Here is a 72089-nt window from a genome sequence, read left to right as displayed (position 1 = left end):
AAAAAAATTTAAAATTTGATTATGTCTTAATAAAGTTGAGGTAACTATCACATAAAAAAATAATTAATGAAACACTTACCTAGCATTGCAAGGTATTAAGAATAACATATTTTTTTCCAACTTTCATCATTTCTATGAACATTTGTTTTACAATATTAACTTGTTCAAATGAACTTAACGTCAACCCATGACTAATGTCATAAGAACTAATAAATGTGAATTTATTCATTTTCTCCGTCTCTTTCAAAAGGAAATATACAAATACCTTGATAAATAATATAAAATTGTATTAAAATCAATCACAATAAGTGATAAAAATAATCAATATCAAAGAATGATATGAAAGAAGTACCTTATCCAAGGATTGACAGCAAAAGCACTTGTACATTCTCGATTAAGTATTTCCATGATTGTATTTCTATCAAGATATTCCCAACTATCTTTACAATAGATTTCTTCTTCAAATTTGATTTCAATTGTCTGGCCATTAGCAGCAAGCTTTGACAAAAGAGATCGAAGAACTTCATGACAACTATTACCTTTTTTTCATTTGTGAAGCTCCATGAGATACACTTTTTTCTTATGAATGGTATTAGATTCCTTGGAGATATTACCATGCGCTTCAATTATTTTCTTATTCTTTGATTTTGATTGAGTCTATAAAAATAAAAAATGAAATCATAAAATTATAATTACACATAACAAATTATAAAGAAGTATGAATTATATAATTACCTTATCAAAAGACTCAATGAGATATAAAGGCCACACAACAAAAGCCCCCTTCGCATCTTTAACCAATATGATATCCTCATTAAGAGGTATTGGTAATTTGGTATCATCATTAGTGCAAATATCCATAGAGATGTGCATTGTGCCAAGGTGTAATGGAATGGTGTGTAAAGTGTCTTCAAGAAAATTATAAATAGTACCCATGACAACTGCATTTTTGAAGGGAATTTTTGTGTATAATTTGCATTTTGTTTCCCCTAGGAACAAATAATATACTTATATTAGCAATTTCTATTATAAAAATGATAATATCCTAAAAAATAAGGGAGAGCAGGGTGATTTGACATGGAAGTGCATCTATCTTTCAAACTAAGGCTTTCAATTGTTGGAACTCTCGCCAGGCCTTACTGCATCATAATATTCATTTGCTCAAATAATTTCTTTTTTTGTTCTCGTAATTGATGATATTGTTCTTCATGATGTTGCTCACACAAATTCTGTTCTACCATTTGTTGCCAAAATGCATTCATTTCCTCTTTCAATTCAACAATGACACTCTTGTTTAAGCGTCTTCGGCCCCTAAAATATGTGATTTGGATAACACCAAAACCAACTCCTTTAACCCGACCAAGGACTTCTTCCGACCTTTCTTGTGATAACGTTTGCTATCATATAAGGATCATAACAGATCATTTATGTAATGCAATCATTTAAATAAAATTTCAAACATGAATTAAATGTTAATACTTACACAAGTTTGCCAAACTTGCCGCACACTTTCATCTTCAATTTTATCTTTTGAATTTAGTCATCCTTCAACCCACACTTCATGCCGTGTAAGTTGATCACAATTCAAATTGTCTTTTTTGATCTACATATTAAACCAATTAAATAAATTTGTAAATCAAACAAGCATATGTAATATATGCATGTGTAATAATTATTGAATTATTGAATAAAAAGTACATACTTTATCTTATTTAATGAATGCATATCCTTTCCGTCCCCTTTTGAAGTGATATTTTTGGCTTTCTACTAATTGATGATATCACTCACTTTTAATCTATTCAAATGCAAATAAAATTCATAATAATTTTATATGAGTAGGACTTTATATTAAATACTATAATATAGCATTAATTACCTTGAATTCTTCTATTGTGTGCATTAGGACAAATTCATCCTAATCTTCTTGAGATATGATTCCATCATAAAGTTTTGATGAGTGTTCAATGATGTTTTGATTATTATCTATTAAATACCACTTGCAAATATCTGCACGAAATTTTTTGAAAAGAACTCCAACTTTTTTGAGGACATATGCTCTATGAGTCTCATCAAGATCAAAACAAGACTACAACAAAGATAGAAAATATGGATAATTATATATGCAAGAAAAAATTATCAAAAAGATAAAATATTAATGATTCTTTTATCTCAACTTGTTCCCATATGAATTTCTTGTATTCATTTGGAACTTTTCCAATCAATAAATGTGATAAGCACATGATTTCGAGCCACAGCCCTAATATAACTGACTAATTTGTCATCATTCAATTTTATTGGTTGACCCTTGATAGTCTAGCCAACTTGTAGCTCTATTCCCATGCTTCTATTTCTGATCAACTTGGCCATAACAATTCTACCACGATGAACCTCTCAAAACATTTTCTCCTCTATCGCTCTAGGTTCATCGTCATTTGAACTTGCATGAGGCTCATCGTCGCTCTAGCAACTTAGTCAGAGTAATTCACTTTCCATGGCAACAAGTTGAGCAAGGATGCAAAATTTTGTTTGCATCTTTTGCATGCTCAACTGCAAAATGAAGAAACTCTTTCACCCCATCCCTATATTCCTTCGATAATCGATTAGTGAATATCCACTTTTGGTCTATACCTTATACCTATTAATACCCATTGATATCCATCAAGTCAAATAATAGACAACTATTGATATATAAAGCAACTAATTAAAAAAAATAGGATATGGTCTAGTCAATTAGAAACATGCAACATAAAAATTGAATTACCATATTAAAATTAAATCTAAATAAATTAATTTAACATTTTAAAAAAATTCGGCAGCATGACAACTTAAAAATAACAATTTTTTGAGTATTAAACCATCTATTTAATAATTGTAATAACTAAAACAATTAATTTAACATTTTTATTACATGTGAAATAATTATTTTAGGTAAATTCAAGTCCGACAACCACTTTAATATTCAACAACAATTAAATAAATAAATCAAAGTAAATGATAATATGTTTAAAATTAAAAAAATATTCAAAAAAAATATATTCAACAATTATTTTTAATTAGATAAGGAAAATATATTTTACTAAAAATATACTAAAAAGAAACAGAGTATACCGCAACAATGGAAGTAGAGCTATTGAATTTAAGGAAACAAACTTGGGACCACGAGCTAGAGATCATGAGGAGCGTTAGCAGAAATAAGAGGGAGCACAAGTTAGAGAAATTTTAAAAAGGATCTGTGGGGATAGGTTAAAAAATCCAAATCTAAAAGTTCAATGTGAGGGCTGCAGGAGCATATAAAGATAGAGTTGAGAGAAAAATGGTGGAAATAGCTGACCTTGGAGCCAACAAGCTAACGAGCTAAGAGCTAGCTGTGGAGCTTTCGACGAGCTGAGGGCAAAGCGAGCTGTGGGTGAGAAGTTAAGGCGTGAAGCAAGAGTTGCGGGCGAGGGCGAGGTCAAAAGACGAGCTGTGGGAAAATGAGGTTTTGTGCGCTAGCTGAGGGAGAATATGCACAGTGGAGGAAGCAGCTGAGGGAGACGGACAAGCTAGCATTGTGGGAATGTGAAAAAAAGCTGAGGGACTGGACAGCAAGCGCACAAAAGTCAAAAAGAGTTATGAGGGTGCAGAACATTTTCAGCATAAAATAATAACATAATATTTACAAATACAATATATATTATACAAGAGAGGTGGTATTTTCAGTATTTTAAAATGCCACCTCTCTTTAATTATTTTTTTAAATTTTTATATTTTAATTAAATAATAAGTAATTAAATTAAAATTAAATATTATATATTTATAATTAATAATTTTATAAAAAAAATTTTACTATGACAATTATCTTTTGATATAAAACTAATTAATAAATCAAATTAAATAATTTAATTATAGTTAAATGTTATTATATACTAACATAATAATGAAGTATATTATAATTATATTAAGGTTGATAAATAATTATATTATGAAAATTATCTAAAGCAACAACAATAATAATTATGAAACTAATTATTTATGTAAAATATGATAATTAATCATATAATTAATAAAAATAATTGAATAAAATAACTCAAAAAATATAAGAGAGGTGGCGATTATGTTGCATACAAATACCACCTCTCTATAAATATTATTGTAGAATTTTTAGTTAAACAAATTAATAATTATATTTATAAAAATAAATATTTAATATTATAAATAATAATATGTAACAGAATATAAGAGAGGTGGCATTTTTTAGTACAAACAAATGCCACCTCTCCTTAAATATACAATTAAAAATTTATATATTTATAAATAAATAATTATATATCTTCAGATTAATACCAATGAATATATAAATTATATTAAGAAAATTATTTAAACCTACAAAAATAATTAATTAAGAAAACTAATTAATTATTTAAAATATTACTATAATTATATAATTAATAAATTTGTATTTTTTTTTTAAATAAATTATATTGTGATAATTTTGTAAACCTATAAAATTCATTAATTCCTTAAATTTTTAAATAAGTCAAAGTTATCTAATAACATATAACATAATGATTAAATATATTGTCCAAAAATAAGAGATGTGACATTTATACAGCATAAAAATGCCACCTCTCTTCAAATATTATTTAATAATTTATAATTTTAGAAAATTTTTTAATTAATCTAAAAAATAAATAAATATACATATTAACAAAAATTTGTAATTTTTTATAATATACTAAATAAATTATATTATGGTATTTTCTAGACCTATAAAATTAATTAATCATAAAATTTTTATTAAGTTATAGTGAAAGTTTTTTTTATCTAATAACATATATAATAATGATTAATTATATTGTCAAGAAACAAGAGGGTAGTGTTTATAATAAATACAAACGCCACCTCTCTACAATAATTATTTAATTATTTATAATTTTAGAAAATTTTAAATTATTCAAATAACTATATAAATATATATGCACAAACTTGTAATTGCTTATTAAATAAATAATTATATATGATAATTTCTAAACCTATAAAATTAATTAATGATTAATACTTTTAACTGAGTTATAGTACAAATTTTAATTATCTAAGATTAAATAGGATGTCCTAAAGTAAAAGAGGTAAGTTCTATTAAGTACAAACACCACCTCTCTACAAATATTATTTAATAATTTATAATTTTAGATAATTTTACATTAATCAAATAAATAAATATATATACATAAATTTTTTAATTGTTTATAAAAAAAAATATTATGAATAATTGCTAAACCTATAAAATTAATTAATCACTAAAATTTTTTAATTAAGTTATAGTGAAAGTTTTATTTATCTAATAACTATATAATAATGATTAATTATATTTTTAAGAAATAAGAGAGGTGGCGTTTATACTAATTACAAAAACCACTTTTCTACAATAATTATTAAATAATTTATAATTTTAGAGAATTTTAAATTAATCAAAATAAATATGTATATATATAAAATTTTAATTTTTTATTAAATAAATTATATTATGATAATTTTCTAAACCTATAAATTAATTAATGAATAAAATTTTTAATTGAGTTTAATGAAAGTTTTATTTATCTAATAATATATATAATAATGATTAAATATCTTATACTAAAAATAAGAGAGGTGATGTTTATAATGAATACAAACGCCACCTCTCTACAATAATTATTTAATAATTATTTATCTAATAACATATAATAATGTTTAAATTTGTTGTTCAAGAAATAAGAGAGGTGGCGTTATATTGATTACAAACATCACCTCTCTACAATAATTATTTAATAAGTTTTTAATTTTGAGAATTTTAAGTTAATCAATAAATAAATATATATACAAAATTTATAATTTTTTATTAAATAAATTATATTATGGTAATTCTCTAAACCTATAAAATGAATTACTCAATAAATTTTTAATTCAGTTATAGTGAAAGTTTTATTTATCTAATAACATATATAATAATGATTAATATCTTATCCTAAAAATAAGAGAGGTGGTGTTTATAAAGAATACAAACGCCACCTCTCTCCAAATATTATTTAATATTTTATAATTGAGAATTTTTAGTTAATTAAATTCAATATATATACAAATTTGTAATTGTTCATTAAATATATTATATTGTCATAATTTTATAAAGCTATAAATTTAATTAATTACCAAAATTTTTATTAATTTAAAGTGAAAGTTTTAATTATCTAATGATATATATAATAAGTATTAAATATAGTGTACAGAAAGAGGGGTGGTATTTATACTGCATACAAACAACACCTCTCTACAACTATTTTTAATAATTTATAAATTTAGAGTATTTTTTAATAAAATGAAATATATATATATATACAAATTTGTAAATATATTTATTTACAATACATAAAATAATAATTTTGATATTATAAATATAATATATAATGGAATACAAAAGAGGTGGCGTTTCCAGTGCACTGAAACGCCACCTCTCTTATTTTAATTTGTAAAAAAATAGACAGGTGTCATTTTCAAACTTCTAAAACACCACCTATCTAAATTTAATTTATTAATTAAGAATATATATTTGTTATTAATTATAATTAAGTAATTATGTCAAAATTATTTTATGATTATTAAAACAATTAGATAAGTTAGAGAGGTGGCATTTTATCACTGAAATGCCACTAAATATGGAATTAACCAGAAGCTGTGGCATTTCGTTTAATAAACGCCACCTATATTTATTTATTAAAATTTAACAAAATGTGTAATTTATAAGCAGTGGCATTTGATATAAAAACATCACCTAAGATGTTGGATTTTAGTACTAGTAGCATTTGTTTTTATGCTACAAAATGCATGCTACTAGATCCTATTTTTGTAATAGTGGTTACTGGGAATAATGGAAGAGATAGCAGCACTGAGGTTTCAATTTTGAGATCACTTTCACTGTCTCAATCTTGCCAAAGGACTCAACCCCTCTATCTTGGATATAAAACTCTCTCTTGACAAGGATAGCCTCTAATGTTTTGGATCTCTTATTTGATAACTAAAATTGATGATCCGTATTTTAAATATTTCAACTTGGTTTACAATACCGGATGATCATATTTGTTTAACTAATATTAGGGATTTAGCCAGTCATATTGGCAATGTATAAATATTAAAAAAATTCATATAACGGATACAACTTGCACTTGTTGGGTGTCCAAATGTGATGGTTGTCGAAAATGTTGTGTACTCTTACTAACAGAACAAAAAAAAAAAAACAATTATATGTAGTTAGCATAATATGTTTATCAACAGACTTTGTTGTTGTAATGCAGAAAATAAGCTTGATTCGGATATATCATTGATTTTCAGTTTGTTCATTCTCCATGAAGCTTCTGAACAACATATTATATCACCATTGCTAGACCTAATGGTATATGATATATGTTTATGATGACAAATATGGAACAAAATTGCCTATTAATGTCCTCTTTATTTACGTCAATTCTATGCAAAATTAACCTAGAAACCAATATTAATATTGTAAACAACTTTGGCAAAATTCGAAGTTTTGAATTTATCGTCCGTTCCTAATAAATAAATCGTTTGCATTATTAATAGGTAAAAGTATGAGAGATTTTAAAATAAATAAGTTGTTGTTTTTTATATTTTTAATAACATGGCAATAAATTTTGGAATAAAATATGCTATGAAGTAACAATCTATAGAATACGAAGGATTATTATGTAGATTTTAAGATATTATATTAATATTTTCATTAATGTAATTTGAAAATTAATTTTCAATTTTTAAATAACTTTTTTTATTGATTTTAATTGTCTTCTTATTAGAGGCAATCTTTCGAAGCATGGTTAGGTACTAAATGTGGATACTATCCCTAGTAGATGTTCCAATCTTGATTCACCAAATCATGATAGACTAGTCCCTTTCACTAAACCAAACTCATGTTAGTTAAATAACTTCTAATAAGACACATGGTACATGTGAGAATAATTTTGAAATAAATATATTATTTTTTATGACATTCATAGTTGCCAAACTCTTGAGTTGACTCTAGAATTTAACATTTTTATATTTCTAACTTAAAAAATCGTGTCAACTCACTCATAAACTTGAATTAAATATAAACTTAGTTAAAATCATGAGTTTACCTCTGAGTTATTGTTTTTATGCTTTAACTTATAAAATCGTGTCAACTAATTCATAAACTCGAATTAGATGCAAGCTTGATTAAACTTATTAAGCTTTTTGATTTTTCTTAGTGAGCGAAAACAATTTAGTTCATAAAAATTATATGACCTAGTTCAAAGGGAAAAAAAACTTGAAATGCAAAAAATAATATTAATAAAAAAGAAAATAAAATACCAAAAATAAGTTCCCCTATTTTAAAATTTTTATGTCTTGAATATGATAATTTATCAAAGTAGACGTGTTTAATTTCAAGAATTTATATTTTTAATATATTTAAATTAAATTACAGTCATATTTTAATGGACATTTGTTAACAGAAATAAACTCTTAAGAATTTACAATTCGAGTTTGCAATACCAGTTTACATTTTTTTTATGAGTTTACTTAAACTCATGAGTTTAACAACCTTGACATTCTTTAAGTTTTTAATAAACAACATCAAGATTCAATTCTTTTCAAACCTATATATAATTAAAGCGACTCTCTCGCTCCTCGTCAACAGTTTAATTAGTTATCCTTTTATAGAATGCTAGCTCTCTAATTAAATCTAAGAGATAGGATAGAATATACTGTAAAGTTGGCAACATCATTGTTGATGACTTTTTGCCATACCGTCTTAATTTATAAAATACTTTTAGATAAAATTATATATATAAATAAAACTTATTAATACACTTTATAATTATATTTTTTTGAGATAAAAATATAAATTTTCACAAAGGTCCTTCATTTAAAATTTCATTTGTGAAGAAATATTAAAGAGTGAGAATGTCACACCCCAGTACCAAGGATATGACTGGCACAAAATCTAAGATAACTCATATTCATAAGCCTTAATTATATGAGGTTAAGTTAAAATATTGACAACTAAAATATATATATATATATATATAAAATTATAAGGTTAAAAAATCTTAAATATTCTGTAGAAATTTCAACAGAATCTCCCCTCTAAATTGGACCTCCAAAAATTTATATAAAAACAAAATCTGTCAGTCAATTCAACAAAGGAGCTCAGCTCCACACCAGTAGATTATATATTAGCAAAATAAAACTAGGATCTAACTATGATATACATGAAGCACTAAATTACAACCTAACAATACAAAATAGTTTTTACCCAAGAGATGATCAAAAGGTGCTTCCACTATCCAAAAAACTATGGGGCCTCTCAATGATTAGTAGGAGGTGCAAGGTAAACTACAGTATTTGAGACTAAAAAAATTTCTGGTAAGTAGCGTTCCAATCATAATTATAATTAAAATAATTAAGAAGATAGAACTAATAAATTTAGTCTAAAAAAATTTTTTATGAAATAATGAAACATATACTTGAATTAACAATAAAGACCAATTCTTTTTCAATAATACAATTGTGAAATTTAACAATCTAAATTTATCAAGATTTGTACTACTCATAGAATGTAATAATTTCAAGTAATGACACAATTAGGTAAAATGCTTTTAGAGAATTTATAGAAATAATAAATTCTAATTTTAAAAAGGAGGGCTTTATCAGAACGAATAACAAGCGTGAACACAGTCCATAAGGGTAAATAACCAATCAAGCGTGAACACACAGTTCACAAGGATAAGTAACTAATTAAGTGCAGTTAAAAGTCATGAAACAAGTATAGGCACAACGCCCACGAAAACAAGCGTGAGTATGATACTCAAGAATGTCCATCCCTCTATTTCACGTGCGTTGGCCATCGCATGGGACTAACATCTCCTATAAACACTTGCTATAAATTCATTCAATACGCTACCTACTTACCTGAGTTTTCAAAAATTTTACAGTTAAACTCCCTCAATTCTTGCTTACTCAAATGATGCCCCAAATTAATCTAGCATATAAACCAACACATTTTATGTCATTATAAATATCCTTTTTTATAATAAACCAAAAATTAATATTCAAAATCTTTACTAATTCCTACAACTTCTACCAAATAGTCAACAAACTAAACATTCAACCATCATTATTAACACAACTCTTATTCCAAACTTAACAAAATTTTGATTATCATTTAGTCTAACAATTTTCCTTTAGATGCTGCACAATTCTAATAGGTAGATCAACTTTACAATTTATGTGAAAAACATATACTTTCAGCATAGATAACTCCTCAAGGATTTACTATGAAAATTAAACAATCTCATTCCCACCAACTTCTTTCAAGCCTTCTTACAAATACCTCGAGAGCATTTATCATTGTCAAAATTGTGAGATGAACAACTAAGCAATTCCAACAACTCCCAAGCTTTTACTTTCATTAACCAAATTTAGTTCAGTATCATGATAGAATAACATCAAAGATTAACTGAAACTACAATTCTAATGGATTCTAAAATTCCGTGACAACAACAATGAGGATTAGAGCTGTCATAGTTCAGCCAGAGAACGGAGAAGATCGTACGGTGCTACTGTAGGAAACGAAGAAGAAAGAAAAATAGCAACTACCTTAGCTAAACACAATAGCAACAATTGTGGATTAGCAAGTGGATTGCGGTGAAAGAGAAGAGGAGAGCTTCAATCTGTTACATGCACGAGAAGGAAGAAGACCAAACTTTCAGCCAACAAATAATAGAATCAGTCAACGCACATACACACATAGGACTTCAACAACTGAAAAGGAAGGAAAAGAGAAAAACTGAACATTCATATACACACACATCTCTAACAGCATGAAACAGAGCAGGAAAGAGGGAGAGATTCAGCTGCTTCCACCACACAGAAATGGACAACCAGCTGAGGGAACAAGACGGATGAACAGCCGGCGGTGAGGAGACAAGCCCACTAACGGTAAGGATGAAGCCTGCGTGATGGAGAAGGGAAGAAAAATAGAGAACACTCACAAACTCTCTCTCACTCTCAATTTTGCGTTTTTGACCTTCAAGGAAGGAGGAACATAATATGAAATAATAAGCTCATTGGAAAAATTACAAAACAAGACCCAAATCTTGTTGGGAAAAATTTCAAAATAGTACCCCCACCAGATTTTTTTTCTTATAATATTTTTATAACAATAAGCAAGTGGCACTTTAGTAATTTCTCATACAAAGGAAAATAAAACTGTCATTTGACTTAAATAAGATTCAAACTCTAAACATCCATATGAGTAACCAATATAAATTTCACTAGCTAGGCCAATAGTCCTCTTATGTTATAAATTAAGATAATTAAATAAAATATCAACAGGGAAGAAAAATTGTTTAATTTAGATTTTTGGGTCATTACAAAGAATATAATGGGAAGATGGAGGGGTAATATTAAAAAAGTATCATTGATGAAACTTTATTTTTATCAAAGCATTTTATATTGTAAGATCTCAAATCTCACTCAAAAGTATCTTATAAATTAAAATAAGGTAGTGCTTCTCTAGACCATAGAGTGTGAATGAGATGGCAACAGTATGGCACGATACATGCATCAATTAAATCTGAAAAATGAGTTCCCTTCATTATTACTTTCCCATATATTAAACCAACATGGTTTTTCCCTCTACCCTCAATTTTTGCTTATTGACACTCCACCACCCCTTTCTTTTCCCAGATTTCTTTTTTCCAGTTTTACCCTTCCATCAGTCATTCACTACTACATGAATCAGATTTATTAGCATGTAATTTATAGCAATTAAAAACAAAATGCCACTAAAATAAAACTTGAAAGGACTTAGGTGGCATTTCCTTCATGAAATGCCACCGCTTATCAATTTTTTTTCTTTACCATTTTAGTAAAATAACAAAAGGTGGCATTTCTTCATAAAATGTCACAGCTTGTTATTACTGAAGTGGCATTTCAACAAACAGAGCACCTAATAATTATAATAATATTATAAAAAATAATTTTATTTAATATAGTTATTATAATTATTATACTTATTAATACAATTATTATAATTTAATTATTATTTTTATTATTGTTATAATTTTTTATTGATTAATAATGAAAATTTGAAATATATTTGATTAATAATAATTATTATTATAAATATAATAAAATGAAGAAATATAATAATTATTATTTTAAGTATTAGCATAAATTATAATATATCTCCACCATAACATATCTCTCTCTGCTCTTCAATCACTTGGAACTCCGATAATTTATCCTTTTCTAGAAATCGATTTTATGATTCTACCTATGGTCTTGAATTTTTTTTTTTCAGTTTAATCCTTTGTCTTGAATGTTGAACTTCTACTTTCTCATCGGATCATTTGGGTTAATCAAATTCTTTCCTATTTATGTGCTTTGCAACTTTGACTCCTTTTTGGGATTCGTTTGATTATATGGAAATAATTAAAATTAAAAGTTTAAGAAGAAAAACTGGAGCTTTCAACCCAAAGTGAGATGATTATTGGGATGTGTAGTTCTTATTAAAGAATTAAGAAGCAAACACTAGCCAGATTAGGAACACTACCCCATGCTTTCTTGTACATCTTTTTTATTTTAAGGGTGTTATAGTCTTTTATCCCATTTCATTATTAATTAAATTAAACTTTATCTCCACCATAATGTGTGTATGCGTGTGTAGGGCACCGTTTATGTTCCTCTTGGTAATCAATTGATACAAGTTGTGCACAATTTAATCTCATGTCACCATGTCTCATGCTGGTATCTTGTATTAACAAAGGTCAACCTGATCTTGGGGAGTGGTATTGCAAGAGTAACATTGAAAATGTCTTAGATCTCATGGCAAAAGCTGGGTTCTCACTCGTCTTTGTATCATGTAAGGGTAACCATGCTGCTAATTTTTCAACTGCAACTACTATCATGGAAGTGGATCCGGTTGGATGGGTGAAATTCCGTGAAATCATCAACACCTTTGTCTCTTTTACTAGCTGCAGATGCTATGAATTCTAAGTTGGCTTTGTTTGCCTTATGAATTCTAAGGGTAATATTGTATGTTGTACTAGTTTTTCTTTGGCTGTTTTCTGTTTTTAATGGAAGTTCCTTTGGCAAAAAAAAAATCACATGTCACCTACATAAAAATTTAAAAAAATCAATAGCAGATGTATTTTGGGGAATTAAGTTAAAATTCAATAAATGTTGGAAAACTATGCAATAATTACTAAAAGTTCCCTTAAAATATTTCTTAGCCCTAGAATCATAAATATATTCTAATTATTCCAAAATAGATAAAAACAATTGCTAAAAAAATCTAATTTAAGGTGGTAAATGTAAATAAAAATCATGAAATATGAAGATGATAATATGTTAGGCCATTTTCAACCTATAGTTTGGCCTGTTTATAAAGAGGCTAGGCCCAAAGATTCTACGGGCCTAGCCTGTTTAGGTAAAATTATATATGTTATTTAATTATATTTAACTTTAGTGTATGCTCTGCGGAAGCTATGGAGTTATCAACCTTACTTTTATAATTACCATTAATTTTCTATCTATGCAGATTTGTTTTCTTTATAAAATTTAATTATCTACCTTATTTTTCTGTTCGTTATCTAACAAAATTCTAGGGTGCATTAGTACATGTATATAATAATTCTTTTAGAAAATATCTGCACCCCACAATTATGAGTCTTGATTTCACACCTTAGTATATATTGTATTGTGAGATTTTGAATGAATGTAGCGTGATTGACGTGATTGTTTTTTTTTTTTTTTTATTCCAACGATTTGAATCTGACATTTGATAATATTGTAATACGAGAAGTGTCGTCTAAGAATATCTATTTTCATAAAACAGCATTAGTTTTTCTTTGGCAAAGAGATACTAAATCAGCATTAATTTGAGAGGCACTTGATTTTATAAAATTTGCTTGAACTGCACCATTTAAAAAAAAAAAAAGAAATATTAATCTTGCATATATTAATGTATTCGCCCTCAGTGATCATCAACCGCGTGCTCATTTTCAATGATTTCAAGTATGTCAAAAGCTGAACCTTCATGGGCTAAAGCTTCATTCTGACTCTGTAAATGCTCTCAGCACACTCCAGCATGACAACCCTACAGATCATCACCTTCGCAATGGTCTAGCTTATATCAGGGATATTTTGTTACTCAACGATGGAGTGGAACTCAACCATACACACAGAAGCATCATTAAATGTGCAGATTACATGGCCAAACTTGTCCATAGTGGACATTCAGAGATTAGTTGGGTGCCTAGTGTTCCAATTAGCTGTCTTAGCTTGTTTTCAGAGGACAAACGCTATGCCTAGTCTTTAATTCGTTTGTTCTCTTTTTCTTTTTTTGTTTCCTTTCTTTCAAGCTTTTGCTTGCCTTTGTATCCAAAAAAAAAAAAAAGCATCATCCCCAAGAATGGAAGGAACATGAAAACCCAAAGGAAAAGAGGGAGCCTTGTTAGCCAGACATGCTATAAGCATCAGCAGCAACTTCACGTGTGACCTGCAGGAATTTCACTTGCCAATTAATCCCACTCAAGTTGTACACAGAATAGCATTACAATGAGCCAGAAGACTCTCAATGCTATCAAATCATTCTTATTTTTGAAAATCTTCTCATTCCTTCGGTTCCACAATAACCAACAAGTAACAGCAAACCTCCCACTCCAATTACCAGAGTCATATCCGTGATTGGAGCCGAGATTATACTTACACCACTCCCTCAAATTCAGGCTAAAGAAGACCCCAGCTTTCCAAGGCTCAACGATACGGAACCAAACATGGCGTGCATCCTTGAAATCTCGTAAGGCGTTCAGGACGTCTTCCTCTATGTTATCACACCACTGGCACCACGTTTCAATGTTCAAGTGACGCTTAAATCTATCTCTTTTTATTTTAAAGATGTACTATCGTTTAAATATATTAATTTAGTACACATAATTGAAGTTTCTGATTTTTTATGCATGACTCTCCATGGAAGTGCGAAACACACATTTATATATTTAAAAGCACCACTACTACAAACCAGGCCTACCGGAACACGCATATAGGAGCTTTTCTAGCAAAAAAATGCTCCAATTTAAAAAGGCGGAACATACTGGAGCTTTTTTGAAAGAAAAAAAAGCCCCGGTAAGCTTGGACTTATGGGAGCTTTTTAGTTAATAAAACGCTACTGTATGTAATTTTTATTTTACAGGAGCATTTTCACATGGAAAAGCTCCCGTTAGTTATTTAAATAAAAACAATTAAATAAAACATTAATAAATTTAAACATTTATAAAACAGAAATGATTATTTTGCAAAGGAAGGTGATATTATATAATTAAATTTATGTTTAAAAAGTAAATTATTATACTTTCAAAATATTATCTTTGATATTATATATATATATATAATAAATAATAACACAAAATAATATTTATCATAAGATTTTAAATTATAAAATTCATAGTAATTGTTAATTTTAAATTGTTTATAAAAGTAAAATACACATGCTGGAGCCTTTTTTTTAACTGAAAAAGCTCTCATAGACAGTACTTATATATATATATATATATATATTATTTTTAAACACTTAACGGGAGCTTTTTTTTTCCATATAAAAGCTCTGGTAGGAATGGGAGAATACTGAAGCATTTTTTCTATGAACAACTCCTGTATGCTACATTTTTTATTTCTGAATATTTACTGGATTCAGGAGCTATTTGTCTCTGAAAAGCTCCCGTATCCTATTGCTTATTTTTTATTTTCATTTTTTTTTATTTTTTGGATATCTACCGGAGCTTTTCTGATATGAAAAGTTCCCATAGGTCAGAGTCTACTAGAGCTCTTTATCTCTGAAAAGCTCCTGTATCTTCTCGTTTATTTTTTTACTTCCATTTCTTCAGCCACATTTCTCCTCAGCTCCCGCGTGTGTCTGCCTTCCTCCATATTTCTTCCTCAGCTTCCTCCATTTCTTCGAATACATATCATCTCCTGCACGTATCCTCTTCGGATCTGAGTTTGGGTGCTGCTTGCTTGAGGTTTGGCACCAAAGTTTCGAGTTGCAGGTCCATCGTTCAGTCCGGCATTCATATCTAGAAGTCCATCATCCATCATTTGCATGCTGCTTGAGTCTAGGTATGTTATAAAATCTCACCTGACGTTTCTCCTCCCGCTTCGCCTTCTCATGCCACACGCTCGACGAGCACCAGTTCTGATCCGAAGCAACATTCCATTTGTGCCAATCTTAGCCACAACGTTTAGATCAATCCATCCATGCCGTCCAGATCCATGAGTCCGCGTTGTGTAGATCTATCTGTCTGCCATCTCCATTGTGCGACCAGATCTCTATCGTAGCCTCTGATTAATTTTTATTTAAATTCGAGGAATAAATCAATATGAAATAGACTCAAGGTATATCATATATGTCTAGAAACTTAATCAGAATTTGAATGTGGTATATATCAAGCTGGTGAAGTTTTTTGAGTGAATCAAATTCAAGTGAAAAATATTATCGTACCTTATTATCATGCTTATTGCACTTTTCCACTATTAGAGAACTTGCCAGGGGAGGTTCATATGATATTTTGACTGAGTACAACAGCTATATTTATGTGCATGATTTTGTGTATATTGAATATTTTAGGAGCGCCAAAAGCTGAAGCACTTGGTGTTTTAAATCTTAACATTCAGATGCTAATAATTATGGTAAAGAAACCTCAGGTTGGTAATTGCTAGGTGTCTATTTCCTTTTTGCCATGTACGTCATATCTTCTTCATACAATTGAAGAAACTCACTTTAGTTTCTTCTTCGACTGGTATTTTAATATTTATCCATTGTATTTTCTTATTTATTAGGCTGGATAACATGATGAAACTTGGCATGCACAGATCATTGAGGGGGAGAAAAGGTTGTAGAACTTGTCTAACCACCGAATTTCATGCAGGCATATAAAGAGTGGATTCTTAAGACAATTGAAGAAATTTGCAGTCTTTTTCATGATAAATTCATTGCACTTTGGGATGAGCATAGAAAGGGTCCTGGTGAGGCCTATTTTCCTACAACATATAACGCTTTTGAGGTTCTGTTGCTTGCACAGAAGAGATGCATGGCAGATTTGTTTCATTACACTCTTGGATTTGGTTCAGCCAAAATAATAAGGTTAGACCAAAGGCAAGAGAATCTTATTTTTACCATTATGATATATAACTTCCATGTTTGTATGTGACTTGGCCTTGTTTTAGCTTTGTAAATAGAAGTTGTTGAGCTTGAGGCGTTGAAAAAAAAATTGAATAAATTTTTCAGAAATTTTTTGTTTGGCTGTTGGACTCTTAAGGAATTATCTCTTTAAATTAGTTGCACATTCCCAGCCAAAAAGCTAAAAAGAATATTGATACCTATGGTTTAGGTAGCTAAATTGTGGAGATTGGATTGCTTGAGCTTATATTGATAGTATTTAATTCACTGGTACAGTTCTTACAGCATCATATATCTAATTGAACATGCAAAACTATTATGAAAGATGTTATTACACATGAATAAATAGTCATTCCAGAAAACGTAAGTATTTTAAAATCATTTTCATTAAATTTAATTAACTAATCTAATTAATTATGTTATTTTATCTTACTAATTTAATTAATTTATTTTTTAATCTTATAGTTCTTTGAAGATGTTTGATGCAAGTCTTACAAGATGGAAGAATTATTTTTGATGAGATGTTTACAAGGTATTCAGAGTGGTTAGAATTTGTAGCATAGGTATAGGTGTAGAAATATTACGTAAACTATAGTATTTAGTAGCTTATGAGTTTTGGTATGTAAAAGAAATTCGTTGATATTTAGTTGTAGTTGTTCCTTAAAATTGAATGATAGTTGTTTTATTAGATTCTATATTGTCTCTTTTGGCTTGTTGCACTACTGAATTTTGTCTTAAATGTTGGTCATGACATACAATATAGTGATGGAATGAAAAAAGAAAAAGAAAAATACTAATAAAAAAAATATACACCTACAGGAGCGTTCACTACGAAAAAAATGACTTTTAGTGGCGACTCTAAAAAGTCATCGCTAATTCTCAACTTTCAGTGGCGAGAGTAAAAGTCACCGCTGATTGTCAGACTTTCAGCGACGACAAGTGCATGTCGCCACAGAAAGTCACACTTTCAGTGGCGACTTTTACTGTCATCGCTGATTATCAATATATTTTAAAATATATTATAATTTTTTAAAAAAACTTATGTTGTAAGTTTCAGGGGCGACAAGTCACCGCTGAAAGTTGAGAATTAGCGGCGACTTTTTAGTGTCACCGCTGATTGTCAACATATTTTAAAATATGTTATAATTTTTTTAAAAAAACTTATGTTGTAAGTTATGTCGTCGCTGAAAGTTGAGAATCAGCGGTGACTTTTTAATGTTACCGCTGATTGTCAACATATTTTAAAATATGTTATAATTTTTTAAAAAAACTTATGTTGTCAGTTTCAGCGACGACATATAAGTCACCGTTGAAAGTTGAGAATCAGCGGCAATTTTTTAGTGTCATTGCTAATTGTCAACATATTTTAAAATATGTTATAATTTTTTAAAAAAATTTATGTTGTAAGTTTCAGTAGTGACATACATGTTGCCGTTGAAAGTTGAGAATCAACGGCGACTTTTTAGTGTCGCCGCTGAAAGTTTAATTTTGTATTATCATCATAATTTTTTATTTTTGTTTATCTAATATTTAACATTTTAAGACATTAATTTTGTTGTATTATTATAATTTTATAATGAATATATAAAATAACATAATGAGTTTTCATTTAATATATTCTATGGTTAAATTGTAACTTTAAAATAAGGTTAAGGTATTGTTTAATGCTAATGAACTAAAGTAAAGAATTAAGCTAAACCATATTATTTTATGTGTGTGTTTGTATTAAAAAATTTACAACTAAGGTTAAGATTCAACCGAGGTTAGCAAACTAAGGTTAGAAAAAATGTCAGTAAATATAATATGATTTATGTTTGGATATGTTTTTTTTAGAAGTCTATTAGATAAACTGAAATTTGTTTGGATAGTTTTATTCAAAAGCTAGTTGAGATGTTTAATGGCCAAAATAAGCATGAAATTTTTAATATATATTTTTTTACTAATTAATAACTAAAAAAATTAAATTTAAAATTATAACTAATAAGTCAAAAATCTTAAATATTCAAGATAGAAGAGAAGAGAGAGAAAGCATAAGTCATCGGATCAATGTAAAAGTCAATAACACTACTTGTTTATAATAATTAAACATGTGATACTTAAATTTATTCATTCATAGAATGATATTTCATCTAATCTAATTTTTCAATTTAAATTCTACATTTAACACCAATAACTTTAAAGCTTGATGCTAGTTTAGAAACATAAATAATTATAAACTAATATATAATCATCAGTATTTTAACTATTTATTCTTAGATATTTTTTATATTATAATTATAAATATGAGTATTAAAATAAATAATATAACAACCTTAAGAAATAAAAAAATTAAACTAAATAATACAAATGATATTGTATCAATTTTATTTATAGTTTACTTTAAACAAAATAAATAATATAATTTGTAATTTTATAAATTAAAAGAATTAAATTGAAGTATTTAAGGATAGTAATGATATTTTATAATATTTAATATATGTGTGTGTTTGTATAGTTTAATAATATGTGTGTATGTGTGTGTGTGTGTGTATATATATATTTAATTATACAATAATAGATTACAGGTTCATTTTAGCTCAGTGGCAAAATAGTTGGACACAAAAGGTAGAGGTTATGGATTCAAACCTTGGAGGAGATAACTTTCAAAATAGAAATATAAATTGGTGACATGATGACACGTGGCATGTAGTGAGAGTGACACATGGAGAGTGACATGGTGCCGCGCGGCGTGAGGTGGGGGCGACACGTGGAGGATGACATGGCGCCACATGGTGCGAGGTGGGGCCCTATGTGGAGGGTGACATGGCGTCATATGGTGTGAGGTAGGGCACCACGTGGATAATGACATGGTGCCATGTGTGTAAGTGAACCAATATTACTTTTCAGCGGATCAGCGGCGACTTTTATTGTTGCCGCAGATTGAATTAGCGACAAGAGCTCTTACGGCGATATTGTGGCAACTTTTTATCACCGCCAAAAGTCAATTTTTTTGTAATGGTTTAATAAAATAAAAGCTCCCGTAGGCACCCTATGGGAGCTTTTATTTATGGAAAAGCTCCCGTAGGTCAGGCAAACAGGAGCTTTTCTTTATTTCTAGAAAAGCTCCCATAGGATATACCTACAAGAGCTTTTTTTGATATAAACACTCTCGTATGTCTCCCTTACAGGAGCGTTTATAAAACATTCCCATACCTATGGGAGCTCCTCTTTCGGAGCATTTGTAAAACGCTTCGAAAGCATCTAAACAAAATGCTCTAAAAATGTTTTTTGTTGTAGTGCACGGAAGAGGGGGGCTTCGTTAAATCCAGCTGATATTTCATGGATGGATTTGTTATTGCTGTGTAATTAATGATACGGAGGATATATAATTTTGGTTGACGTAAACATTGGGCAAGCCAACAATGCATTACATATTAGATTATGTATAAAGCAGACGATTCAATGTTGAAAGTGCATAAATAAAGTAAACTCCAACATGAACAAGAAGGGCAAAAGCTCAAATATAAGTAGCCAAAAAAAAACAGAGAGAGATAGAGAGAGACAAACGATCGACCTAGGGAGAGTTAGTTGTGATTGGGAAGCTTTTCCTTAACCTTGTCCATAAAACGTTTCTTGTGGTGGTGATCCTCATTGGAGGCAACACCACCAGGAGTAAAAATAAGGTAGATACTTATATTTGTGAGCTACCAAGAAGAGGATGACGGTGGAGGTGGAGGAAGGATGGACAAGGGCTAAGGGGTTGAGGGTTATGGCAAGCTACAACATACAAGGGCGATAGGAGATTGAGGTCTGTGTTTGCATCTCTGGGTGATGGTCGATGGCTGACGGGGGATGGGCGATGCAATGGTGAACGGTCGATAGGCGCTCAATGGCCTGCCAATCGCGTCTCACTCTTGACTAGCTCAAAGTCTTAAACAGGGAAGAAGATGACTTAAGGGCTAGGGTTGCGAGTTTGCCATTTGGGAATTGAATGTCTAAATCTAAATGAGTGAACGGGTTATGGGTCTAGTCCAGGTGAAATCTCAAACATGAGCCCATGAGGTGAGCTAGTAAGGTAAGGCTGCGGCCTGTGAGCAGTGAGCACTAAATTTTTTTTTAAATAACAATATATGGGCAAGTATGGGCCACCTGAAGCCTTACCCATTACTCACCCGTTTTGGTGATACGAGTAGCCACTCCCTTGTACCCATTTTTCTCCTTCCATAAACGAGTATAGGTTGACCTGTTTGGCAATGGATTGGGTGGGTATAAGTAGGTTTGTGAGTCTGCGGGTAAATTGCTCGCCCCTAGCTAGTAGTTACCTCTTGTCTGTGTTACAACCTCATTTCTTTTGGATATAAATTCTATGTTTCATTTTCAATATCATTGCCTTTACCTTTTATATTCTTTTAGCTTACCCACAAAATGCTCATATTGCCATGAGACCCAAAAAAAAAAAACAAGAAGTTAGTTCGTTCCTGATAATGCTAAAGTAAACTAATCAATGTGGTAGCCACCAAGGATAGATCAAGAACATAACACATAGGGGCCAAAATGAAAAAAATTCATGGAAGTGGTGGGCCAAAATTATCTTTTCATTTTTTCAAATAAAAAGAAAGAAAATTTATCCAAAAAAAATGTTTTAAAGGGGTGCAAGCACCCTTACATGCCTCTCTCAGATCCATCCCTAGTCCCTACACTCTCCACATGTAACTTATTTTCAGACTTGCTACTTGCTTTTTAGCTAAACCCATTTTTGTATAAACATCATTTTGATTCTCTGTTAACAATTTTTTTCATTTTCCTATAAATGATAGCGATTGGTCCAAAACATCATCATCATCCACAAGAAATCAACATTCTTAGTTCAAATCAACTTTACAACCCTAGCTGGAAGTTGTAATGACCCTAAATTAAAAAAAATAAATAAATATATAAATTAATAATTTTTTAAATGATATTTTATTTAAATTAATTTTATAGCAAGTGGAGAGAGATAACTTAATAAAACTTATGTTAATGACTTCCTTAAAGTTTTAGAGTTTGAACTCTATTCGGTAAAAAATTGATTTTTTATTTTGTTTTAAATTATAGTAAAATTTTGTGTCTTTTCTTGTAATTTTCATCGTGCCTGTTTTGTAATTTTTTTTTCAATTAAGTATTAGTGTCAGATTTTTGTTCCTGCACCGCCATTCGAAAGTTGGAAGGTAACGAAAGGGTAAGAAATTACACATGTGCCCTTGTTTCCATGGTAACTCAACAAAAATATCTAAGGAGGTTATTGTAATTTTTCTTTTCATGATTTAAAAAATTTGCCTTCCCTTTCTCGGTCAGCATCAGAGGGAAAAAAGCAGTTCTTTGATTTTCTTTCCTTCTTCATCTTCCTCCGCCTTCGGCGTCATCAAGTGAGAGTGTGCCAGAGCTTCATCCGTCACTGCTTGTCAGATCATCAACGTCCTTCTCCTTCCTCTGTGCGAGTGATGATGTGAATGTTCAAGTCTCTCTTCCCTTTCATTTTCCTTCCCGTTCGTCGCTGCTGAAGACCATGGAAGCTCTGTTGAAGCTCTTCCTCTGTTAGCATTTAAGACTCTTCTTCCTTCTTGCCGTCCGCTGCTGGTGACTGGAGAAAAACACTGAAAACCCTTCCTTTGACAGTGCTGTGGCGCGCGTTCTCATTGGGCTTCTTCCTCCCCTGTTTTTCTTTATTGTGAACTCCTCTCCTCTCCTCCCTCTGTTCGAGCTGCTGTGACAGGTTGAGCTCCAGGAACTTAGAGATCAAGCATTGACACAAGAGTGTCAAGTAGAAGTAAGTTTTACGTTTGAGAACTTGTCAGGTAAGTGGATAGCGTCCCAATTAATTTTTTTTAAATTTTCTTTACTAAAATATTCCATTTTTCTGGAAATCATTTTAATAGTATTAATACGATTATTGAATATTTATTGATTAATATTACTTTATTTTAAAAAATTAACTTTACCAAATTTAAAATGTTATTTGATCAATTAAATCAAGTTTGAACTTTGATTATGAGATTTTTATTTTATCAAATATTGGAATGATACAGAGAATGACTCATGCGAGTTTGAAGTTGAATTTTTTTTCAATAAATACAAGCACGAGCATTGGATATGAAATTTGATTGTGGAAAGTTTTAATGCTTAAAAGTATTCATGCGAGTTTGATTTTGAGAATGAGAACTGTGTTTTGAAAGTGATGATTTCCTCGCATGTTTGAAAATGGTTTTAAAAGGGGACTTTGTACAGAACACTGATTGCTAACGGCAGTTCCGTTAGCCCTTGGCGCGCCATAGCACACCTAGCTAGCAGGGTGTTTATAGGAGGTGCTAGCCCCGTGCGATGGCCAACGCACGTGGAACGGAGGAATGGTTATTCATGAGCATCGTACTCACGTTTGTTTCGTGGCTTTAAGCCGCGTTTAGTTAGCATGACTCTCGTGGACTGTGTGTTCACGTTTGTTTCGTGGCTTCGGCCACGTTTGATTACTTACCCTCGTGGACTGTGTGTCCACGTTTGTTTTCGTGGCATAAGCCGCGTTTGGTTAGTTACCCTCGTGGATTGTGTATCCACATTTGTTAATTGTTCTGATATGTCTCTATATTTATGAATCCAATCGTTTGAAGATTTCATATTCTATTGGTTTTTATTTAGTAATTTGTTTATAAATATTTATTTCATTTATGTGCTTTCTTGAAATCAAGTAATATTATCATTTCTATGATAGTTCAATGATTTGAGATTTTATTGAAAATTCATAGAGCCATTTTATTACGAAGTTTATAAAATTTTTACGAAAACTTTGTCCATTTAACTTACATAATTATTTCAAACTTTTCATTTTATTTATGTTCTATTATTCTTTGTTGGGACGTTATTCATTGGAAAAGATATTTTGATCTCAGATGGTATAGTTGAACTCGTGACTCGAGATATCCACTGAGGAGTGTTATTGCTGAATTGAAGCTGAAGAATTATTTTTGTCAAATCCTAAATTGATGAAAAATTTAAACTTTATACCTACGTTAGTGTTTGGCCTTAGATGCTCCACGTAGACTACAGGTAGGATCCTTACATTTCTTTTAAGATTAGATATCTGATTTAATATTGTAATAATTTCTAACTACTCTATTAGTGTGTTTAACGTATTAATTTTAGAGTTTTTCCGATCACGGCTTAAGAGATATGAGTGTTGTGCCCATATCTCGTGCCGATCACACCTAATTTTTGGGGTGTGACAGAAGTCAACTATAATATTTGAGACTAAAGAAATTATCAGTGAGTAGCGTCCCAATCAAGATTATAATAAAAAAAATATAAAGATAATAAATAACAAATTTAACTTCAAATGATTTAATGAAATAATGAATTATCCAAAATTGGAAATAAATAATGATTTTTCATAACAGTGTTATTGTGAATTTAGAAAAAGCTAGTAGAATCACATATATGTTTTAAAAAATTTTACTGCTCATAAAATATAAAGATTTACAATAAATGCAGTTCGATAAAGTATTTTTAGAGAATTTCCAGAAAATGATAAATTTTAATTTGAAATTTTAGGGGGTTTTATCAGAACAAATAATAAGCGTGGACACATAGTCCACGAGGGTAAATAACTAATCAAGCATGGATATACAGTTCATAAGGATAAGTAACTAGTCAAACAGGTCGAAAGCCACAAAACAAGGGTGGCAGGAGCCACGAACCAAGTGCAGACTTGAAGCCTACGAATACAAGTGTGAGTATGATGCTCACAAATAACCATCCCTCCATTCCATATGCATTAGCCATCGTACAAGGCTAGTACCTCCTATAAGCACCCTGCTAGCTAGGTATACCATGGCTTGCCAAAGACTAACAAGACTACTGTTAGCAACCAGCATTCTGAACTTAGTCCTCCTTAATAAAATCAAGCATGTATGGAGCGAGAAAACATTTTTGAAATTTTCTCTATCAAATACCATTCAACCATCGTTTTTTATTGTTCAATTCAATCATTATTTCCTCCATACATGAGTCATTACATTAAAATTTTATATCAACATAAACTTCAATAATTAAACTACTAAAAAATGTGCACCATTAATCATATGCATGTTTCACCCATTACTTATCAACTATTTAACTCATTCATAAAATCAAGACATTTTCATTGATAAGACATTTATTTGAATAAAAATAGAATTAACAATGATACTTGTACAATTTATAAAGGATTAATAGTAAAATTTAAATAAAGGATTTTATAAACACTTTACCAAAGATTTATTCAGAATGCTATCCACTCATTTGAGTTTTCAAAATCTTACAAAACAACTCCCACAACTCCTTGCTTATGCCAATAGTGCCCTAAAATTAATTTAACACATAACCCAACAATTCTCTGGTCATTGTGAATATTTATAATTTCTCTAAGCTCTATTATAAAATCTAACAATCTTATTTCCACCCATAAGTCTTTCAAGTATATTTACAATTACCAAGAGAACATGCACCATACTAAATCTTGAAGCAAGCATCCAAGCAAAACTAATAATTTCCGTCTTTTAATTTCTTTTGCAAAATTCTAGCTCCACATATACTAAAATAGTATCTAATCTACACCACCTAATTATTTCTACCATCTTAAGATAATAATATAGAGAAGCAGTGCACGTTTTCGGTCACTGAAGAGAAAGAGTAAATTGCACAGTATACTAGAATCCACACTCATGAAAGAAAGGAGAATCAACATATTACCTTGACCAACACGTAGTAATAGCTGCCACCCACACGCGCGACTCACAGACAGCACGAAAAGGGGAAAAAAAAACTACAACCCAACAGCCCAAGAGGAGAAGACAGAATAGATTTCATGGACCAAAAAGAAGAAAAATAATAAGCTTTCTTCGCGCATGGATGTTCAGCTGATGAAGATGAAAGAAACAAAATTTATTTCCCACTCACCACCAACAACCCATGACAGAGAAGCATGACAGAAACCTCAACCTCTTCCCTCACCGTGTCAAATGAACTCAAACGGAGGGGAGGAAGAAGGTAGCAGTAAGTACACAGATCGATGGCAAGATAGGAAATACAGTATTAAGCACCTCACAGTAACATCGAACAGCAACGATGTGAGGGAAGGAGAATCAGCAACTTAGCTCCACTGTGCTGGCACGAAAATGATGAGGCCGACAGTGATGAGGATGACCGTAAATGAAGCAACAGCAACATAAAAGTGCTCAGCCGGCAACAAAGTAAGGACGTAGACAAGAGTTAGAGAAATGAACCGACTATATGAGGCTCTAGATAAGTGTAAGATGGCGGTGAGAAAGAAAAATCGAGATGCTCTGTTTTTTATTTGCGTGAAAGAGATGAATCAGAAAAAAGAAGAAATGGGAAAAATTTCAAAAGAGCACAAGAAAATCACAATAAAAAACACAAAAAAATTATGAGAAAGGACACATAATTTTTTTATAATTTAAAACTAAACTTCTACTTAGAAAATTTGGACTCTGGATCCTTACAAAAGTTTCTAGTATAATTTTCTATAGACTACCCCTTTCTAATTGCTATAAAACTTATTTAAATAAAATATTTATTAAGAAAATCTTTTGTTCAATTTAAAATTTAGGGTCATTATAATTTGAGAAAATGAAGTTAACTTATAAATTAATTGAGACGCTATCCACTTACCTTAGACATTTTCAAACATATAATTTACTCTTAGCCATTTTTGTAATACTGTCAATACTTTTGTTTCCTAATGCCCAAAGGGACATTATTGTTATTTCTTTTATATGCTTTATAAATTCAAAATTTTCAAGCCAAACAAATTTAGAGAATTGAAAAAAAGATAATCTCAACATCAATCTTTTACAAATAAGAAGCCCTGTTGAGTTTAATCAATAAATCTTCAACCAATGTGTATATAAATAATATCCAAAGTCTCCAAGTCTTCTTATGGAAAATAAACAACTTCTATGATTTAGTTAGCATTATCCCTCAAGTATATCTAATTTTATAAACTTCTTTCACTCAAACATTGCATCAAATACTTTATATGTACCCTTAAAAAAACTAACATATGAACACCAAACTTGGACATATAATTATTAACCAAATACCTTTTTTTAAACTAAATTTCTACCTTTATTTCCAACCTTTCATTATAGAGAATAATTTTCTACCATAATAATTTACTTAACAATATATTTCTCAAATTTATTTGCTATCCTAGACTAAAATTCTTCTATGAAACATTTTATCAATATAATGACGCCAAAATTTTAAATTGAACAAAATTTTCTCCCAATAAGTATTTTATTTAAATAAATTTTATAGCATGTAGAAGGGGGTAGATTATAGGAATGTATACTAAAAATTTTTTGAAGGATCTAGGGTCCAAATTTTTCTGAGCAAAAATTCAGTTTTAAAATTAAAGAAAAATATAGTGCCCTTTCTTGTAATTTTATTGTGCCATTTCTTATGATATTCTCGTTCTCTTTCTTGTAACTTTCCCGAATAGATCAGATTTTATAGTCTGCGTGAATGGAAAAAATAGAGCATTCTCGTCTTTTCTCTTCACCGCCTTAGATTTCTTTTCTCTCATCACTGTTGGGCGTTTCTTTCTCACCTTCGACCTGTCTCCTCATCGCCGGCAAGGGTCCATTCTCTTCCTCCCTGTTGCTCGTCTGTTTCCATCCAACGAGTTGGCTAAATCTTTTCTCTGTTTCTTGTTGTTTCATGCTGACAAAGGTGCGTGGCTACGTCTTCATCTCTTTTCTTTTCTTCCTTTCAACAGCTGGCAGTCGGTGTGTCCATGGTACCTTGATTCTTGCATTGCTGGCTGAAATTCTAGTCCTCTTTCATCTCATATGTGCAGCAGATCGGAACTCTTCTTTTTTCCCTTCTTCAACATCGGTTACGTGCTGACTCACAGGGGTAGCCACTGTAGTTCGTTGGAGGTGAGCTGCTGTTCTTTCTCCTTCTTCTTCGAGTCCATAATAGCTACGAATCATCCCCTCCTCTCTCTGGCTGAAATATGACAGCTCTAATCCTCACTGTTGCTATCACGAATTGTTTGGGAGATTGAGGTGCTGTTTTAGTTGATGATGTACACCATTTTATTTGATATTGAGCTGAATGTTGATGATAGAATTAATGTTGATAGTTGGTTAAATGTGTTGGATGCTTATTGTGAATTGAATTTTGATAAATGCCCTCAAGATATTTCTAAAAATGCTTGAAAGAATGTTGTTAAATTAGCATAATATATCTTGAAAGATTATATGTATGGTGACTTAACCTGTTGCTTGGAATTTTAAAATAGCAAAGTAGGAGAAAGGATTACATATAATGCTTGTATAGTACTTTATTTAGTTTAAAGGAAGCATAAGAATAGTTGATATGGTTTATTATAATTTATAATTGAGGATAGGTTACAAGGAGGTATAAGGATAAATTAAGATTTGTCAAATAGTTTAATTAACTCAAGTATAATTGGAACTCAAATGAAGACAATGCCATCTTAATTATTGCTTGTAAATTAATTGTTGATATATTGTGAAGTATGAAGTTGCATATGATTTGGTTTATGTTATGTTTTAAGGTATTCGAACATAGGATTTGGTGGAAATATGACTAATTATTTTTCATAATAGGACCTAGAGGAATTATAAATGCTACTTGATGAAATATATGTCTTTACATACAAGTTGAGTTACTCATAGGAATCATATAGCACCTGAAGGGAAATTATTAGACTAAATGATAATTAGGATTTTGTTAAGCTTGGAATAAAAGTTGTGTTAATGGTTGTGATTGAGTGTTGCCTTGATTACCTCATAGAAGTTATTGAAGGGTTTAGTAAAAATTTAAGAGGTTAATGAGAAATTTAAAGGATTATGAAAGATTTTGAATGTTAATTTTTCTTGTTTCTTATAATAAGGAAAATTTATAATAACAAGAGGATTGTTAGATTATGTGTTAAATTATTTAGAGAATCACAGAAGTAAGTGAGAACTTGAAGGGGTCAAGTTTTAAAATTTTTGAAAACTCTCAGGTGAGTGGATGGTATTCTAAATATATTTTTAGTAAAGTGTTTATAAAAATTCCTTTATTTAAATATTATTATTATGGCTTTATAAATTGTTTACATATTCTTGTTAATCCTATTTTCATATTAATGGTATTATTTCCCATAAGCAGTTTAATTATTTAATTCCAAATATATTTTCAGTAAAGTGTTTATGAATTTTTATTGCAATGATTTGTGTATGGAGAAAATGATAATAATTTTGGGTAATGAAAAATGATAGTTGAATAATATTTAAAAGTGAGAATTTTCAAACTATTTTTCTTTCTTCATACACACTTGATTTTAATGAGGGAGACTGAGTTCAGAATGCTGGATTGGCAATTCTGTTATCCCTTAGCGCACCATGGTATATGCAACTAGCAGGGTGCTTATGGGAGGTACTAGCCCCGTGCATAGGCCAATGCACGTGAAACAGAGGGATGATTACTTGTGAGCATCATACTCACACTTGTTCGTGGGCCTCATGCCTGCGCTTGACTCATGGCTCTAGCCACGGTTGTTTCGTGGCTTTCAACCGTGCTTAATTGGTTACTTATCCTTGTAGACCGTGTGTCCACACTTGGTTAGCTACCCTTGTGGACTATATATCCATACTTGCTATTCATTTTGATAAAGTCCTCCTAAATCTAAACTTAAAATTCATTATTTTTATATCATTTCTTTAAAAGCATTCTACTTAGTCACACCCTTGCTTGAAATTTTTATACTCTATGAACATTATAAATTTTGATAAATTATTTTGTCCTATTAATGTTCAAATTCATGAATGTATCATTAAGAAAACTTCTTGTTTGTTATTATTAGTTTAAGTTCATGTTTCATTGTTTCAAAATTTTTGAATTAAATTTATTCATTAATGTCTTCATATATTTACACACACACACACACACACACACACACACACACAGAGATATATATATAATTGAAATGCTACTCACTGGTAATTTCTTTGATCTCAAACGGTGTAACTGACTTTACGCCTTCAACAGATCATTGAGAGGCTCTTTTGCCTTTTTGAAAAAGAGGAGGCATATTGCAATTATTGTTTTGGTAAAATTATGTATTGTATTTTGTAATCATAACTTAGTACTCCAAGTACATCATAGTTAGGTTAGTCTTATTTTGTTATTATGTAAGTTGTTGGAATGGAGCTAGTCTTCTTGCTAGTCTGGTTGGCAAGTTTTGTTGTTGTTGTGGAAATTTCGAGAGGTCCAAATTACATGAGAAACTCTGCCAAAATTTCTACAAAATATTTAAAACTTTACAAACTTTATTATTATATTTAACTTACATATATTAATATTTTAGCTTAGTTTCTAATCAATCAAGGTTTAGGGGATATGAGTTCATCTCATATTTCATGTCAATTATTCCCTTAGTATCGGGATGTAACAATCAAACACTTTGTGTGCATTCAAAATCAAACCACACAGCCACCATTTTACTCTTTAAGACTCTTTTCCAACTATTTTTCAGTCATCATCATTTAAATTCATTATGCTTTCCCAATTCATTTCTTTATCAAAAAAAAAAAAAAACAACAACAACTTAAATCCCAAAAAGAACAATATATAAATCCATTCTCTTCCTACCATAAGCAACTACTAAGCTTTCTTGAATCCCATCCCTTCAACACACATTCACACATAGCAGCAATTACGCAAGAAAGAAGGGCGGAAAAACATAAAAAGAATAAAGTGAAGGGATCTACTCCCTCTAGCATATCTATAGCGAGAGAACAGGGAAGAAGAAATACGTGAGGCAAACGAAGACCAGCTACAGTGGACGATTTGCGATGTGAAGGAAGAATAATGAAAGCTCTGTGCGCACACCCACACACACACAGCAGCGTCGACTAGATTTACTAAGGCTGGGAGGTTTCAGCTGCAGAATACAATACAGAAAGAAGAAGAATCCATGAGATTAACAATGACAAACTGAGCTTAACGGAAAGAAGAAGAACCAAGGAGATAGATGATGATGGAGAAGAAAGAATCGTTGGACAATCGCTCGTGCTGGCAATGGAAGAGAAGAAGAACAAAGGAGATAGAGGACGATGGAGGAGAAAGAATCGTTGGAGAATCACTCATGCTGGCAATGGAAGAGAAGAATCGCGAAAGGTTTGGTTTGGAGCTCCGTCTCTTCCCCCATTTTTTTTTTTTTTTTCAAGATGCAGAACACGAATGAAATGGACAATGGAGGAGAAAATCTGATTTTTTCAATAAGGTATTTTGGTAATTTCATAGTGTTCAGAGCAAACTAAAATTTCTCTTTTAGAACTATGGAGATTCGAATTCATGATCAGTAAGTAAGTAGGCAACAAGCATCGGTTCCATCAAGCCACTAACTGCTTGTTACAGCTATTTCATATGGGATTGCAACAATATCATCAAAACATGTTATTAACAATTTTAATATCATAATTATTTTCTAGATCTTTACACACACATATTGTGAATTTCACTAACATTTAAGTCAAAATATGAACAAGAACAATTAATCATTTTATTTTAAATTTTTTCGAGTTTGCACCAACTTTTCTTTTGTTGTTAAAACAATTATTTATCAAATATTTTTAAAAATTCATAAATTTTCCCGCCATTACAGGTTTATTGTGGCTTTATGCCATAGTTTCTCAAAATACTAAAATTGACGGAGGAATATTATTCTGTAGTTGATTTACTCTACCAAAAAAAAAATGAAATTTGCAACAGACTGTTGATAAAAACTTTTCACAGATTGACAAAAATAGATTGTTCAGTTTTTTTGGATAAATTTTATGGGAAAAAAGTTGTGACCAAGAAATTCATGACGGACACCAAGCCTGTTGCCATATCTTAAATATATGGCATCCCGAATTTCTTGGCTTTTGGTCGTGATGATTGGCTACCATGAGGAGAGCCCGAGTGAGCTAAAAAAAAAAAATTAGGGCTGCCTTTAACAAAATATTATTTTTTTTACTATTTGGGCCAACTCAAATAAGCCCAAAAAAAATTAGATTAAGCCCGATTTAGTTTTGGCTTAGCTTGAATATCTGAAAAAAATATTTTTTTAAAAAATATATAAAATATTAATTAATTATTTATATTTTAATTCATTTTGTATTAAGAAACTGTATATTTAAATACATTGTTATAGATATTTTCTTAACAATAAAAACAGTCACATTATTTTATTTTTATTTAGAAAAATATCTCAAAATAATATTTAAAATGTACTCTAATTTTGATTTATGAACTTTAAAATTTAAATGTAGTGACTCAGAAATTTAATTAAAATTAAAAATTGATGGTAATGTATTTTAATTATATTTGTATATTGTTTCTGGTGTAATGAGAACAAAATGGTGGCTCAGTGGAAATGACTTTAGATGTTTATTTATAGGTTGAGTTCGGATCTCTAGTGCACCTAGGGGGCTTTTATTTTTGTTTCGAAATGGATGAAGTTACTGTAATGCCCTTAAAAAAACAAAGAAAAGAGGATAAAAAACACATGGCACGCATAGCCTTCACTCTCTTCTCTGTCTTCGTTTTCTGAACTTTCCAAAGCCAAGTGAGAGGGGGGGCTCAACCCATCATCCTTCTCCTCCTCCCCTATTTTTTTTTCCCTTGGCTGTAGCGACTGAGAGAGAGAGAGAGAAGTGAGAGACAACTCAAGATCCCCACCACCGTTTACTGTTCCGCCATCGTCCTTAGCGTCACTACTGGAAGGTCCAAATTGTGATTCCTCCCTCTCTTCTCCTTCGCGTTGCCACTCTCTCACCCTCGCTGGTTGCTATTTAGCTCATTGGTCCGTCGTCGTCGCTGCTGGAGTCAACGTTGTTCGCTGCTGCAAGGAGTTTCGTGGAGGTTGCGGACTCTCCTTCCGTTTCAGCAGTGCCATCGATCCATGCCCTCCTTGTCTCTGCATAGTTGCAGTGCTCATGGGTAGCCATGGAAGTTCGATTCTCTCCCTTCATCCCTCTTTGTTCCTTATGTCTGTTGAGAGAAAAAAAAAAAGTTCGGTAAACTGAATTGATTTCAATTGGTAAGTTAGTTTAATTATTGTTGGTTGATATTGATGAAGTTGATGGGAGTTTGATCTTTTCTTTGAGTTTAATAATGGCTTGTATGGAAATAAATAAATATATATATATATATATAAATAATAATTAGGAAGTTTGATTAACTCAAGTGTTGATATTGGAAATTGTGGGAATGTGATTTGAAAAGAAGGCTTTAGAATTAAATTTAAATAATTATGTCTACAAGATGTTCTATGAAGTGCTTGCTAGAAAGAGTTTTGTGTGGTTATGAATTTTCTGAAATTTTATTAACTTTTATATGGATATTTTAAATTTGGGTGTCAATTATTTATGAATTTAACTTGATTTTTGTGAAGAATTTTAATTATGAAATTATTGTGAGACAAATTGGATTATGAGGAATTGCATGGTTGATGATTATAAATGACAATATTGTTTTAAAACTTGATTTTGGGAATGCACCCATGGTGCTCGATAAAATGGGTGATAGGGTGTGTGTGTGTACAAGTTTAGTTACATATGTACTTGAGAAGAGTTGGATAGAAAAAAAATAGTGTTGGATAAAAAGGTGTATATATAAATTGTAGCAGAAATTGAATGAATGAAATTGAATAGAAAGAAGCTTGATATTAATTTGAGGATTAATGCCTGTGAGGCATTCAATGAAATGTCTAGTCACGTTCAAGGCGTGACTAGCACAAAATATAAAAACAAAACCTATATTCAAAAAGCCTTAACTTAGGGATGGGATTTTTTTTTCTCATGGACACATTGGGATGAGATTAGACTGCTGTCTATGTGAGTCATATAGCAAAAGCTTTAATAATTTTGTAGAAATTTTGATAGAACCTTCTTCAAAAATAGGACCTCTCGAAAATTTTACAATAATAGTTCTCAGTACAAAATAGCATCAATAAGGAGTGCTAGCCCTACTCCTTCTAATAGACAAATCATGCATAACACATATATAAGGGTTCTAACTATAGTTACGTGAAGCGCCAAGAATAAAATTTATAAAACATAAGTGCAAAATTTAAATTTTGACATCAATAATTCCTTCACTTCAAGTCAAAAGGTAGCTTCTCAATTGTTAGTTGGAGATACATTGTCAGCTATAATATCTAAGACCAAAAATAATTTTCTAATGAATAACGTCTTAACAATGATAAAATTTAAAAGAATAAATTGAATACTCAAGCAATTATGTAAATAATTGGAAAAAAAATAGTTGAATAAAATATACTCACTTAATCTTGGAATCAAAATCATAAACCATTAAATTTAAAATAACAAAACAATCTTATCATTTGATCTTGAGAAATCAATAAATTGAATAAATAAAATAAATAAAAATAGAAACATTTACTAAATAAAACCAATGAAGTATAAATTTCACGAATTATTTAAAAGCTAATATTTTGAGGGCTTTACAGAACAGATAACAAACATTGATACACAATCCATGAGGATAAATAATCAAATGCAGCCTACGCCACAAAGACAAACATGGATACACAGTCAATAAGGTTAAGTAACTAAACGTAACTCGAAACCACAAAAATAAATATGGACTCACAGTCCACGAGGATAATACTAATCGAATACACCTCAAAACCACGAAAACAAATGCAGGAGTTAGACCCGTGAATAAAAAAATGTGAGAATAGAGCTCATGAAATCAAGCTAGCTAATCATTAACCATGACACGCTAAGAGCTAACGGAACTGCCGTTAGCAACCAATGTTCTGTGTTTAGTCCTCTTTTAAAATCAACTTTCAAACATGCATGGAAATTTGCATAACAAACATTTTATAATTTTAGTAACAATTACATGTATGACTTTATCAAATAAAATTCATTTCAACTTGTAATAACCTTGACAATTTTTTTTAATAACAACATATGTTAATTTGCTTAAAGTGTGTTTTATATTAGTTCTTGGGATAAATATGACAAGTTAGAGAGTTGATATGGTGGCAGCTGAGTAGGTATTTATGCCTCAGGTCCTAAGCTCGAATCTGAAAGAGGCCAGAGGAGCTAATTGTTTTCTTTTTGCTATGTAAAATTACCAAATTTCCCTTCTCCCATTATGATATAATTCCTTCTCTTTTCCTTTCTCCAGCAGATCGGTGCGTGAGTCAAGACAGCTGTAGATTTCACCAGAAACTTCGAACCCTTTTTGTCCAGCCCTTCATCCATTATCGTCATCCCTGTCATTAAACCACTCGCTGGTGACCTTAAAAATGCTAGAAAATCCACCATAGGAGATGTTCATTGACTGGTTGTTCTCCCCTATTTTTACTTCATTCTCCCTTACCTTGCTATCCGTGAACTGTGCAAAAGTTCCAAGCTTCTACATTGTTTTTGTTTTATTCATCTCAGGTGTTGTGAGTTCGCCGGAAGTCTCTTGCTCTTCTCGCCTTGGAGTCGTGCAATAGACCTCCTTTCTTCTTCTTCTTCCTTTCAGCTCGTTATACAGAGCTGTGACTCATCTTGCTTCCTTGTTCGGTCTCGGTTGAGTGAGGTACAAATTATGAGATTTTTTTTCTGTTGCTATTGTCAAGTTTCTCAACTATGTTCTTAATTTGTTATGCTTCCTTCTACTTGATTCTGATTTTTGCTCTATTTTCTCAAATTTCATTCACATGTTGCTAATGAATGGAAGAAATCAGCTCGCTGGAAATTGATGGATTTTCTTCTCTTCACTTTCTTTTAAATAGAGCTTCATTTTTCCTCTTGCTCAACTGTAAATTTCATTTTCCTCCTCTCCTGCTGTATGTCATTGGCTCGTTTGAGGTGAAAAGTCTTGATCTCTTCTCTCTTTCTTCTCTTTACTTTCTTTAAATAGTTGACTATGGGATTGTTAATATTGGAAAAGAGTTTAATACGCTTGAATAAATGTCATTAAATTGTCTTTTTATACTGTATAGGGTGTTTAGAGGAAGGAAAAATTCATTGAAGTGTTATAGAGTGAATTTTGTAGTTGGAAACATTACAAGTAAGTGGATAGCGTCCTAACTAATTTATCAATAACATTCTTTTACCAAAATTTTTTTACATAGATCATTTAATAACAATTATATTAAGTATTTAATACTTTGTTAATTAAATTATTTTGTTTTGGGAAATTATAAAGAGATGTTGAAGAATATTTGAATTATGACATGTGAATGTGCTTTTCCTTATGAATGATACTTTCAAAATTGATGAGATTTTTTTTATCAACTATGGTAATTTTTGAATTACTCAATAAATGCCAAATATGGACATTGCCGGTGAAATTTTATTTCGGCAAGTTTTTAATGCTCAAAACTATTCATGCAAGTTTGACTTTGAAAATGGGAATTGTATTTTGAAATTGATGATTTTCTCACATTTTTGAAAATGGATTTAAAAGAAACTTTATATAGAACACTAGTTGCTAATGGCAGTCCTATTAGTCTTTGGTAAGCCATGGTCAATAGTTAGCTAGTTTGATTTTCGTGAGCTCTGCTCTCACGTCTATTATTCATGAGTCTAATACCTGCATTTTATTTTATGGATTTAAGCCAGGTTTGGTTAGTATTACCATCATAGACTGTGTGTCCACATCTGTTTCATAATTTAGGCTGGGTTTGGTTACTTACCCTCATGGATTATGTGTTCAAGCTTATCTTCGTAGCATAAGCTGCGTTTGGTTAGTTGCTTTTATGGATTGTCTCCATGTTTGTTAATTATTCTATTAAGTCCTCCAGAAACATAATTTTTAAATTATTTGGTGTTACATACTCCATTGGTTTAATTAGTAAATGTTACATATCTATTTATTCTATTTATTTGTCTTCTTGAGATCAAGTGACAAATTTTAAAGTTTGACATTATAAATTTAACAGTTAATATTTTATTTAAGGCTATATAGAATTTTTAAATTTCAAAGTTTATGAAATTGTTGTCTCTTTAAATTTTATGATTATTGTATTTAGTCATTATATCCTTTTAAATTTCATAAACATTGGGATGTTATTCATTAAAAAATATTTTTAGTCTCACATAGTGTAGATGGCTTTGGACTTCCAGATGATCAATGAAGGATATGCTTCTAAACTAGAGTTGAAGCGTCATTTGGCTAAATTTCTAATCGTTGCAGAACATGCATGAATTTATATGTCATACTTTGTATTTTCCAAATTCTATCTTAGCTACTCTATATAGACCATAGTTAGGATCTTCATTTGGTTTTCTATACTGGTTTTTTTTATAGGAGCAGAGCTCCCTATTGTTATCTTGTACTGAAAAATGTTGTTGTAGAATTGTCAAAAATCTTGGTCTCTTCTATGCTAAGCCGAGTTTCCTACCTTAGGCTCAGTCATGACCATAGTCAGTGGCTCAACAGTATTTTGTTCTTCCAAAATATATAACACCTTATGGTGCCAGATATCCCAGTTATTTCCATTTAACTTGTCACCCTTATTCAATTCAGCGATAATGCTTTTTGTTGCCATTCTTAGTTTTAAGATGAAAACAATCCCACATTAATAGTTTTCCATATTAAACTAAGAATAAAATACTTATGAGAAACATACCATGTCTTATATTTGTATTATTCTTTATTAGAGTGATAACAACTATTAGGTCAACGATTAAGAGTCTATGTTTGCATCTTCCATCACATTGATTCTAACAAAATCACTATCGTCTATAAAGAATTTTACAAATATTTGTATAATCATTATATATAGCTCTTAAATGACTTATCACTTTAGAGCTCCCACTCAAACAAAGTATATATAAAACAATAAGAAAATATCAACAAAAAAAATTAACATGCTTCATATATATCATAAATCATTAAGGTCTTAAAACAATACAACATAACTTAACTAAAAAACAAATTCTGGAAAACAAAAAAAAAATACTTAAGGTACAAACCTAAAAAGACAACTCTTAATATGTCTTTATATTTTTCTTGTATTTTCATCCCCTTGATGGCTCTATTCCATAGAGGATTTCCCGAGTACAATTTGTTTTGCTTGTTATGCTGCACAAGTTCTTTTTTGAGTTGTTTGAAAATTTTTCCTACAACCAAGGTTTGTTTTTCTTTTGTTATGAAGCTTGAATATGCTCTTACTATCGAAGAAATTTGATTTGGATTTTTTATTCTTTTAGCTTCTCCTTTTGCTATATTTATGATCACTAAAGGTGTGAAAGGTTGTTCCACATCTTCATCTTCATCTTAAAGATTCTCATCACCTTTTGATTCATATTTTGGCCTCGACAGTATGCACACCTCTTTAAGTCTTTCTGGCACATTTTAGAGATCAACATTGGGATCCTCTTCATGATCAGAATTAGAATCCTCACTTTGAGGTTCATGCTCCTCTTCGAAGGGTTCCGGGTCGTAATCCTCACTAAGAGGCTCATAATCTGATTCATCCAGATACTCAATGCTAATAGAATAATTTTGTGAGTTATCAGTGCTATTAGAAGCCTCTTGCTTCATATTTGCCTAAAAAAATAAAATAAAATTTTTTAGAATTTTTTGTTTTGATTAAACTCATAAAATGCACTAGATAACTCAAAAACCAAATTCTTATTTTGTCTTTAAAATTGGAAAATTATATATCAAAATGAAGATATCAAATTTAGGGATTTTTTAAGACAAATTGTACCTCAATCTAATCCTGCATGTGCCTTGAGAACATCTCTGGATCAAGAAATTATGGAAAAATTAAAAAATAGAATATTTCACTCTCGGAGTGGCGCGTGCACCTCACGCGTCGCCTTCTCGTACTTCGGTGATGACACGTGCTAGTCTATTGCGCTCCATGCACGGACTTCTTTCGAGTAGGGTCAATCACACGCCGACGTAGCCTCCCAATGGGTCCCACACACCACATGTAAAAAATTAATACTATTATTATTTTAAATTTGAATTATATATATTATTTTATTTTTTATTTGGGTCAGGTTTTCTATACCCGACCTGTGGACCCATAACCTAAATGTCAAAAAAATTGTTTTTTTTTTGTTTGGCTTTAGAACCCAAAACTGGTTTTTTTTATAGGTTTCAAAGCTTTTGGGTTTGCTAGCCCAGAAGCAAACTTTTTTTTCATTGAACGATACGTCAAAACAATGTGTCATTTTGATGATGATAATCATTTCTATCATTATCTACATCCAACCAAGCCAACTTGACCTAGTTCCTCTAACGAGTCAGGTTTGTCGGACTCAAAACTTTTAGAGGCCATATCTCCTCCGTCCGGTCTCCTTTTTACACGTTCTTAGTGTCATTTTCTTTATTTTTTTGAGCTCTACACTTTATGCAATCCTTTTGTCCAAAAAACTCAATTTTCAAACACCCATTATTTGGTTTGTTTTCAGTTGTAACGTTCAGCATGTCAGATCACATGTAGAACGTGTATAGCCTTATATGAAACACTTATATCAACCAAGAAGCATATAAACATGTTGATTTGGCGAGAATAATCATAAAGATGGATAAAGGCAGATTATGCGAAAATAGAAGTAAAAAATGGAACTGTTAGATTTGCATGTATATGGTTAAGCAAAACATCATATGTTCTTCAAACATAAGAAATATAGCCTAAAAAAACCTGGCTCTGATACCAATATAAGTTTCTGAGGATGAATATATACCTGTTATGTGTTTTCGAGTGATTTACTGAATGTGTGAACAAAGTTATGGACTGAACTTGGTTCTTAGACTCGCAACAAATGCACGTAGAGAGGATGAGAATAAAGGAAACTAAGAGAGCGAGTTACTGACTTCTGTTCGTTAACCAAAAAACTGAGAGAACTACCACCCATAAGTGAACACAAATACGAGAACGTGCATATATGGTTATCTCAACCGTTCCCTCTCAAATTCAAAAGTTAAAAATGCAAAAGGGAGGAAATTACATTTGAGGACCTAAGCACATTGAACCCAAGCATTTCTCATAATTGTGACAAAAATCCATTCCTCAATTTTGGGCTTATATATGGGCCTGATCCACTAAGGGTAGATAACCCAACAGCTCCAAAAAAAAGTTTAAAATACTAGGTGCTTCTTGCAAAAAAGTTTTAGAGCATTTTTGCAATTTAACCCTTATTTTAATCTCCAATAGCTTTAGCTCTCTTTTGTGAGGTGCTTTTTTTCCCTGTTAATTCAGACTCATTTATCAGTCTTGCGTTTAATGAAAGCAAGGAGGACTAATGATCACGGACCTATTTAATTAAGCAAGCATTTGGAAGTTCATTTTCTTCAAATCTACTCCAATCCAGATGAATATGCACAGTTCCACTTTAAATACTTAACGACTATTAGAAAAATTGATCAATTCAATATTTCAATTTTTTAACAGATTAAATCAAAAGTAGCTCAAGTTTTTTTCATGTGACTTGAGGCTTTTTTGTTTAGTTGTCTTTCACTCAGTATATGCTTTGCAATTTCAGTTTCTTCTTCCTTCTTTTCCAATTCGGTATCACAGTCGATCACTTCAACCGCCAGAGCAGGAAATACATTCATTGTTCATACTCACAAATTCTCTGTCCAAAGAATTAAGCCATGGAACCACCTTCATCGAAACGCTTACGAATGCACATATAAGATTCGCTTGGGCACCTTCATTTCTCAAGCCATTCTTGGGTTTTGACCAAGAGAGAATCCCCTTGCATGGAGAATCATATTTTCCAGCTAATTTATTATTTTATGTTACAACGTACTATAATATTATAACTTATATGTGGAATATAGTTAACCTTTTTCAATTTTAATTATTAGTTCAAATTTTATTTAATTAAAAATAGCCACTTCAAATTTAACGGGAAAAAAAAATCACTTTACCACTGCCTTTGGGTCAACGATCCTTGATTCATTGTCTCACTTGCTCATAAGAAAATTAACACTAATTTTACTTATGAAAAATAAATCATGGGCTTCTACAGTATATTTTTTAGAAAAAATATAATTATTTTTTAGACTAAGGGGGTTCTTGGCTCGACTTGTCTAGGTAGTTGCATAAGCTTATCTTGGATCTTGAAGGGCTCGAGTTTAAGGTATGAAGCTGTGTTAAATAAAAATGCTGAAGGCATTTCCAAGGTATCAACAGTGAGAGGTCACCATTGATTTTGGTGCTTTGAATGTGATTATGCACATATGCAATGTATAGATAAATTGATATATGTGTTGAGTAGTGGTTGTCAACTATATTTCTTTGCCAATTGATGTTGAAAAGTTATATATGCTTGTATTGATGTAGTGATATTTTTTTAGTGATAACATGTGTCACACTAAAAAAAAAAAATGACTTTCAACCACGAATCTAAAAAATCGTCGTTGAAAATGAACAATCTACAAAATTTGACTTTCTGTGACAACATTCAAAGTCACCACAAAAATGGTAACTTTCTATGGTGACAATATATAATCACCACTGATTGTCAAACTTTCAGTAGTGACAAGTGCATGTCGTCACCAAAGGTCTAAGTTTCAGCAACAACATATAAATTACTATTGAAAGTTCACAATCAATGACGACGTGTGAGAATTGTTGAGACTTGTGATGCTAATAGCATGTCTCTAAAGAAAAATTTGTTGAGGTAGCATTTGGATTAATAGATTTAGATTTGAATTTTAGATTTGAAATCTTGTATTTTAAGTCTCACATTTAAAATTCATGCATTTAAAATTCTTTGTTTGACTAGTTTAAAAAATTTCAAATGAAGAAGAGGACGAGATGTTTAGAGTGATTAGAATTTTAAATGACTAGGGTGTGGAAGAAATTTGAAATTATAAAGAAATTATAATTTGAAATGGATTTGGATTTGAATTAAATCTAAATTCATAAATTTTTATGTATCCACATGACAAATTTGGTTCAAATCCAAATTAAATCCCCATTAATCCAAACACACCATTACGTGTTTCTATGATTGTAAAATACTCCTTGAGAAATGAAAATTAATCATTTTTCAAAATAGAATCATTCCAATCAAATAAACCTTGTGGTTACAAAGTGGTGTTTTTCTTTTGGGCAAAACTGCATTAGAAAGTTTCAAATAAATGTCCTTTCCTTGACGATGGTTTCCAAAGCTTTAAACTGAGCCAAGGATCACCTAAATACAATATTGTCTAAGGTTTAGTTTATGAATTTATAAAGTTACCATAAAATATTAAAGCCAACAAATAGATAGTAATTAAAAATGTTATATTTTTTAATAACATCTTATTAAAATATTATAATTTAATATTTAATAACTTCAGTATTATTATTACTTACAAATCTTTTACGCATAATTTTCAAGTCAACTTTGCTCAACAGCAATAGCATACGCACCTACGCTGCTGACCTTGAAGAAGGAGAAAGAGGGAGGAGAAAACGAATATGGCAGAGGTATGCTTCTGGTTTAGACTCTCTCTCTCTCTCTCTCTCTCTCTCTCTCTCTCTCTCGCGATGATTCTTGAAAAATCGGTGAATGTAGAATAGAGAAGGAGAAGACAGCAAGATGTGTTTTGAACCTCTATTATTACTATTATTTTATTCAGAAGGGTATTACTGTAATTTAACCTTAGGCTGAAACAAAAAGATAAAAATCCCACTTTTGGCTTCATGTGAGTTCAAACACAACACCTATCAAATGTGTAACTCACATAGAGTGCACTAGACCATCATTTGTATTGATATATCTACTCCAAAATCAATAAAAATATAATCAAAATCACTTAACACAAATTTTTATTATTATTAATTTAGATTTTTTAACCAAATTTCTGGGTTATTACATGTGGTGATGCATTTGCAAGTCCCTTTTGGATATTCAAAGTGGGGCATGCATTTTTGGATGGTTTGAATTTATTTAATTTTTAATTTTTGGAAAATATAGTAAACATACACAAGATTGATATAATTTAGAATTGTATCACATTAGTCATAAATTTTTAAATTAAGTTTGTCACATATATGCAAATTTGTATGCGCCGCATATATAGGAGAAAATGTAAAGGAATTTTTATTGATAACATAAATGTGATGTAGTGCCAAAACTGTAGTGCTTTTCATAAATGTGTAGTCATAATTTGAAGCGTCAATTGATAGTCTCTTCTGTAGCTGCTATTATTTGGACCTAATAATTACTTTCTAATTATCTTCAAAGAAGAGGAGGAAGAAAGAAATGCATAATAGAATGATGCTCAATAATGCATATCCCAGCATATGGGGAGTATTCTTCAATGGCCAACCACGTCCTCACAAAATTCTTTAGGCATGCACATCATATAATATATATCTTAATCTATATCTTATAAAAAGTCATTTGGAGAATATGACTCAAATCATGAAGAGATGACAGAAAAAATTATTTAATTACTCAAACATAATACAATTTAAGTGGGTTTTCCTCTAATAACAGGATATGTTTCTGAAAGTATAAGCAAAGGGCATATAGAGAAGAATAAGAAAAATGTAGGGCTCACATTGATTGATTTAAAAAACATTTTCTTACAAAATCAAATCCAAACTGTATAGAATTACTTGAAGAAAATGAATGGACTTTGGGGTATTAGTATTCAAACCCCTAGTGTTAAAAGAGAAAAGAAACGACATGAAGAAATCCAAAAGTCAAATAATCAAGAAAATTTCAAATACTTTGTATATTATTACAGCACATGGAATTACTCCAATTTGCAAGATTACTTGTTCCACAAGGAAATCTAAGGTTTGAAGAAATAATAGCTAAATTTTGATTTAACTTATTAGGAAAAATATAACTTTGAGTCCCTGCATTTTGCTTGAGTTTTGCATTAGGTTCCTGCACTTTTTTTTGGGCGTTCTAGGTCCATACACTTTTACTATTTTTTTTTGGTGTTTTGAGTCCTTATAAACCACTCATGGAGAACCTTAGAATACAAACAAAAATGTAGGGACGTAGAACACCAAAAAAAAGTACAGAGACCTATGGCAAAACTCAAGCAAAGTACAGGGATTGAAAGTTATATTTTCCCTAACTATTATTCAACTAGTAGGGTTCCTAACATTTTCTTGAAATGAAGCCTTAATTTTGTTCAATGATACAACAACATCAGTCATAGTAAGTTGTGCCTCAGGTAAATCAATGCGACAATTTAATGCTAACTCAAAAACTAATAATATATGTGATAATATATTATTAGTATTTTGATTTTCTTTGTGCAGTAAATTGGCATCTATAATGTTGATGATTGAATGTGGTGCTGATTTTCTCACCCAATCTTTCAAACTTAATCCTTGAACAAACATCTCATCTGTTGGCTTCTTCCTTGTAAAGATTTCCATTAGCAAAATACCATAACTATACACATCTCCTTTGATAGAAACAGCTCCTTTCGATCCATACTCTATTATGCCAATTTGAAAAATTAGTATAAAAGTCATAATGTCAAAAACTTACTATAAGATGTGGTCAAACATTTCTTTTGTATCGTCAATTCAAATATTTACACATGAAGACATACAAATCAAATAATATAAAATTTTATATAGCATAACAAACAAAAGAACATATAAATAAATCCAATAAATATTATTAAACCATTACCTAGTGCCATATAGCCAATTGTAGCCAAAGTTTTGGTATAAATTTCCAATTGTCCTTCACCAAACAATTTAGCAATACCAAAATCACTAAGATAAGCTACCATATCTTCATCCAACAAAACATTGCTTGGTTTCACATCACAGTGAACAACTAGGGTCGAAGAATTGTGATGAAGATACTCTAGAGCAACTGCCACATCAATCACTATGTTCAACCTTTGCAAGATATTTAAATAATAGTTATGTGAGTATAACCATTTGTCTAGACTCCTATTTTCCATGAATTCCATTATTAAAGATTTGAAATGATCATTTGAGCAACAAGTGATAACCTTAATGAGATTGCGATGGCGTAAATTGCATATGGCAGCACATTCAATGTCAAAGCTTCTTAATGCTTCTTCCATTTCTAACTTAAACACTTTGATAGCAACTATTTTTGAGTTTAGAAGAGTTGCTTTGTATACTAATCCAAAACTTCCAGAGCTCAGAAGATTACTCTCATCAAATCCATTTGTTCCTTGCCAAAGCTCATAATAGGATATCCTAGTTGGTGTCTCAAAATTTATTAAATCCTTGTTGGTTGAATCATTAACATGATCTCTCTTACACTTTAGAAAGACAATGCCTAAAACCAAAATGGCAATCATGCATATGATAGGCAATGAGCACGTTATCAATAGCTTCAATTTATTTGACATGTGCTTGTGTTCTTTCCTACATGGGTGCACTTGTAATTGTGACTTTCTGCAAAGATCATTATTCATCATAAAAGATTCAGCAGTAAAATTTTGAAAAGGCCCCCTACTTGGAATTTCTCCATGCAATAAATTATAAGAAAGATTAATGTGTTGAAGATGGACTAATAACTCTAAAGATTTTGGAATCACACCAGACAAATAATTATGGAAAAGATCCAAAGACTCTATACTTGTCATGCCACCAAGAGATTCAGGAATATGCCCTTGTAATTTGTTTTGGGCCAAAGATAGGGTTTGCAAAGTTTGCAAACTACTTATAGTTGTAGGGATGCTTCTTGAAATTTGATTTCTTGACAAATTCAATAGTATAATTGTTCTCAAGTTTGATACCTCTAGTGAAATTATTCCACTAAATGCATTGGAGGATATGTCTAAGACCAAGATATCTTTGAGACTCCAAAGATAAGAGGGTATATGAGAAATCAATTTGTTAGAGCTAAAATCCAACTTCCGTAGAGAAGTATTCCCGAAGCATCTTGGAACTGCTCCTGAAAACATGTTGTTGGCAAGATACAACTCACTTAGACTTTTGAGTTGACAAAGCTCATTTATGATGAACCCATACAATCTGTTACTACTGAGGCTTAAGCGTTGAAGACCATGTAATTTGTTAACTGTATCAGGAATTAACCCACTCAAATCATTCCCATCCAAATCTAATTCCATCAAGTTTGTTAAATTTCCAAGTACATTGGGTATATCTCTGCTAAATTTATTCAATGACAAATCTAACGTAATGAGCATAGAAGCATTTGATATGCTACTTGGAATTTGTCCAATTAGTTCATTCTCCTCTAGTAATAATTCCTTCAAGTTGGGAATGCCAACTCCTAAATCTAATGGCAGAGGGCCAGAGAAAAAATTAGCACCAAGGCTCAAGCGTGTCAACATTGAAATGTTGAATATATTGGAAGGAATTTGTCCTTTCAAATGATTTTGGATCAGCTCTAAACGATTAAGGTTCTCAAGTTCACCTATGCCTCTAGGTACAAAACCTGGACATGAGAAAGGTGATGGAAATCAGTCTTTTATATAGATAGGATAAGAGAATTAAAAAAATAAAATTTATTTTTATTATTTTTTTCCCTTTCTAAAATTTTTAAAATAGAAAATTAGGGAAATCATAAATTACCCTTGAGATGCCATGTTTATAAAATATTTATTATAGAAATAAAATTTTTTGTGTTGTAATTGTCGATTAATTATTTAATAGGAAATAATAAATTTGTAAAATAAAAAGAAGTAAAAATTAAATTAAATTGGGAAATGATGTATTCTTTAATTAATAAAAGGAAGAGGAAAAAATAGTGTTGAAGTTGATAGGAAAGTGACAAAATCTGCACACGCAAATATATATAATAGGGAGAATCACATTCAGCACCCTCCCAAAATTTTTTTATCACAAATAACGACCAACAACAAGTCTCATTCGAAAAAAAAGTCATGTTCCTATTTTAACAACAATCCATTCTATATTGATCCTTATCTGTGATTAATTTCCTTGAAAAGGGGCTGGATGTGATTTTCCCTATATAATATGTGGGCATGCTGTGATTCGAAGAAAGAGAATTACGAGAAAAATTATATTTTCTCTTGCTCAGTTTGAAATTATAAATTTGCAAAAAAAAATTGATAAAAAGGTTAAATAGATAACAAATTTAATCTTGTACAAGGGGAGAGGAAGAAAACGTAAAATTAAAGTTATTAAGAGAAAGATGAAATGTTAAAAAGTAGTAGTCACATAAAACATGTGGACCCATTATGTATGGTTTGAACTTAGAGTTTTTTTTTTTTTTTGGGAAAATCATATTGAAATCCCATTTATAGATCCTAATTTCTTTATTAAAAAAAACACATGAAATGTCTAAATGACTCCAAAATTTAAAAGACTTTAATTGTAATTAATTTTTAATGTTGATTTACTAAAATATCCTTATTCCTTCGAAGCCCCTCCAACTTCTGCCATAACTGAAACCACCAAGAACCTCGTCAGAATCGCACCCACCACCGTCTTCATCTACAATTAAGAGTGCTTGCAAAGATAGAAGGAATTTAGCATTATCCATCTCTCTCTTCAAGGAGTGTTATTATTTTTCTCCTTCTCCCTCCTCTCATCTCAGTACTGTAATTGCTAAGCAACTTATCGTCGGCTGTTTTGGATGGTAGAGGAGGAGGAAGTGGCGGCGGCGGCATTGGTATGTCTTCTATCACCGGCGCAAGAAAGAGGAAAAATCTCGGAGACAGTGCATCTTCACTAGAGTCGTCGTTGGAGGCAACTATGCTGAGGTTTGATCTTCGGAGCTAGTGCCGCCGCAACCTTTGACAGAGAAGATGCCAGCGATACCAATTTGGGAGATAAAAAGGGTTGTGGGTGCGAATGGTTGGAAGGAGAGAGAGAAATTGCAGAAGGAATAAGGATATTTTGGTAAATCAACTTTAAAAATTAAGTACATCTACGGGATTTTGGGGTTAGACATTTCATGACACATTTTAGAAATTAGAATCTATATGTGAGACTTCTGAATTATTTTCCCTTTTTTTGGTTTAACTAAATAGAATATGAATGATGTGGAATTTGAAATTTTTGAATAATTATTTTATAGAAATTAAGAAATTTGTGAAATGAAAAATAAACTTTTGAAAAAATTAAATAAAAAATTAGACAGGCACATTATATTTGATGTGGAGTTTTTTGATTGATCAAATTAGTATAAATGATGGAGTAGTCCCATTAATTCATGATCTTATCTTTATATTATTGTGGGATTGTAATCACAAGTTAAATGCCTATATATAAGTCCTATTGTATTGATGAACAATATTGATGAATGAAATGATTAAAAAATTAAATCTCATTTTAATTTCTCACTTCTAGAAAGAGTGATCTAAGAGGGGGAAGAAGAGAAAATCATTGACCACCATCAATTAATGATATGATCTATTGTTTTTTTGGGATTGTTAGTCACTAGCTATATTAAGTCCCCACTTCGTGCTTATAAAAAGAATACACACTTATAATATTAATGAAATGACGAAAAACAAAATCTCATTTTAAATTTATTCTATGAGACAAAAAAATTAAAAACCAAGAAAATAATAAATAAAAGATATAATAATCTCATGCTTGTAAAGAAGTTGGAATCCAAATATAATTTATAAGCATCAACTCTAATAAAAAGACTGAATGCACTTGTAAAAAGAAAAATAAAACAGCTCATAATTTTTGCATAAAATATACATAAGATACATATATCATATAAAAGTGGTAGGTAATAACATTTTCATAACAGTGCGGATTTTAAATTAAAAGAGAAATAAAACAGGTAATATAACTTTGCATATAATATACATATATACTATAACAAAAAACGACACATCTCTTGCTAATTCCAGAAATTTGAATATTTGTGTCTTATTAATTAAGCATGTGTGGCAAAAAGCATTAAACTACCTTAATTTTTCGGTTTGGTATAGTTGAAGTGAGAAATTATCAAGTATACTTTTCTCAACAGAAAAAAAGGTTCCACATCATATATAATGAGTCACATGTTTTGTGTGTGTGTATTTTGGATACGTATTTTAATTATAAATTAAACAATTGTTCAAAAATTATTATATGAAAAATTTTAATTTGAATATTATTATTTAATTTCGAAGGAACATGTAGAATAGTTCCCTTTTAAAACCAAACGCATTAAAATGAAGCACTCTAATTGTTTGTCTGACTATTTAAAATATCCCGTATTCAGGTTCATTAGTTTTATGCTTTCAGCTCAAATATGGTTGAACTAGTGTTTTTGGGTGGCATTTAAATTTTTTATTTACTTTCATTATTACAATTCGTAATTGATTTCTCATACATATTTAAATATTTTTTTTACCGACAAATATTTTTTGTTTATATATAATGAATAAGAAAAATATAATCCCAAACTTGTCTGTATTTTGATGTTATGTAATATAAAACTTACTCTATCATACAAAAATTATCAAATATTATTAAATCTAGTATGTTCAAGAATAAGTCTAAAAATTATGTTAAATATAATAAAAATAATTTTAAGTAATACTCGTTTCAGCCACAGAAGATTTAATGAATTTGCAAGATAAAAATATTGAAAAAAATTAAATGGATAATTTAAACAGATAAAGAATGTCTCTTCAATAGGGGGAGAAAAAAAATATAAAATTAAAGTTATTTGGAGACCCATAAAATTTTAGAACGAAAGTAATGGAATTTTAGATTTACCCCATTTCAATATGAATGAACAACAAGAAATTATGAGTGAAATGATGAAAAACAAAATCCTATTTTAGATTCACTCCATTCAAAAAAGAGATTAAAAAAATGGAAACATAAATATAAGTACACTATACATACCTATAAATGAGTTACCACCCAAAAACAATTCCTTTAAAGATGTGCAATTACTTATTGATTTTGGAATGCTTCCCTCTAATTGATTAATAGCAACATCAAAGTTTTCAAGTAAAGGGAGTTGATGGCACAATTCTTCAGGCAAATTACCATTTAAATGATTCGCACCAAAGCTAACCTCTCTCAATGAAGACATGTTCCAAATAAATGAAGGAATTCCACCTAAACAAAGAGCAAAATGTTTGTTTGTTGTTAGTGCGCATAAGACTGGCAATTCCCCAAATTCTGACACAGTGATATAAATAATACATGGAAATTTGTTAATTAGAGGATTAACATTAATAAAAAAATATACAATAACCTTTTTTGGCAACTCCCTCACGTAAACATTAAATGGATTTTTGCAAGAGCCATGTGTGCTACAACTTTTCTTGACATAAAAATTCGAAGCTAATTGTTAAGAAAAATGAATTGCATTAAAATGTATAAGTATACGATAACTTTTACTCTTACAGTGGTTTCATTAAAATTTTTTGCCAACAGTATAGAATAATAAGCATAATAATAAATGAGAAGGTTTTTAAAGAATAAAAGTAACGGATGGGCAGATTGAGCATACCTGTGAAGGAGTTGTGCTGTAGGTGTAATAATTCTACCAACGTCTCATTGCCGGTTAGTTTTGGACGAATACCATTCAAATTGTTTTCTGCTAAACCCACAATTCTTGGAGAAGAAATGCTAAAGAGAGACAATGGAATTTCACCTGTTTCAATTTAAAAGTGAACAACTAAAATTACATTAAAGTAAGATATAATAGTTACAAGACTCTAATCAATCCTTTAGCACTAAATTGATCTTGGAGAGAATAAAGCAAGATAATGACAGAATGAAACAAGAAAGTTATATGAGATTATATTAATTGATGGCCATTTTCTAGGGGTCAAAAAATTAATCTAACAATGATAAATATAATAAACACGTACGCATACATAAATATTTCCACCAAGCCTTCCCCAATTAGATTATTTCTATCAACAGAGTTTGCACCCATCGCCAAAAAACGAAAACACACAGAAGATTTCTTTCTTGTTGATTATGATATATTGATTGTCATAAGTAAAAATAAATAATAAAAAGTCAATATTTTAATATATAATTGGTACTGTCCATTACGTTGGATATGAGGTTAAATCAAATAATAATGTTTGTCATGAAAATATTACCATATGTCTCTTCGTTTTCGTATTTGTAAGGAATTAAATAATTCATAAAAACTACACACCCAAATGAAAAGTGTTGGGCAACATCTAAATAGTTTGATAGCAAAATTAAACATCCTATCTTAGAATATTAATAGTGAATGTATATTAAAAAATATTTCAATATTCATGAATGTGTATGAACATATCATGGATACAATTAAACTTAAAACATTTCATTTGATAAAAAAAAAGTAAAAAACATTCCAATTATCACTTGGTATATATGCTCTATTGAAGCCATAAAATTACCCGACAAATCATTTTTATACACATTAAATAATTCAAATTTTGGAAGCCCAAAACAAATATTTTTTTAGGAGAATATCAAATAAATTTATATTTTTTAGAACATCATTGAAGTCTTGCTCACAGTGAGAAATAACACTAATAATCTAATTAACTGATGATATAGAGAACCAATTACTTTTTAAAAGCGACGAACCCTAATTGGCGGGACCAATAACCACAGAATAAAGTAGTTTTCATGTATGGGATGTGAGTGTGTCTTTTAATGTGATTCATTGAGAAATTTAGATCAATTGTCTATATTTGTATATTAAAAAGGAAAGAAAACTCCCCTTTAAAATGAAAACACAGGGGACCGAAAATGAGAAATAAAAGAGAAAGAGAGAAGCATCAAAGCCCATGAGTCGATCTTTTCTATAATCTCTATAAGATATTAAGATTAGATTGTCATTGAGAAAACAAATAACCAAAATTAATCATTCTTAGAAGCTTATCACACATATGCTATAAAATCTTTACAAATATATAATCTTTTAAAGATATCTAGTTACTTAGTTGCATTGAATGTTTTTCACAAATTGATTCAATATTTAGCTTCTCTATTTCAAGATTTTTTTTCCTTTAAAAAATTGTGCCCCCACCATTGCATGAGTGTGTGCTGTAAAAAAAAATTATATGAACATACAAAATGAACGAAACGATGAAAAGCAAAATTGTGCCCCTACCATAACATGAGTGTGTCATAGAAAATGCAATCATATAACTGCATACCTGTCCACAAAATTTCCTCGAAAGCATAAAATTAAGGGATGGGTGCATTAGCCATAAATTGTTTGTTGCTATCAATTTCTATTGAAGAACTGTTAAAGAAAGATGATAGAATTTCACTTATATTTTACATTAAAGTGAGTATGTAGTTGGAAGCTCTCACAATTCTCTAACACTGAATAGGTATAGGTATCATAAAAAGAATAAAAATAAGATATAATAGTAGAATGAAATACGAAAAGCTTTATGAAATCATATCAATTCGCTTGCAATATTCCAAGAGTTCAAAACAAATATGATGCGAATGTAGTAGAGAGAATAAAAAAATAACTTTTTTATATGAGAACTGGATGTATTATCAAAATTACTTTGCCACAGTAGTCTTCCACTATAGAGTAGACCTAGATTCCTCTACATTATCCTTGAAGGATTATATCTAGCATACCATATAAATTAGCTTGGAACAAAGACAATTATAGATATTTAAGGAATCTAAAATACTTTCTGAAATATCTCTTTTGACAAATTGTTATAAGACAATTTCAATAACTTGAGTGAAGATATGTTGAAATCTTTAATGAAAATTTGTTGCCCACAACTTAACTTATAAGATGACATAATTTTTTTTTTTTTGGCCCTTTCTCCCCAATTCATTTTAATGTTATATTTTTCTCTCTCTTCATCATTCTTTATCTAGTTAACTTCTTTTTCAGTATTTATCCTATCTCTTATCTCCCAAATTTTTAATTTCAAATTAGGTATTTATCAATTAATTAGCAAATGAAAAAATTTAACTTGAAAAGTACTATTTAATTTCACAAAGCATAATTTTGAAATTAAACATGTAGCACAGTTCCACTCTAAACCCAAATGAATTAAATGATACATTTTATTTATTTGCCTATTATTGAGAATCTCTCGCTAATAAAATGTACTTTGTTATTTAATTTCATAAAGTTTTATGTTTGTTTTCTTTACTGTTATAGGATAGGTTGTGATATAGCTAGTCAGTGTACCATTTTTTTCTTTATTTTAATTTCAATTTCCATTATTACTGTCTAACTTTTTTTCTGGGAGGGGGAATTAGTTGTAATTTTTTAGCCCAAGAAATGATTGAACTAGCTTTTTTTTTAGTTGTATTTAAAATTTTGATTCAATTCCTATAATATAATATGTAATTGATTTTCTATAGTTATTTATATATCTCTGTCGATTATTAAATTTTTAATTCATCTATTTTATGTTTTAAAGGTAAAAAAGTTTTAATGAAATAATTATAATTGATTTTGTTTCATGTCATAGAATATATGAAGTGAGAGTAATTTAATTTAAATTTATTGATGTTATCTTTTCTGATTTGGCGTATTAATTATTTTTGCCAAATTCCTAGATATCTTCTAAGATGTATTCGACTCATTCAAGAAATTAGATTCTAAGTTCCTTCAATTAACTATGACAAAAAAAAAATGAAATAAATGTTTATTGATTATATATGGACTTGAAGTATGAGGCAAGGACTAATGGACCAGAAGATGTGATTTTTGGGCTAAGGATATGTGGGCTTACATTGAAGTGCTCTTATTACAAGATTTATTTTTAAACAATTTAAGTTTTTTTTTACAGTAATTATTGATATAAGATTAGAAATAATGATCATGAGTAATGTCAATCTTGTTATGATATAATTGGAATTATATTTATTAAATTTATATTATTTCTCACATCAAGCAATATATGTAAATAATACTATAACCATTTTATTTTATTTTATTATGTATACAAGATTTTTGTTTTTTAAATTAAATATTTTTTATTGATACAAAATAAATATTTTTCTAGCAATACAAGTGATAAAGTACATACATATTTAAAATGCATTTGACGACATTAAATGTGATGGAAAAGTTAAAAACAGAAACAATAAAAGCCTTACAAGTTGTTTTCTATAGGTCTGTAGACATATCATGGGTATAAAGTTAATTCCTTCCAAGTCGATTTCTACTTGTGTTAAAACAAAAACAAAACAAAACTTGCCTTTGCAAAAAAATGCAGGGAAAATGAGAAATAAAAGGCAAGAGAAAAGCATCAAAATCCAAGTGGTCTTAATCATCAAACTTCAACATTCTTGAAAGTTTATTGTCACTTGTAAGTAATAAAATCCTTTAAAATATAATGCTTTTAAAGATGTGTATTTACTTTTTGCATTTGGAAAAGTTTCCACAAATATAACTGATTTAAAAATTTATTTAACCATTAGATGAGTATGTGTCGTAAAAATATATATGTTTGTGAAAAAAAAAATGATCTCATTTCAAGTTTATTTCTGCCGAAGAGATTAGGAAATTTTTGTTGAAATCACTCCTGAAAATTTGTTCCCCACAACTTAACTTATAAAATGATATATCTTTTTTTTTTCTTTTCTCTCTTATTCATTTAAACTTTACATTTTCTCTCTACTCGTCATTCTTTATTTATTTAACTTCATTTTCAGTATTTGTCCTATTTAACTTCTTTTTAATTTGAGATGTATTATGTAATTCCACAAAGTATAATTTTGGAATTAAACATTTAGGGCCGTTCCTCTCTAAATTCAAATGAATTAAAATGATGTATTTTATTTATTTTTTTAATATTGAGAATATATCATTTATGTACTTTGTTATTAATTTCAGAGTTTTGTGTTTGTTTTCTTTATTGTTATAGGATAGGTTGTGGTATATGAAGGTTTGTTTACCATTTTGTTTGTTTATATATCTTTATCTATTATAAATTTTTTAACTCCTCTGTTATAAGTTTTAAAAAATAAAAAAAATTAATGAAATACTTATAATATACAATTCTTGGAAACTTATGAAATAAATGAAAAAAAAAACTATGAACTTATCTATATCTGAGGGAAAAACTAATGTGCCAAAAGATGTGATAATTGGGCTTGAGATATGTGGGCTTACATTGAAATGCTATGATTTAGAAGGTTTGCTTTAAACAAATTCCAAAGAATCCAGCCCCAAAAACAAAAATTTCATCGAAGATTGGCCAATAAAAAATTTAAGTTTTTATACAATAATTATTGATATAAGATTAGAAGTAATGATAAAAATAGAAAAGTGTCAGCTTATCAAAAAAAAAAAAAAGTAAAGTGTCAATCTTGTTATGATATAATTGCCATTATATTTATTAAATTTATATTGATTCTCATTACATCAAGAATTAATATATTAAACACTACTATCACCATTTTCTAGCAACACAAAGGACAAAGTATATGTTAAAGTGAATTTGGCAATATAAAATGTCATAGAAAAAATAAGAATAGAAACATAGAAAACCTATTTCAAGTATATATTGCTAAAACTTATATATTAGAGCCAAAAATTCAAAACACATTCAGGTATATAGACATGTCATGGATATAACTAAATTTAATACCTGTCAGGTATAAAGAAAATGCAGGGAAAAAATGAAAAATAAAAGGCGAAAGGGAAGAATCAGAATCCAAACTATCCATTATATTATTTTTATATTATCAGATAATATCATTATAGTGGAAACAAATATAGATATTACAAATCTTTCAAAGATGTGCAATTACTTGATGTTTTCTACAAATATAATTGAATTAAAATTTTATTTCACCATAATAAGTGTGTGTCGTGAACACACACATATAAATCTCATGATAAAAACATGGACAACAAATCAAATGATGAAAAACTAAAGGATATATTATCTCAAATTTATTTCCATATGGATATGGGTATATCTGTGAACAAATTTGCACATTTAGCTTATAGATTTTGGAATGTTTCCATCCCAATTAAAAATTATTTCTTCACTTTCACCTCACTTTTACACTTCTATATATCATATATGTCACTTTATTCATATTCACTTTGGGATTAGTTAATCTAATTCAGAGCTAATTGATATATAAAGCATCATATTCCATGCCTTTAAAAGTAATCTAGCAGAATTATTAATATTCACTAGTGTCTTATCAAAATGTGGAATAGAATTTAAGACAATCTTATAATTAAAACTCTTACCTTGCAAGTTGATGTTGGTGAGAGATAATACTTGGACGTTGGTCAAATTTCCAATATCACTTGGAATGATTCCTGGGTTGAACATGTTATAACTTAATTGTAACTGCGCTAATTCTTTGCATTGATGCCAAATGGAAGGTATTTCGCCAGACAAATCATTTCCATCTACATAAAATAATTCAAGTTTTGGAAGTCCAAGACATACATTTGTTGGGAGACTCCCTGATAATTGATTTATACCAAGTTCAATGTATTGTAACATTGAACTGTTAGATAATGAAGATGGTATAGAACCAACAAGTTGATTCACTCCAAGATACAACGCCTTTAGTTGTGAAAGATTACCAATCTCATTGGGAATGTCTCCTTGAAATATTAGGAGGGAGAAAAAAGAGCATGTAAGTAACAATTTTATATTTTTATAAAATAAAAACATATACAGTGTGGAAAAAAATCACAAATATATTCCAAATGATTGAACACACAACTACAATTATTTTAGAAATTGAAATTAAAATATAATTTAGATTATCCAATTCAAAATTAAAATGTTCCAAATTTGTGCCCTGTAAGGGTTACTCCTTTTTTTTAAGTGAAAAACAGACCATTCAAAAAGTTTTTAAAGAAAGAATAATAAACATTTATTTTTAATCATTAATTTTAGATTTGTTTTCACTATCATTATAACAGTATTATTTTTCCCATGGTGTGACTTTATTAACTTAATTTATCAAGAATTGAATGCCAATTTTTTTTTCTTTTAAAAGAGATAAGAAAAAATGCTGGTAAAACATAAAAAGAAATGTACATAAATAAAAAAAAAGAAATTGAGACAAACCTAGATTCCTCTATGACAATACATATAAACAATATTGTAATCAAATTCAAAAATAAATGAGCCTTCAGATCCGTTTGGATTAATAATTACAGCAGAAAATTGGATGACAAATTTTCTAAAAAAATAAAAATGTTGCAAAGTAAAAAGAAGAAAGTGCATAAACATATCAAAAATAAAAAACAGAAGAAAACAATATAATTGAGACAAACTCATATTCCTCTACATGAACCTTGAAGGATTATATCCAGCAAACCAAATTCACAAGTTCAGAACAAAGACGATTATATATGTTAAAAATAATCCAAATTGTTATAAGACAACTTAAATAACTCAAGTGAAGATAAGTTGGAATTCTTGTTGAAACCACCCCTGAAAATTTTTTACCCACAAGTTAACCCTGGAAAATGATTAATTTTGCTACTTTCGCTCCTATTGATTTTAACTTTATATTTTTCTCTCTCCTCATCATTATTTATTTATTTGACTTCTTTTTCAGTATTCGTTCTATTTCTTATCTCTCAAATTTTTAATTTCAAATTAAATAATTATTGAATAATTATTATAAGAAAAATTTAATTTGAAAAGTATTATTTAATTTCACCAAGCATAATTTTGGAATTAAAAATTTATCACTGTTCCTTTATAAACCCAAATAAATTATAATGATGAATTTTATTTGTTTGTTGAGTATTACGAATATATTGTTTATATGCTCTATTATTAATTTCAGAGTTTTGTGTTTGTTTTCTTTATTGTTATTGGATAAGTTGTTATTCAAAACCAAGGTAGACGGAGCATGTAAGTTCGTGTACCATTTTATTTTGTTATTCTTAATTTCAGAGTTTGTAAGTTTTGAAAATTATTAAAAATGAATTTGTTTTGAGGAAAAGAAGAGTTGTTTGAGTGCACAAGATATGGTTGAACTAGATTTCTTTTTAGTTCTAAAATTTAGATTCAATTCCTATATTATAATTTTAAATTTATTTTGTAAATTTATTTATATATTTTTTGTCTATTTAATTCCTCTACTATAAGTTTTAATAATAAAATAAATTAATTAAATAATATATACAATTGTTGGGAGAAAATGAAATAAATGTTCAATGATATATGGACTTGAAATGCATAGCAAATACTAATGGACAGGAAGATGTGATGATTGGGCTTGGGATATGTGGGCTTGCATTGAAGTGCTCTAATTAGAAGATTTACTTTTAAAAATTTTAAGCTTTTTATACAATAATTAATATTGATATAAGATTAGAAGGAATTTTTTTATAAGATGAGATTAGAAGTAATGGTAAATAGTAAAGTGTCAATCTTGTTATGGTATAACTGGTATTATATTTATTAAAATTTTTATTATTTCTCATGAAGTCACATCAAGCAATATGCATGGATAATACTATCACAATTTTATTTTCTTTTCCTATGTATATGTGATTTTTTGTTTGTTAAAAATTAAATATTTTTAAACCTATATAAGTGACAAAGTACATGCATATTTAAAATGCATTTGACTACATGAAATGTGCTGGCAAAATTAAAAACAAAAACAAGAAAAGCTTATTTTAGTATATTGGTAAAAGCATGTATATTAGAAACAAAAATTTAAAACTCATCCATGTATATGGACATATCATGAATATAATTAAAGTTATTAGTAAAAAAACAAAAAAAGAAAAGTTGCATATGAAAAGAAAATGCGGGGAAAATGAAAATAAAAGACAATACAGAAGCATCAAAATCTGAGTGATCCTATTTCTATTATCCATATCAAATTATATTATTATAGTGAAAAAAATGATGTCGATATTACAAATCATCAACATTAAATATTCCTAAAAGCTTATTGTTAGTTGTAAGTGATAAAATCCTTAAAATATAATTCTTTTAAAGATGTATAATTACTTTTCGCATTCAGAAAAGTTTCCACAAATATAACCGATTTAAAATTTTTATTTCACCATTATTTGAGAGTGTGTCGTCAAAATATGCATGCAAACAAAATGATTTCATTTCAAATTTATTTCTATCCAAGAGATTAGGAAGAAAAACAAATATAATTTACTTCAACAACCCAACCATGTACATATACGGATAGGGACATATATGCAATAGCACCCAAATATAATTCTTTATAATTTTATCCATAATTGGTTTGGGATTAAATAATTAATCTAATGTTCTAATCCATAGCTAATTGACATTTTATTGATAATTACTTTGGGAAAAAGTACACACACACACACAAGTGTAAATGCCTGTAAATGAGTTGGTGCTCAAATATAATTTTTTTCTAAAATGTGCATTTGCTTATTGATTTTGGAATACTTCTCTCTAACTAATTATCATCAACAGCCAACAATTCCAGAAAAGTGAGATGATGACACATTTTTTTTTTTGGAAAATTGGCATTTAAAAGATTCCTTCCAAGGTTAACATCTCTTAAAGAAGGCATGTTCCAAAGAAATAAAGGAATTTCATAGTGCAAAACATTTAATTTATTTAATTTGATGGTTTAGACAAACTAGCTTATATTTCAGGAATGGAAATATCTTCATCTTAAACTGTTAGAAGCAATATAAAATAAGCACTAAATTTATAGAATAAGCATAAGGAAGAATTTTCTGAAGTATGCATTTTTTATGCATGTGTACAGCACAAATACTTTCTCAATTTAGTGTTGCATGTCTTTTACGTTAATGATGAGAGTGGTCGTTATATTCATTTTTATTGACACAAGATTCAAAAACAAAATTATACTTAATGATCATATCCATCTTTAAAAAATAAGGCTCACAATGTTAAGAAATGTAATTGTTTTCAGAAATTGAATTCATTGCTAACTTATTAAGTCCCATATAGGGTATCAACATACATAGGCCAATGAAGATTATTTTTTAGTTGATAAAAATATAACTGATATCTTATAAAGACACATATTTAAAGTAGGTCACAGATGTAAGATCCTTAGTAGATGTTAATATGTAAATATATGTGTAAGTACTTTTGGAGTTATAAAGTATATCCTAACTCTTAAGTTCTCAATTATTGAAGACTTAACTCACCTAAACTTTGTTTCTAACTAATATAAAATATAAAAAAGTTGTAGTGGGTTGCATTGTTATAATTGTTATGAAGTCTTATGTGCTTTGGGGTATCCTTGAAGTCATTGGCTTACTTCTTTTGAAGTGTCCCGATCCAAATGTCATATTCCTTATAATTTAAACAAATACCTTTTTTTAGAATGATATAACACAAATCAACACAAAATTTTCAATATTAGAACTGAGTTATCCAATAGTATTATTATTTTTTTGAGTGAATTCAGTAGTAGTATTATTGAAAAAGTGAATGCTATGTTATATCACCTTATTTTTTAAATAGTTAACTTCAATTATGAAAATGAAGGCCATAGATTTTTGGTGGTTTGTGTAATTATAATGGACTTAGTAATTATCATTAAGGAAAAATAAAGTTCTTATCTAAATTGATTTAAGAAAAAAGAAAGAAATGAAAATGAAGAGAAAAGAAGCTTACACTTGCCTCCAAGTCCAAATCTCGTCATAAATGTGATAATTTATATTTTTCATGCAAGGACTAAGTATAAATTCTTTATATATATATATATATATATAAATTTTAAATTTTTTTTATTCTTTTTGCAAGTAATATACATAAGAAATAATACTTAATAATAAATAATAAAATTAAAATATAATTTGAATAGTCAAAATTACAAGGGAAAATTACGTATAGGCTCCCTGGAGCAAACTATTTTACAAATAAGTCTCATAAAATTTAAAAATCACAACCAGGTCCCTTGGGATCTGAGTATAATTTGAAATTAGGTTACAATAACAATAATACCCCTATTAAACATACATTATATCAGTCAAATAATTAATTTATAACTACTTCATTAGCAATTTATAACTATACTTTCAACTTTTTATAACTGTGACTTCACATATCTAATAGTTAAGCAATTATGTGTTACTAACAAGTTTAACATTAATTTTCACCTAAAAAAAAGTTTAACATTAATTATTTACAACTACTTCTTCTGTAATTTATAGCTATAACTCAAACTTTTTACAATTGTAACTTCACATATTTAATAGTTAAATTGATCGGTTTAATTATTGGATATGTGAAGTTATAGTTATAAAAAGTTAAAGTTATAGTTGTAAATTATTGATGAAGTAATTGTAAATTATTTGACTGATATAATATATATATGTTTAATAGGGGCATTATTATCTTTTATCTCAATTTCAAATTATACTCAAGTCCTGAGGGACATAATTTTAATTTTTAAATTTTACAAGACTTATTAATAAGTTTGCTCCATGACACATATATGTAATTTTTCCAAATTAGAATTGAATGTTCCAGTTCCATATATTGTAAGCTTTACTAATTTAGAAAAAAACCATTCAAAATGTTTTCAATGATAGAATAGATTATTATTCCCATGCTAGCTGTTGTTTGACTGTACTGTGGTAAAGAAACAAATATCCTATTGCTTCAATTTCTTGTAGATACGTGATTTATTGAAAAAAATTGATAAAAAAATTTTAAAAATGAAAGTTGATAAAAAATGCATGAAAATACAAAAAAAAAAACAGAATATAAAATAGTCAAGACAAACCTAGATCCTTTCACATGAACCGTATGGAAATATATCATGCTAACCAAATAGATCAATTTAGAGCAAAAACAAATATAGGTATAAAAATAATCCAAAACATACCTGACAAAGTGTCATGAGACAAATGTAATAACTCAAGTGAAGATAAGTTGAAATTATTTGGGGAATAATTCTTGAAAGTTTGTTTCTTGAAAGTTGTAAAATTTTCAAGCACTCAAGTCTTCCTACCTCAATTGGAATGGTTCCTTCAATTAAATTAGAATTCCAATCTAACGTCTCCAACCTTGATAGGTTGAATAGAGATAGCGGAATAAATCCATCAAAGCTATTATTTTAAAGATTTAAGTGCTCCAGTGTAAATAAATCTCCTATCAATGTTGGAACTTGTCCATGAAAGTCATTGTAACTCAAGTTTAATAGTTTCAATCTATGCAATCGAACTAACTCTCTTGGTATTTGACCATAAAAGTTGTTGCTACTAAGATCAAGTTCGACAAGAAATGAGAGATTTCCTAATTATGGAGATATGGTGCCTGTAAGATCCATGCCACCAAGATTCAAGGAATGAACCCTTCCATGAGTATTGCAGGTAACGCCAACCCAATTGCATGGAGAAGAGGAGAGAGACAAAGTAGATAAGGAATCATATGGATATGAAGTAATAAAAGATTTAAAGCCAAGAAGTGCGGATTTATCAGTAGTTATGTTTGTATCAATCCAAGCTAGGGAGGATAAGAAGCAATGGAATGAGAAGATCAGGAAAACAAAGGAAGGAGATTTTTCCATGTTTAGCATACCAGACTTGTCAAAATTGCAAGTTGTGTATCTAGGAAAAGACACATCATTTTATACTTCTCCAATTCGAAAGCAAGTCAAGGCATGCAAACACTAACAACAAATGGAAAATTAAAATAACTTCTCTCACGGTAAGATTAATAAATTCAACTAAAATATTAATTATAATTAGCTTGTTTGATAAATAATATCTTTTTTATTTTTAATTTCAAGATATTGTTTAACCTTCGCTTATTTAATTTTACCACATGGATGTCACAGCTATTAAGAGTCTTCAATTGATGAATATGTAATTCGCCGTGCTATTTCAACGGGTTTTTTTTTTTTTTAATGGAACCCAAGTAATTTTGTTTTAAATAAAAAGGCATGGATTGAATGGGTTCCATCTTAATCAATCAATCAAAATAATCATAACAAAAATATAAGGAGAGAGGGACGAAAAAAAATTTGTTGCCCAATGCAAATCTGAATACATTTTCCTATAGAAATCTCATAGTTTGTAGAATTTTTATTTTATTGACTTGTGTTTGTTTCAAATTAATTTTAATTCTTACTTGTCTTGTATTTATTGCTTATTTATTTTAATAAATATACAATAAAATACATAAATTGTATAAAAAGGTTATTTGCAAATAACACATGCAAAGATTAATTAAAGTGTATATTTTCCTCCTCAAACAAAAAGGCCAGCGCAAGTATATACAACAAGCAATAAAATAATGAATACTGTATGATCTGTGGGAGATTTGTTCATACACTTTGTTCAATACTGACTTTTACTCATTAACCTTAATTATCATCATTTAGTGAAACCACTCACTGATTTACAAGTTCAATTACATCAACTTTATCACCTCCAATATAATGACCTAAAGTCTAAGACTAGCAAAATTATGAAATTTTAAACAATGGCTATCAAACCAAAATAATTATGGTCAAAGAGAAAAGTTAATCTAAAAAATCTTAAGTTAATTAATTACTATGAAAAGCTTAGAAAATTGATTGCCAACAATAAGTCCAATGACTAATTTTAATTATTAAATTCTTTTAAAAGGATACATCCATTTGCTTTTATGGTTTGAGAAAATTTCCTCGAAAGTGTTGGCACGTGGCGTGCTAGACTAATTGAAAGTCTTCAAAATCATAGTACTCCACTTGACACGAAATAGCTCATAAATATCTCTTGATGTATGATTAGTATATTTATTAATTTTAATTTTTAATCATCATTTAATATAACATGTTCACAATTCGAAATCTAATTTTGGTTCAAAGCCAAATATTGTTCATGATAACAATCCATTCACTTTCACTAGTATTTTTTGTTTTATTATTAATAAGTATCTTTTTATTAAAGGTAATTTTATTTAAAATATTGTAAGATACTTTCACTTGTATTTATTATAATTAACCCCTGGCAAATTCAATCCATTCAGTTATATGAGGTCTGACAAAGTTGCGTACAAAGTAAAATGGCTATGGTGAAAGGAAACGAAAAAAAAAAAGAAAAAAGAAAGAAAGGAAATCAAGTCATGAATGTGGTCGTATAGATATTTCACAATCCAACAGTGAGTGATGGAGGGAGCGTATCATCATTATCGCGTTGAAAAATCAAACATAAAAATAATAAAAGTGACAATATAGATATTTATCACTTAAAATGAAAATTTATTATTAAAATTTAGAGATAATTAAATCGTTAATTACTCAAAAAAATATCACAACCAAAGTAAAAAGTTGCACTATATTTTCCTTGATTTAACTCATCATGCATGGGAGCATGATGTGTGGCCGATAAGAAAACATTTAATAATAAGACAAATAACTATAGCTAATTATTCTGGACGAAAATTATTCTGTAGCTAACTTTCTTCAAAGAAATTAATTGTTTTGTTGATAATAAACTGTAGAAAGAACAATGATATATACCAAAGCGCATGCGCATGTACAAGTTAAAAATGAAGCACCATATGTTACAATAAACATCACATTAATAAGCAATGCCGTAATTGATATTTTCTTTTGAAAAAAAAATAAAAGGAAAGATGATCATACTTGTTAAGTATAAAAGCAGAAAATTGTATGACAATCTCTCTACGAAATAGAACTTCAGTAGGTGGCCATAAATTCCACATTACATTATTTAATTGGATGGCATGAAAATGTTGCGTAGAAAAAAATGAAAAGAAAAAGGACATCGTGTGTCGTATAACTTTTTCCATTATCTCATTAATTTAGGACCACAACACTGTTTTCGCTGCATTACTTTTTTTGTAGTCAAGCACGATAAGCAATAAAATAACCCCAAAAGTTACTTTAGTGAGAAGTTTTTTCCCTTAATTTCACTGTGTTGTACAATTTCACTCTTGGACCATATTTTCATTTATAGTCAAGTCTGGCAAGCTATAGAGAGTAACCTCTTAAAGACGTTATTGAAAAGAAGCTTGCAGAGATACGTCCCTTCAATTATGCATTTTCCTTTTTTATTTTTTTTATTTTTTGGGCAAGACAGTTATTCATTGCTTCATTATGGATATAGAAATTCTACTATCTATAAAATTCTTGGTTATGATTTACAACAAATCAAACCACCATGAAATATAAACTGATGAAAGAAATATTTGCTGTGTGTTCTCCCTCGTTCTCATCATTTCACATGGTTACTTAAATTAATATTAATAATACGTATACTTTTAAAATCTTGTAGCTAACTATGTAGTGAACGTGTTATATAATACTAAATATTTAAAGAACAGTTTCTCTTGCAAGAGTTTCATAGTACTAATATTATGTAACACATTTACTAACATATATATAATCAATCTGTTATTTTAATATTTACTATAAGGAAAAGAAGTTAAAAATGCTCAGTTCTATAATATTGTTGGGGATCTTTGAAAGCATACTTGTGGTAGGATTCAAGGAACAAACACCAAGTCCATGCTTCCAATAATCAAGGTTACTCTAATTTTCGGACTTCAAACAGTGTAGTATATACAAATCCTTGCTAAAATTAGAGTTAGTCCTATTTTTAAATTTCAAATATGTGTACAATATGGGCTTTTCCAGGCTTTGGATGGCATCTTGCTGCTGGTTTCTAATATCACTTATTAAAAATGAAGAGTGACTGTCCGAAAACAATAGAAGAGAATAAATGGACAAGAATAATAGAAGGATGTCACATATTAACTCAAAATCTCAATAAATTGTTTATGGATAATTTTACTTTATTATATATTAGCTATTAAGCCTTAATTTTATTTAATGTGAGATTTTTCATATCAGCTCAAATCTATTTACACTTGTACAATCTAACATTCTTCCCCTTAAGTGTGAGTCTCCTTATATTAAAGATGCCACAAATACTATGTTCCTGCTTTAAAATCAGGTGGCAAATGGGTTCAAGAGATGAAATTATGCTTTCATAAAGGAAAAAAAAATCTTTCTCATCACTAACTTGAATACTTTTCAGGGGTTCTTTAAGGCCTTGCAGACTTGACCACAAATTAAATAAGACAGTGATAATGTAGTCTTAAACTCAAAGTGATAGCTGAAGAAATTGAACAACATAGAGTTTTTTTTTTTTTTTTTTTTTCAATGCGATCTACAAAGTGATGAGGACGTGCATCACTATTTTTTTTAATTTATACTAAAATTTTATTATTGCTTTACTCCCAAGGTTTCTATCAAATGATAATTTCAACAATTTCATGTGCATTAAATTATAAAGCTAAATTTTTTGTTTTTCATTTCCATTACATTATTTCATTTACGTTTAGTCTAGCTGGTAGGCCATGGAGAGTAACCCAAAATAAAATTAATAGTGAGATATCAAAAACGTAAACAAGTCTTCACACTTTAATTGATTGTATGAACATATCAACCACCAATTTGCCATGGAGTATTTGATTTGTGAGTAGACCTTAAAATCACACTCCATTTCACACGAAACAGTTTCTATGCGTCTCCTTTAAGTATATTTTATTTGGTAATATCATCTTAATTTACCAAAGAAAAATTGCACTGTTGACTTCAAAAATACATGTAAATAGTGTGGCTTTTAATTATTCTTTAAAAAAATTCATACATTTCATGTGAAAAAAGTAGTATATATTTGTCAAAAATCGCAACACTCAATATAATAATTCTCACTTCTTACGTCAGAGACTTGAAGTGGTAATTATATGCAATTTAAAAGAAAAAATATTTTGAAAAATTATATTAAAGGATAACATCCTAAGAAAACTAAAAATCAATATGTAAATTTGATTTATACATTATAATAATTAATAATAACTAGAGATAAAGTGTTTACAATATGAATAATCTGATTTTGATTCAAAGCTGAATATCGGTCCCAATAACAATGTAAAAGCGAAAGTAAAAATTGATCCGATGTAGATAACCAAGTGTTTAATTAACATGATATTATGTATACATCTCTAAAATACTTATTAATACACATACATATATTTAATTAACCATTGACAAATTCAATCCATTCACTTATGTAGTTTGAGAAAATTGCATGCATAGTGAAATGGCTATTGAGAAAAGAAACAAAACAAAAGAAGACAAAGATAAAAGAATGAAGAATAGGACTTTTTGGTTTCTATTTTCATTTTTATTTTTAAAAAATATTTTATAATGCAGTTCTCAAAATTGGTTTTCAAAACAAAACAAGATAAACATTTGTTTGGTTTTGTTAATTTAAAAACAATTTTGGAATTGAAAAATAGGTATGGCTGCAGGGGTTAATGATGGTGGTTTATGATAAAACTTGGTCAAGCTAACTATATTTTTCAATAATTATTTGTAGTGTGTTTTGAAAACAAAAAAAAAAAATAAAATAAAAACAACTTTAAGAAGTTTCTATTTTTTTGTTTTTAAAAGTAAAAAATGAGAACATTTTTTAAAATAATTAAATCTAAAATACTTATTCAAACGATTTTTTTAATTTTTTATTTTTAAAAAATAGAAAATAGACTCTAAAAACAGAAATCAAACACGTCTGTATAGTCCTTCTAAGTTGAAATCAATTCATCAATGTCATCATATAAATATTTCATATGAGAAAGTGAGCGTGTATAGATTATCATTATTGAATTGAAGAAGCAAATATAAAATAATAAATGTTATAATATATATTTTTACTTTAAATAATGAAAAAATTTCAATCAAAGTAAAAAATTACATATATTTTCCTTGATTTAACTCATTATGGGAACATGGTCTGGTCCCTAAGAGAATATTTAATAAGAACACAAAACTATAAAAATAAAAAATAAAAGTTGTCGTGTAAAAGAAGTTGCGTAGTGAAAGAGAAGACTAAATTTTCATTATCACTTTGCTATGTTATTTCATTTGTTGTCAAAAGTCTGATAGGCTACAGTGAGTTTGCTCAAAAGAACATAGTGAGAAGACCAAAAAGTCACAAATAAATATATATCAAAATTAAAGTCTTGAGAAATATGTACGAAACATGTTCGCGTGCTTGATGGTAGTCAAATTTGTATTTTATATATCACCCCGTCGTAGTCATAGCCCATTTGACAAGAAACAACGTAGCATCAATTACTTGTGTGTTAAGTTTTATATTGTTCATAATAATTAAAGCCATTTTGAAATCCTTAAAGTTATACGATCAAGGATTATTTTTTAGATTAAAGCAAAACGTGAATGAAATTTTAAAAATTATCTACTTTTTCTGAATATAAAATATAAAATAAACAATACTAAAATTAGTGAACCATAAGCTATGAAGTCGTGATTATTGGATTTGATTTTGAAAATTGTATTGTTGGGTTTAGGAATACCTAAGTCATGATGTGGACTCAAATCAATGTGAATGATTGAATTTTGTCCCCTAAAAGAAATTGATACAAAGAACAAAGAAAGAAAATTGCGTGTCCTATAATTTCTTCTGTTATCACATTGATGAGAAGTGGCCACATTTAAATTATCTTTGCATTATTTTGATTTGTGGTCGGTAAAAATAAAAATTGTGATTTTATCTTGAATGAGTTTTAGATATTTACAAGCTATTTTGTGTGAAATGAAGTGTGACTTTAAGGTCTACTCACAAGTCATGTATGTCATATATCCTACATATTGAAAGTCAATAGATATAGTCAAGTAAAGTTTGATGACTTTAGGGATATGTTTTCTTTTAAGGGACATTTCCGCAAAACACGCTACTTTTAACACCAACAAAAAATTATTAATAAAAAATCAATAATATTAAAATTTTATTTTCTATAAATGCCCTTAATAAATTATATTGTAGAGTGAAATCAATATATATTGATTTAATTGAAAGGTAATCTTGAAAAAGTACTTACAATTCTTTACCAATTTAGTGATACGAATCATTTTTAACTATTTTTCTTAATCCATATGAACTAGTTAAAGGCTTTGTATATTTTGGTACTTACCGTTTGTTTGTTAGAAAAACTGGCACTAGTATAGATAATATTGATCAGTGATTAAAAATATAGATAACAAACTGTGTGACTAAAGACTCTTTTGGTATGCTTACATATTGTTTAAGTTAATACAAAATATTATCACTTATTTGATGTAATGAATGTTTTATAAGTGACGCCACCACATACATACATGTAGGAGGATTTGAATCTTACTATTGGTAGATTAATTAACACCATTATAAATGCTTTCTCTATAATCTTATTCTTCATAATGATCAAAAGAGAAGTTAAAATATCAAGGTGTATTTGGATTCAGTGACTATACTTACTACAAGCAATAAGTATCCATATCATCTAAACTGTTGAAATCTAGATTAATAATTTTATATTCATACTCCACTTGAAATTAATCAATGAGTTTATCTAAATCATTAATATGAATTTTAACGACTCAAATAGTACAGATTTTCAATGTCTACAATCACCAAATCTAAATTCTATTAGAATTTGATTATATATGTTGACCTTATATGATCATCCTATGAGATAAGAGCCATTTGATTATATATGTATAAATATCTAGCCTTTACTCGATCTGATGTTGTATATAAATTACTTTTTATGAAAAATTGGTGATGCTACTGTGAATTACTTTGTATAAAAAAAGTGAATCATCATTAATTACGTTCTTCAACTGGTAAAAAAAAATTACGTTCTTCCTATTTTACATGTTTTCACAATTTTCTTAATAGGGTAAAACATAATGAATAAATGGGAGAGAAAATTTATTAACAGTAAAATATTTAATAAGGGTAAATTAAAAATTATTTCTTTTTAAACAACACCAACAATTTAATTACCCCTTCTTAATTTGAATAAGGTAATTTGTGTATGGCAAGGAAAAGAGTACGTAATATTACTTTTGAAACTTCCAGCTTTGTCATGTTGAAGTAATTACTTTTTACTATTGATGTATCATGCACGTCTTGTTCCAATAATTGTTTTTTTGTTTTCTTTTCGTGGACGTCACGGTGCAGTAATAATTGGGAGTAGGTTAAATTAAAGCAGCTTTTGAAAACGAGCACGAGCGATTCTTTTGAATTTTGATGGTGTTTTTGCCTCTATTAAAATCATCTGCTCTCGAATCTTTGACATTTACTCACAAGTCAAGTACACCATAGATCCCTAACGTCATCTATTATTATTATTATTTTAAAATTTTAGGTGAAAAATATAAAAAAATGAAAAAAAAATCTATAACCAACTTAACTAAGGCCCCTAAGCGGCAAGCAAATGGCACTCATGAAACAAAGTAGCAAGTTCGCAGTCACAGCTATGACAATGAATTTGGATGATTAAATTAATTTTACATGTTTGTTGTGGATTTACTTAATGGCACGTTTGGATTAATGGGGATTTAGACTTGGATTTGAATTTTCCTCATTTGGATACACAAAATATATGAATATGATTTAACTTAGATCCAAATTCATTTTGCTTACTTAATCCAAAAGGTATATTCTAAATGGAAGGGGCTTTACTTCATTGGACATCTTATTGGGCCTAATTCTTCGCTTCTTGCTATTTTGGGTTTTTACTTAAATGTAGACATTTTAGGCTCATACAATTTTAGAATCACAGTTTCGTTATAATTTCAAAATTTTTTTTAGTGATTTAAAATTCTAATCACTTCAAATATCTCATTATGTTCACATTTTTATTATGATTATTGTGTCTTTTCTCATTTCTTATTGATTAAAAATAAAAATAAAGTCATCATTTTAAATTTTTCTTTTTTGTTTCAAATTTCAATTCATCTCTTTTCTTCACTTCAAATTTTTTAAACTATTCAAATAAAGAATTTTTAATACATAGATTTTAGGTGTGAGATTTGAAATATAAGATTTCTAATCCAAAATCCAAATCTAAATCTATCAATCTAGATGTTACATAAATTTATTTTTCTAGATTTAATTTTAGGTGTAATAGCATTTTTTCAAATTATAAATGTGTTTATTAAGTTTTTTTAATTGAAAAATGAATAAAATATTGAGGTCGACGCTTGCAGGGCAGGCTCTTCAACCATGATGACTAGGGTCAAACTACAAAAATAAAAACCCTAAAATATTTTTCAATCTTTTTAAGCTTGGCCCTTTTAGGCTTTGGCCTTTCAAGACCTGACCTTAACTAATTTTCAGGTCTATATACTAGTTTAGGACTAAGATTTGCAATATGCATTGGTTACCTTCTCTTGCCACGTGCTTCACTCGCAACTTCCCAATTCCTACTACACCGTTGCCAAGCCAGTTTCAAAAGCTTGCTTCTTGGTCCTACGTATTCTTCTCACATATCCAACTGTCTGAAACCCATTTTCAATTCTGACTTCATTGCTTTATTGTTATTACTTTTTCCTTTCATAATCACGAGATGTTAAAAGAAACTAATTGCAACTTATGTAAATTTATGTACTGTTTATTTTTTTTAGGAAAAATCATACCACAGATTTAATTATATTTTTGTATATGACGCTTTCAAGAAAATAAATAATAAATATAAAAATAAATTAAATCATCCAAAGGCAGCTTCATACACGCGAGGCCACAAAAATGCCTCCAGTATAAATATAAAAATGCTTTTTTCTTTTTTTTTTTCCCTTCGCACCAGGTATCCTAAACGTTTGGGTACTAGGTTCGTTGTCTATTTAATTCATTTCAAACTAATTCGGATCCCCGTTTAGGTGGGATCCTCTTTGAAGAGGTTTCATAGGTATCATTAGCGAGATATAATTTGCATGCTCAACTGCATTGCTATATGTCTTGGGACTAGAACTCAATCAAGTTAAACTGTCCAGATGCCTAACTATTAAGATAAGCGCCCCTTAGTAAGGTGAAGCTTTGAACAACGCACAAAAGAACAACCCAAAATGGGCTTTCAACCTTTATGGGGCTGGTTAAGTATTACATGGGGAGCAGTGATTTTGCCATTCACAGATAGAACGTAGAAGCTGAAAAAGGAAGAGGTTAAACAT

The 72089-nt window shown here is 29.4% G+C and overlaps 1 protein-coding gene across 1 annotated transcript; it reads right to left on the bottom strand.

Annotated features, from left to right (window-relative positions):
* Nucleotides 1-38620: 38620 nt before the first annotated feature.
* Nucleotides 38621-47836, bottom strand: LOC129286466 (probable LRR receptor-like serine/threonine-protein kinase At3g47570). The gene is made up of 5 exons (XM_054922426.1): nucleotides 47767-47836; nucleotides 47601-47660; nucleotides 44884-46638; nucleotides 44553-44683; nucleotides 38621-38815 (listed from the first exon to the last, which is right to left on the bottom strand). The coding sequence occupies exons 1-5, from the start codon at nucleotides 47834-47836 to the stop codon at nucleotides 38621-38623; spliced, it is 2211 nt and encodes a 736-aa protein (XP_054778401.1).
* Nucleotides 47837-72089: the final 24253 nt, after the last annotated feature.

The sequence above is a fragment of the Prosopis cineraria genome, unplaced genomic scaffold, assembly GCF_029017545.1.
Source record: "Prosopis cineraria cultivar Desert tree isolate PC_DT_omini unplaced genomic scaffold, ASM2901754v1 PC11, whole genome shotgun sequence".
Classification (NCBI taxonomy): Eukaryota; Viridiplantae; Streptophyta; class Magnoliopsida; order Fabales; family Fabaceae; genus Prosopis; species Prosopis cineraria.
Note: the sequence above shows the minus strand (reverse complement) of the source record. Positions and strands in the feature narration are given on the sequence as shown.

Bases quoted from the DNA above. Each gene is read 5' to 3' on its own strand.
- LOC129286466 (XM_054922426.1), bottom strand. From the start codon at position 47,836: ATGCCGCCGCCGCCACTTCCTCCTCCTCTACCATCCAAAACAGCCGAC. The intron at 47,661-47,766 runs GTACTGAGATGA...TCTTAATTGTAG, and splicing joins TAAGTTGCTTAGCAATTACA to ATGAAGACGGTGGTGGGTGC. The intron at 46,639-47,600 runs GTTGGAGGGGCT...TCTCATGTCCAG, and splicing joins TGGTTTCAGTTATGGCAGAA to GTTTTGTACCTAGAGGCATA.